Consider the following 72,089-nt stretch of genomic DNA (forward strand, 5'->3'; position numbering starts at 1 on the left):
TTGGGTTCAAGAACCCGACCCAAAATAACGAAATAACCTTTCCAAACGCGCCCTTAGGCCTTCCAAGGAGTTTATACACATTTTCCTACTTGCTAGGTATGCGTACCCGTACGCGTACCTCAAATTCCAGCAGAAATTTTCGGAACTTGGGTATGCGTACCCGTACGCGTACCCTAGTGTCTTCGGTATTCAATAAAAACGCGTTTTGGCCACAACTTCTTCGTCCGAACTCGGAATGACCTCATTCTTTTTGCATTATTTTTATATTTAAATTATCTTAAAGATGGTGGTGAGAAATCCTTAATTTGAATGAGTTAAGATCGATATTTGGCCCTTCTCTTGATTTTGAGCATTTTGCTCCTTTTCGTCGCACTTCTTCCACTTCTCTTGGACTTGGTCACTTGAATGCTTGGAATACTTATCTTCCTAGATATTTTCAGCACTTTGTAGCTACTTTTTGGATGATTCACCTATTGTAGGCAAATAATAGAAAACAACAGTAATAATACAAAAATATGCAAGAATAATAGCTAAAACAAGTATGGAATGGACACTAAAATCATATGAATTATGCACTTATCAGTAAACGATATGTATAATCTGCAAATAGATTTGTCTTCATCAAGACTAAACTTTGGACCGCGAATTCTTTGTGATATATTATTTTGTGTTTCCGATGAGGTTACCATTTTCTGAAAGATTTTTTGTAAAATTGAGGTGAAATTAATGAGGTGTTTGAGATTGAAAGATTAAGACTGGGGATTTTTAAGAGTTTGAGATCGAAAGATGAAGATTGAAGACAAATTATAAGAAATTATGGGTGTAAAAGGTGGAGAAGGTGTGATTTTGAAGTTGAAAATTTTTGTACTTTAGGAGAGGAATTATAACTGTTTGGATGAGAGTAGCCATTAACGACTCAATAAAGCACGACCACCTTAACATAAGACGAGTCTCCTCTTACCTTAGGCCAAGTCTCGGATCAATGTAGGCCGACCAACCTTTTTTTAAGTGCTCGGCTTTTGTTGAGCCGACCGTCTCAAGTTGAGACTCGATGGACAAACCCTCAAATTTGAGGGTTTTACCATCCATTTCACTTGCTTATCCTTCCAACTATAGGTGTATAATGGGAAAATATGTTAGTTTTTCATGCCCACTTGAGGCTCCCTTACAACTAGTAATGGTGCATTTGCGACCTTTCAAACGGACAATCACTTGCAAAATGACCATATATTGTCCATAGACTAAAAATAATTGGTAATGGTTCTCTTGGAACTTTCATTCTTTAAGCTTGGTTGAAGTTGAAGTTGAAACTACTTTTATATTAATAACATACTTAACAGATAATATTTGAAAATCCTCGCCGTTGAGCATCCAATAGAGTGTACTTATTTTTAAAATATAATTTTTATACTAACAATAAGTTGTAGGTTTGTGTATGATTTTATACTGACATAAGTCGTCAATGTCTATACTTTGGTACAATGACGACCAGTGAACAATCGTTAGGGACGTCACTTTAATAACATGACGACCTTGAACAATCGGCAATTTTGAAAAATTTGTACCTTGACGACTTACTACTAGTCTAATATTTTATGAAATTGCAAAAATGACTAAAATTTAAGAGTAACTGAAACTAAAATTAACATAAGTGAAAATGTCGTCTCAAACCACAATCTAAAAGTACACAACATACTCTAAAATGTCTTAGAAACACCCAAAAACAACTAGTAAAGCATACATATCAAAGATATAAAAATGGATCAGTATCAATGTTCCTATTCTTCTTCAACTTCATATGGTTTTTCAACATCATCAGCTCATGACACCTTATCGTCAGCATCCACCTTCTTGTCGGCAACTTCTTCCAGTTTCTCCTCAGCAACTTGTTCTTCTAACTCCTGAGGTGGATATATGTAGTCACCATTTTCATTGTAATATTTGTTTACACTTAAAAGTATGATCCCCTGGGAAAAAATCTCTCGGATTATAATCCTCTTCTTCTTCCTCAAATTAAATATAATTGAGGAGATTATGGTCACTGTTCATCTAGCTTGTAAATTATTTTGGATGACTATCTATCATGATTAAATTTTTTGCTAGAAGGTCCTCTTCAGTTTTATTACAAGGGAGGTTTTGAAGGAGGAGTAGCTTTTTTTTTTCTTTGTTATTTTGTTGGAACCTAAATGATAAAACAATACACAAGTACAAGTTATGAACACAAAAGAGATAGTTGAACTTTTACTAGTCATCATGTTGTAATTTAATCGAATACGCCGACTATAAATGTTACTACATAGTCGTCATGTTTAATTTTTAAATCAATGGCGACCTACACCCTAAAATTTACACAGAAACAATAAAGTTTCTGTGACACTATTAGGTATTTATGTTATAAGTAATACAAAGATGACGACCAGAATAACTATCATCGTTCGTTATGTTGGGGGAATATTACCATGATGACCTAGGGTATCTTTTACTAGTTACCATTAACATTATCAAAAGTCGTCACGATCTTCATCCAACGACCATGACGACCATCACTAAACATTAAAGGTCGTCATAATGCTAATACATAAACCATGATGACCTACACCTGTAAATCACCATTTTGAATAATCTAACCTAATATAATAATTATAGCATACAACAGAGTAATGGGATTGAGTTTAGATTATCACTTACATTCTTCTTCTTGCGGTTGATGGGTTCTTTTCAACATTTTTAGGGATTTCAACCTTGGGTTCACTGATTTCACTAATTCCAAATTTTCTCTTACCTTTTTATGTTGATTTGGAGATTTTGATATAAGTAGTTGCTTCCGGGTTGTTACATGGTTGCTTCAGATCACTCATTTTTAAGGAAGACCAAAAATGACGATTTTGGGATGGATAATGAAAGACGAAGGAGTAGAGAAGATGAAAGAGGTTTTTAGTTTTTAGGTTAAAATGAATTCATGAAACGGGGGCTAAGTTAATTTTACTTAGGTCAAGAACAAAAAGATAATTTTACCACATTTTACCACCCTTAGCCACCCCTTTAAGTCCATTTAAATTTTGGTATGCCCCAATTAGTTTGGATATATCCTAATTCGGCGAGTTTCAGATTGACCTCCGTGTCATATTTTTTATTAATTATTTTTAATACTAATTATTTTAAATAAAATTAAACGGTACAATTTTATCATATAAGATATTGTATGGGTTAAACTATACACTAAAGGTCTTAAATAAACTTCCACGTTATAAAGGATTCAGCTAAAGACTAAACAATAATAATTTAGATCTGTTAATGCTACTCCTCAGGGCTCACAGTCCTTTATTTTCTATTCAATTTTTAACCTTCAAAGTTATTACAGTTTCAGTACATCAAAGACCGAAGCACGAAACCCTAATGAAAATGTCGCCCTACACGTGAAAGAATCATGACCATCAAAACTTAACAACTACTTAACCATTAATTGCTAATAATTACTGTAATATAAATGGATTAACAGAATTTCCTACGAGCACTCAATAAAATGTCTAATGGCATCTCAAGCATATGACAATATCCCCATCTTGAAACCATTCTTGTCATCAAGGATGAAACTTTGTAAAGTGTGCTTGAACGTGTGTTTTATCCTCCCAGGTTGCGTCATCAGGTGAGCAGTTGGACCATTCAACTAAGAGTTGTGGCACTGTGTGACCATGTCTTGTAATTTTTCTAGAGTCTAACACAACCACTGGAAAGAGAATAATCTCACCTGAATCACCCGTAGGTGGTAGTGTAGGCATAGTCTTGTGTGCTGCAAGTTGTTTTTTCAGTTGAGAGACAAGAAAAACATTGTGAATTCTAGACCCTGCTGGAAGATCTAATAATTTGTAAGCCACCTGACCAACTCTTTCCAAGATCATATAAGGTCCATAATACCTTGCTACTAGCTTGAAGTCTCTGCGCAGAGATATTGAAGATTGTCCATATGGATGTAACTTGAGGTAGACACAATCTCCAATAGAGAAAGATATGTCAATTCTTCTCTTGTCAGCAAACCACTTCATTCTCTCATGTGCTTTAGAAAGAGATTCCTTCAGAATATCTAACATGTTGTCTCTTTGTTTGAGATATTCCTCAACTGCAGCAACAGAAGTAGTGGCCTCAGTGAGAAAAGCAAGATGAGATGGAATGTATCCATATAAGGCCCGGAATGGAGTCATCCTCAAGCTGGTGTGGTAATTGGTTTTGTACCACCATTCAGCAAGAGAGAGCCATGGAAACCAGTTTCTTGGTTTATGACCTGTCATACACCTCAAATAATTCTCTAAGCGAGAATTTACTCTTTCAGTATGTTCATCTGATTGAGGATGATAAGAAGTGCTAAGATGGAGATTAATTCCCATTGACTTAAAGAGTTCTTGCCAAAATAAACTAGTGAATACTTTATCTCTATCAGGGAAAATTGAAGCACAGATGGCATGAAGTTTGAAGACATTGTTGATAAATTCCTGAGCAACAGAGAAAGCAGTGAAGAGATGACTCAAAATGACAAAGTGAGCATACTTGGTTAATCTGTCAACAACAACCATGTTGACATCCTTTCTATTGGACTTTGGAAAGCCTTATATAAAATCCATTGTGATGTGTTGCTATGCTTGACTTGGAATACGCAGTGGTTGGAGAAGACCAGCTGGATGTGTATATTCTGTTTTGTTTCTTTGGCAGGTATCATAGTGGCTGACAAATAAGGACACGTATTTTTTCATCCCTTGCCAATAGAAGTTATTCTTGGATCTCATATAACTACCTTGAATCCCATAATAACCTCTTATAGCTGAAGCATGGACATATGCTATGATGTTTGAACTCAATATTCTCAGTTCCAACATATATTCTTCCCTTGTATCTTAGAATTCCTTCATTATAAGTAAAATGGGGTATTGCAGTAGCACTTACTTGTAGATTAGGAATGAGTTTGTCAGACACTTTATCTTAATGATAGCTTTGGATGATATCTTGTGTCCAAGTTGGAGAAGAAAGAGCTATAACCTTGTAACTTGAAGAAGTATCTAATGGCAGTCTAGATAATGCATTTGTAACTGTATTTTTCTTGCCTTGCTTGTTAGTGCTTCTATTTAGTGACCACTGCCAATAATTCTTTTTCATAAGTGGAAAGAGCCAGTGCTTGAGGGGCCCAATGGTTTGCTGAAACAAGCAATGATCCTACCCTCTCTCATGAGGACAACTCCAATTCCAGCAGAGCAAGCATCAGTTTCTACTACAAATGTTTTAGAAAAATCTGGAAGTGCCAAGACTGGTGTAGTACACATAGCCTGTTTCAATGCTTCAAAGGACTCCAATGCTGATGTGGACCAATGGAAGGAATTTTTCTTGAGGAGATCAGTTAATGGTTTGCTGATATAACCATATCTTCTCACAAATCTCCTATAATAACCAGTGATTCCCAAGAATCCTCTCAATTGTTTAAGAGTAATAGGAACTGGCCAATTGGTCATAGCTGCAATCTTCTCAGGATCAGTTGCTACTCCTTTTGCTTTAATTATATGACCCAAATACTTCAAGTAAGATTGTGCAAAACAATACTTGGAATATTTAACAGACATATGATGATTTCTTAAGAGTGACAGGACAATGGATAAGTGTTGAATATGATCTGAGAGTGAAGCACTATAGATCAAGACGTCATCAAAGAAGACCAAGACAAACTTCCTTAGATATTCTTCAAATACTGAATTCACTAGTGCTTGAAAAGTAGCAAGTACATTTATCAAGCCAAAAGGGATAACTTGGAACTCATGGTGACCATGGTGAGTTCTAAAGGCAGTTTTTAGGTATATTTGTAGCATATAACCTTATTTGGTAATATCCAGACCTCAAATCTATCTTTTTAAACTATCTAGCACCGTGGAGCTCATCAAGAAGTTCATCTATCACAAGAATGGGGAATTTATCCTTAATTGTGAGTTCATTTAACTTCCTATAATCCACACTGAAACGTCAAACGGTGTCTTTCTTTTTGACAAGGAGTATAGGTGATGCAAATGAACTGTGGATTTGTTAGATGATCTCAGAATTCAATATTTTTTTGATAAGAGACTCAACAACGGATTTCTGAATAAATTGGCATTTATATGGCCTCAAGTTAACAGGTTGAGTATGAGGTTTTAATGGAATCTTGTGGTCCAATACTCTCTGTGGTGGTAACCAGGTAGGTTCCTTAAAAACATCTTCAAATTCATGGAGTAATGTTTGAATAGGTGGAGGGATTGGAGTTTGGGTGGGTGCAACTGAAATGGAGAATAATTGTCCCAACAACCCATGGGTGGTTTTCTTGAGAAACTTCTTAACTGACTTACTGCTCATCATCTTGAGGGAAGGTTTAAAAGTAACACCTTGCAGAGTAATGTATGCACCTTGGTTATGGAATGAGATGCACAATATGGACAAACTGAATAAGACATCTCTTAAGGTGAGCAACCAATCATCTCCTAGAACCATGTCGCAACCTCCTAGAGGAAGTAATAATAAGTCAGTTTGGAACTCATGTCCTTGCATATGTCACTGTAGTTATCTGCAAACCCCAGTGCTGGTAGTACGGTCCCCATTGGCCACTGTGACAAGCATGTTAGGTGTGGAAATAACTGTACAAGCCAATTTCTTAGCCAACTCTATATCCAAAAAACTATGGGTACTTTATGTGTCCACTAGTATAGAGATAGCTTGTTTTTTGAGAACCCCTGATAGACGAATTGTATCACCACTTATATGACCCGTTAAGGAATGGAGAGAGATCTCCATATATGTTTCTACTATTAGATTATCTGGTGATAGAACTTCATTGTTTCCATTAACGCTTGGGTTTTCCTATTCCTCCTCAACTACCAGCATAAAAAGTTGCTGATATTTACAACGATGACCAGGGAAAAATGTCTCATCACAGTTGTAACGTAGATTCTTAACGCTCCTTTGATTTTGTTGTTCCACTGTAAGGCATCTGATAGGAGGTATGTAGACTGATTTGGTTTGTGGTGTGGGGTGGGTAGTAGTTGGGCTTGGTTTGTTGGCTGATGTTGGAGTTGATGATGGAGGTGGGAATGAAGGTTTAGAAGGGTGTGGAGAATTTTGTGAAATAAAAAGAAGTGGTGGGTTGTTTAGTAAAATGTGGTTTAGAGGGTTGAGTTTGTGATAATAAGGCATTTTCTTGTAATCTGGCTAAGAAGTATGCTTGAGATAGAGTGGTAGGCTTATGCATCTGAATAGAACTATGGATCTCTGGTTTTAACCCACCAATAAAGCTTAAGATAAAATAGTTTTCAGTGAGAGTTGGGTTGTTATTAATCATTAAGGATTTTAAGAGTTCAAACTGTTCGTAATACTCCTCCACAGTGGTGAGTTTAGAAAGTTTGTTGAAGCATCCAACGTAGTTATCATCATCTAAATCTTCAAAACGACTACAAATACTATCATAGAGCAAAGACCAAGAAATAGAGAGTTTACCAGCAGAAAAATCAAAGAACCAAACATCAACTTTACATTCCAGAGACATAGAAGGAACTCAACTTTGTTCCTTTCATCGACACCATGGATCTAGAAGTATCTCTCACATTTGCGTATCTAGTTGCGAGGGTTCTCACCACTAAATTTTAGAAAATCAATTTTTGGTGGTTTGAGGTGATTAGAACGAAGACATGGTGGTTTAATGGAGTCTGAGTTTAAGAGGACTCGGGTGGAGGTGAAGGAGGAACAAGAGGGGTTTGGTAAGATGAAGGTGGTTGGCTGAGAATCGATCTAGATAAGAGACCCATCATTAATTTAAGATTTTTATTTGTAGTAGCATTTGCTGCTGTGAGATCTTTAATGCCATCACAGATAGCTAACAACCTCTCTCCATGTGCATCTGCTGCAGCTAGTAGTACGATCTCGAGAATCCTTGAGTTGATTTTCTGATAAGGCTTTAATCAAAGCAGATATCTCTTTGGTTTGAGCATCAACCTCTTTGATTGATGGACCTCCGGTTATAGTGATGTACTCCTGGATGATACCAAATATAGTGGATTTAGCTAAAGATAAAGACTAGACAATGATAACTTAGATATGTTACTGCTACTCCTCAGAGCCCGCAATCCTTTCTTTTCTATTCAATTCATTAACCTTCAAAGTTCTTACAGTTTTAGTACATATTGTGACTGAAACACGAAACCCTAATGATAAGTCACTATCGCCCTACACGTGGGAGAATCAGGACCATTAAAACTTAAGGACTACTTAAGCATTAATTGGTAATAATTATTGTAATTTAACTGGATTAACAACATTTCCTATGAGCACTCAGTATAATGTATAATGGCACCTCAGGTATGTGCAGCGGGAGATGTTCTAAGTTTTATTCGTTTTACTAAAAAGTTTCAAAAAGCTAGATTAACTCAGCAAGTACCACAAATATGTGCAGCGGTAAATCCCATTGCATAGGTCGCATATATGTTTGGTCATCGACATTTCCGTCTACGGCACCGCAGTACCACACTACCGTTGAAGAATAAATCCTGGTATTGGGTTTTGGATTTGGTTTAGCAGGCATAAATCATCGTAGCCTTGATCAAGTAGTTGGCATATTTCCTTTATTGGCCGTGGATGTGCCCCACACAGGCCAGACACTGCTTTGACTACTTGTTCCTACCACCATAAATATCGATCGATCCTGTACAGACGGTACAATTATTTTTTTCAAGGTCGTACATACTGTACAGTGAGTCAGTGACTAGACATGCTTACGGAATAATTCCCAAATGAATAAGGGTACGCCCTCTTCCACTAGCGGCCCAAAAGAACATGTTATACTAACAGTTCGCACATTGCATTTCAGACCTTTCGGAAAGTGAGAATCGGAAGAAAACAAAAGAAATGGGCTTGTTTCCGGCTCTTTTTTGCCACTATCTGGTGTCTTTCCGGCTCAGACAGCAAAAAAGTTCTAATTCTATGCTAACGGAAATGATGCCAAATTTTAGGCTTAGTAATTTAGTGATAACCACAGGAGTGTTGAATATGTTGACAAGACTTGGTTCATGGTTAAAAGAAACAATGGTGTAGACTGTAGACCTAATATGATCCACCAAATCACATGGTAGAGTCTTCAGACTTACTGTAGTTGTGGGTTAACACAACCACACTTGTACTACCTACCGAATCAAAGTAAATCCTATACAAAAACAAAATCCAGAGTAACTTCTAACCTACCACAAAAATCTTGCTCTACACTGATTTCCTTTCTTGACTAGAAACCATAAGTGAGAAAGAGCTGGTCAGTACATATTTTGTCATACTCTTAAGCAGAACCCCCCTAATTTAAATTCTTAAGAATCATGTCTTTATCTTAAGACTTTGGATGTTTTAATGAAGATGAAATGGCACTCAGATGAGAGTGATGCACCACCAACCCATCTCTTTCTTTTCTCTCTGTCTTTAATGATATATCAAGGGGTTGGAGAGTGTTCATAGTTTGTTGCCTCTTGAGAGGGAAACATTTCCTAACCAATGGGGACCCAATTTAAGATGCATATTTGCTTAGGTTATTGATTGTTCTATAACTAAACTATAATACCAGTGATGATGTGAAGCCTTATTTATAATAATAATAATAATAATAATATTATTGGATGGATATTATTACATGAAACTAGTTGGAAGCCTAACAAGCTAAGCTCCAACGACATACTATTACATTAATTGAACAGGTTGTTGTGTTAATCTACCAGCGAGCCTCATGTTTACCTAGTCAAGGGAGCCGAAACGGCGGAGGGGCTGAGATTGTGTCACAAGGGGGGCAAACTAACACTACCTTCCATGTTAATTCCTGCAATATTACGCCATTGGGGACTCGAACCTATGACCTCCTGGAGCGCATTAAACTTTGGGGAACGGGGATGACCAGTTGAGCTAGGGGCCCACATTAAACTAACACTACCTTCCGTATTATTATTATTATTACGGTCCGCGAGTTATAACCCCAGAGGTGTCACCATCCTTCCACAAAAAACCCATCAAAACAAAAGTAACACAAAAACTCCATCAAAACAAAATTAACACAAAAACCCCAAATTTAAATGTTGATTTCATCAAATTTTATGATGAAACAAAAATAAAATTTTATGAAACCAACATTTAAATTTGGAGTTTTTGTATTAATTTTTAAAATTTTGGGGGTTTTGTATCAATTTTGTTTACGATGGAGTTTTAATGGATCCCAACATTTGAGTGGGGTTTTTGTACCACAAGTTTGGTCACCTTGGGTTTTTATGACTAGGTTTGTTATTATTATTATTAGTTTTATTATTATTTTTCCATTAATGGGAGAACGATGATTACATGAAACTAGTTGGAAGCCTAACAAGCTAGGCTCCAACGACATACTACTACATTAATTGAACAGGTTGCTGTGCTAGCCTACTAGCGGGCCTCATGGGTAATCTTTCCAAGGGGAGCCGAAACGGCGGACTGGGGGGCGAGATTGTGGCACAAGGGGGGCAAGCTAACAACACCTTCCATGTTAATTCCTGCAATGTTATGCCATCGAAGACTCGAACCTGGGACCTCCTGGAACGCATCACCTTTGAAGAACGGGGTTGACCAGCTGAGCTAGGGCCCGTTATTATTATTATTATTATTATGGTCCGCGAGTTATAACCCCAAAGGCGTCACATCCATGCACAAAAACTCCACCAAAACAAAATGTTCACAAAAACCCCATTTAACATAAACTGTCTACATTACCCTTCTATTATTTAAATCACCCCAACAAAAACAAAAATCAACCCAACCTTTAAATTTTATTATATTATCACCACGAACAACAACCCACCACCAACAACAACACCACCGCCCGTCGTCGCCACCGACCACCTTCGCCGGCTCCACCGACCACCACCAGAAAAATGATGAAACCAAAAATTGGTTTCACCAAAATAAGATGAAACCAAATTTTGGTTTCATCATAAAAGAAAGGAGAAAGAAGAAGAAGAAAAAATGAAACACAATAAGATGAAACCTTCCACCACCGTCAACTGCACCGCCCCCAGCGCCACCACAACCACCACTACAATTACCTCCTTAACTAAGACTACTTTCAACAAAAAACAATCCACAATAAGATGAAACTGTCAACTGCACCACCCCCATCGCTGCCACAACCACCAGCACTACAACCACCACTACCATTACCCCCTCAACTACAACCAGTTTCAACAAAAAATAATCCACCTGTATCCCACCATCAAAAATTGGCTTCACAGATATTAATATTCAATAAAATGAAAAAAATACGATGAAACGTAATTAGGTTTCATCAACTTCAGCCATTTCATTACACTTTTAACAATGCAGACATACACCTCTTTAATTGTAACCCATACCAGTCCTTTATGCAACACCTGAAGCTCAACTACAACTCTCATTGCATTAGCACCACCCTTACTCAGTTAATCCATTCTTTATCACTTCCATAACTTCAGTTAAGGCCACCACTACCAACAAAACTTCTTCATCAATACCTGGAGTACCAGACCCTTCTATACACATTCTCCCAATTCATACACACATATAATCAAAACCACCATTGTACATACAATCGAAACCACATATTGTCATTTCACCAACATAACTTCAATGATGAAACCAAACATGACGTCTTCCAAGTCAGACCGAATAAACTAGACAAAAATCAGGTGAAACCAAAATTTGGTTTCATCATAAACTTAATTTTCATCATTAAAATCTTTGGTTTCATGACAGAAAATAGGCAAGTTTATGATGAAACCAAATTTGGTTTCATCATTAGTTTACTGTTTTCACCAACCAAAACTGTCAGAATTGATGAAACCAATTTTGGTTTCATCATAAATCTGTCATTTCCCAATACAATATTGATTTCGACTTTGAAGATGTATCATCATTTGCTGGTGATGAAAACATCATAAGGTGGTGGTGGTGATTGTAGAGGATTGAACGAGGAGGCGGAGGTGATGTTGGGAGCGGATCTGCAGGTACTGGTGTTGATTGTAGATGAGGTGTTGTTGGTGGCCGATTTGAAGGTATTGGTGGTGGTTTTAGATGATAAAAGGAGGAGGTAGAAGTAGTGTTGGTGGCGGATCTGATGTACTGGTGGGAAAAACAAAAATAAGAGGAGGCGGTGTTGTTGATGGAAAATCTGTAGACGGAGAAGAAGAAGGTGATGATGGTGTTAATGGAGGAGAATGAGGTGATGATGGTGTTAATGGAGGAGACGGAGGTTCTGTTGGTGGCGGATCTGGACACATCGGTTGGTTTGATGGTGGCGGAGCTACTGTTGGTGATAGATCTGAATAAAAATAGAAGAAAAAGAGACGAAGGTTTCGTGGAGGAGACGAAGGTGTTGTTGCTGGTGGTGACGGAGGTGTTGTTGGTGGTGGTGACGGAGGTGTTGCCATGGTGTTCATGGAGAGATATTTGTTGCTGCTGGTGTTAATGGTGGTGGGGAGATGAAGACCGCATAAATAGAAAAAAGAAAGGAGAGAAGAAGAAGAAGACAAGGTAAAAATGGTATGTTTGACTTTTTTTTAAAGTAATAAAAACTAAATTTGCACATTATTATTTGACCTGGAGTTTTTGTGTCACTTTTTAATTAAATGGTTTTCATTTATTAAAAATAATATGGCTGAATTTTTTGTACCACATGTTTGGTCACCTTGGTTTTATATGACTAGTTTTGTTATTATTATTATTATTATTATAACCCAATAAAACTTTTCACTTAGATGTCCAACTTTTAAACACTAAAACAAACTGTACTTAGAAAAAGGTTTCATGTATGAGTGATCAATCAAGTAGAAGTAATGAACAGTAAAACATATATTCATGATAATATAGAGATGATCCAAATGAGATGACTGGACATAAAACTAATACTGTTTTGGAGGGAAATTTTAATGAAGAAAGAGAAGAACAATAAGAAGTAGTATAACTTCAACTGCCAAAGTTCAGGGGTTCCTTGGAGTAGCATTAAAGCCTTTCTCTCCCTCCCTCTCTCTAGCTGTATCAGATCTTCATTACTACATTACCTTCTTCACCTTCCAAAGATTAAAGATTTGTACTAGGTATATATCATAACAAAATTCTTGAATCTTGAATGATAACTTAATCATTTTGAGTTGAAGAAAAATGAGTTCTAAAGTTTTTCACTTGATGGGTTTTATCAACTTTGTACTTGTTGTGTGTCTGAATGCCCACCTTTTAGTTGCAGTAGATTCTTCAGAGAATGTTGTGCAGAGTTATGATAATGCTGGTCAGATAAAGATGTACAGAGATGAGTACACTGGAGATGGAAAAGAGAACAACATTGTTAAGATATCTGGTCAGGATGAAATCGAAGAAAGAAGAGATCTTGTTTTAGAGAAGGTCAGGAATTTACTAGGGCTAAACAGCTTCAAAACCAAATTTCCAAGACATGGTCATGTTGACCATGGGATGTTATCACCTTCTCCAGCACCCACCATTGCACCTCCAGCTCCAGTTCCACTTCCAGCTCATGTCCATGTGGGTCATCATCGTTTACACCCTCACTTACCGTCGTCACCTCCAACCATTTTACATCCAGTGCACCCTGAAGTTCCAAGAAGACATGGAGACGAGGTTAAAGTTAAGAAAATTGTGATAGCTGTTGCTGTGTCCAGTGGAGCAGTTACTGTGATTTCTGTTCTCGGATTCCTCTTGTTCTGTTGGAAGTTTGGGAAAGGACGACGAAGATCTGCAAAGACAATGTCGGTTAATGCAACCAACAGAAGCTTTAAAGGAAGATCAAAGTGTGTAAATTCTCCAATCACCTCAAACAAGGTTAGTTTGGACTTGGGACCAGAGCATTTTTGTCTACATTCAGTAGAACCAGCTTCAAAGGTAGATCTTTCCCCTGTTAAACAAAATTATGAAACTGTGAGCATAACATGGAAGAGAAAACAAACTAATACTTCCTTGGATGAGGTGAGTGAATCTGGCAAGGATTCAAGGAAATCTTTTTCAGATAATGACAGCTATTCATCTGATAATGTTAGCTGCTCCTCAGTTGATGAAATTATTTCTGTTCATGAAATCAGAGAAGTAGTAACGCCAGCAATAGATAATGGAAATTGTTTATTAGAAAATGAAACCATTAAGATTGAAGCTTTATCATCTGATGATGAATCTTTCCACTCGCTGTGCGGTTCAGATTCATCAAATGTGCGGATTTCCAATGCTTCTGAGGGTGATCTGAGCGACCCATCTGAAGTTGTCTCATCGCCGAATTACCCAAAACGGTCATCTCCACCAGAACATAGTTCCAAGCTACATTATGCCTCGAAGAAAAAATCATCAACTTCACCAGTGAAACCAGTTTCAACTCCACCTTCACATACTCGTAATCTGCGACAAGCAACACCATCATCACAGGGTACCACTATTACTTCACAACTTGTCACTCCATCCCCACCTCAACCGCCTCCTCCACCTTCACTTCTGTATTTCTCATCCTCTCACTCTTCATCTAGTTCAAAGCAAATTGCTTCAACAGCAGCATCAAAACTACCTTCCTCTTCAAAATCAGATTCTTCTTCAGGGTCTAACCAAAACCTATCATACAACTCTTCTTCATCAGCTCAACATAAATCCCAGGCGGTTTTAACAAGTATACTAGGTACAGGTAGTGCAAGAAGTACACCTCCTCCACCATGCCCTCCTCCGCCATTCACTAAAGGAAAGAATAATTCACTTCAGCCTCCACCACCCCCACCAGGTCCACTTCCTCAATCCTCAGCGGTTGGCAAAGATGGGATTCCTCTACCAAAACTGAAACCACTGCATTGGGACAAGGTCAGAGCCACTCCTGACCGTTCTACAGTCTGGGACAACTTGAAATCGAACTCCTTCCAGTAAGCCGGCTATATTATCATTTTGTCCAATGTTTTAACCCCAATGTCTTTGTTTGACACTAAACTAACCCTCTTCTGAGATTCCTGCAACAGATTTGATGAGAAGATGATCGAGTCGCTATTCGGATACAAACTACAAAATGCATCTAAGAGTGATGAAAATAAGAGCAAAAGCCCCTCTCCAACAAAGCACATTCTTGAACCGAAAAGGCTGCAGAACATAACCATACTCTTGAAAGCTCTAAATGCAACTGCAGAGGAAGTTTGTAATTCACTGAATCAAGGTAGAGCTCTAAAGATATTAAGTTTCCACATATAATCCAAGCTGGCCAAAATTGATGTACTTATTATATATTATCTGTTGGGATGGGAGCAGGCAATGGCCTGTGTATGCAGCAATTAGAGGCCCTAGTGAAGATGGTCCCGACTAAAGAAGAAGAAATAATGCTTCTGAGCTACCAAGGGAACATAGATGACCTAGGGTATGCAGAGAAGTTCATTAAAGCAGTGCTTGATGTACCTTTCGCGTTCTTAAGAATAGAAGCTATGCTTTACAGGGACACTTTCGAAGATGAGGTGGTTCATCTGCGGAAGTCGTTTGCAATGTTAGAGGTAACAAACTAACAATTAAAATCATTTTAAACCAGAAACAGTTATTTGAGATGCCTATCCTTTTTTAATTCTTGTTACTGCAGGAGGCATGCGAGGAACTCAGGTCGAGCAGACTCTTCTTGAAACTACTAGAAGCTGTGCTAAAAACAGGAAACAGGATGAATGTAGGTACAATAAGAGGAGGTGCAAGGGCATTCAAACTTGACGCACTTCTAAAATTAGCAGATGTAAAAGGAACAGATGGGAAGACTACCTTACTTCACTTTGTTGTTCAAGAAATGATCCGATCGGAAGGAATCAAAGAGTCAGACATTGTTATAGCAAAAAACAATCAGAAAATTAAGAAAATGGTTGAAGAAAGGGGAGAAAATTGCAGAAGAATGGGTCTTGATCATGTTTCAAGCCTGAGTGCAGAGCTCTGCAATGTGAAGAAGACGGCAACAATAGACTTAGATGTTCTTGCAAGCTCTGTTTCAACCCTGTCAGATGGAATGGTTAACCTACAACATTTAATACACGAGGCTTTATCTATGGATGCTCGGGATGGGAACTTTGCCAAGTTAATGAAGTCTTTCTTGAGTCATGCAGAAACCAGTATCAAAGAGCTAAAGAAAGATGAAGATCGAGTTTTCTTACATGTCAGAGAAATTACAGAGTATTTTCATGGAGATGTAAGCAAAGATGAAGCAAACCCACTTCGTATTTTTGTGATAGTGAGAGACTTTCTAGGTATGTTAGATCAAGTCTGTAAAGAGATCAAATCTTCAAAATTACCTAAGATTGCAAACACCGCCGTCACTCCATTCCGATGACATACTTTCTTGATTCATGATTTCATATTCAACTCACTTCATGTAAGATACAATGAGAGTTCTGTAACAATTTAAAATTGCATAAAGTGGTTGAAGGGTTTTGTTTCAAAGCAACCACAGGATTCAGTATTTTTTCATCGCTCAAAACAGGCAAGCAAATCTACTAAATATGAATGTAGCACTGTTCTCAAAATCAAGATTATACAAAAGAGATCGAAAGACGCACAGCAACAGGGGAAAAAAGAACGCCCACTTTCGACTCTTATCTTCGGAAACACCATCTATCATTATTCGTCAACATTAGTTCTACTTTTAAACTTGATATTACAGGGACATTTAAATTCTTCCGTATAAGCATGTATATTATGATAGAACTGTTTCACAAAACAATTTCGACAAGCAACCAAGCAATGAATTCGGAAACAGTTTCATAAAGCAACAAAACTGAAGAGTGGAAAAACACATTCATAAAGCAACAAACAGAAGAGTGGAAAAACACAGTTTCACATAAGTGAATACAAACAACACAAGAAATATTTCATTACCATCATTTGTTTCCAATATCATTTGAGCAATAACAATTGAGAAACAGTAACTACTGGTATGCAATTACCTTACATTAGCGCTGTTATTGAAGTTTCTACAAGCATAAACACCTACAGCCACAGAAAGAAAAACTGAAATCGCACCTTGTCTTGAGAACCCAAATTCTGTCCATGTTAAAGGCTTCATAACTTGACTCAACACCTTCTCAAACTCCACTTTTGTTTCCACCAAACTCCCCGAGTTATCAATCACTATATCTGCTTTCTCCCTTTTTGAATCAAGTTCCATTTGAGCATTAATTCTATTCCTAGCCTGTCCTTCAGAAATCCCATCTCTTGCAACAAGTCGTTGAAGCTGAGTTTCAGAATCAACCCAAACAACAATAATGGGTTTCGTCCATTTATCTAATTTAGCCTCGAACAACAATGGGATGTCAAGAACAATAACGCTGTAACCCTTAATCCATAGTTTAAGCACTTCCAATAAGATTCCCTTAGAAATGTAAGGTGCTAATAACCTACAAATTAATAACATATATTAGCATAAGGTTAAAATTACAATAGAAAGACGCACGGACTTAAGTATATACACTTATACTCTACACATCTACATCGTTAAAATACATCCAACAGAGCACCATGAGCAAAAAAAAAATAAAAATAAAAAAAGGATTCCTTATTTTTAACAGCATGTGACAACTTCCCTCCTACTTGAATATCAAACATTCAATTCTAAAGAGCCACAAACAAGAAAGCAACAGTTTTTAAGAAACCCGCCAGAAATTTCTCAAGGAACCACAACAAACTACATTGAAACAATTCAATAAAACCTATATGGATTCATATCAGCCATCAGCAAATTCTAGACACATCATAGCATGTAATATAATTCGACGATCTGGAAGAAACAAAAATACCATCTTAGCAAACATTATAACCTCATTCCATTAGGACATACTGTATTCGACAATTTCTCTGGTGAAATAAACATACAGTTCTTACCACTTAGTGCAATAATTATTTCTGTACTAATTTACCAACATAATGCATTTCACATCTCTAAAATGAACAATGTTCTCTGCAATGGTGATTCTGTAGCCTAGACGTGTCCGCAGAAATGAAATCTATTACCCATTTACACCATTGCTAGTAGGTGCCAACTAAACATAAGCAATAGTCAAAACTCAATTACTATTAGGTGATAAAATTTCATACTAGGTCAATGTGCTGAGTATACGATTAGTAATCAAAAGTATTACCGGTTAAGAAGTTGTCGTTTGGATGGATCGGAGAATACAATTTGACCAAGTAGTGGTCTACTGACTTCACCGGTATTATCAAGTAAAATTTCATGTCCAAATGCAGCAACAACTTTTTTCCAACCGCCAGTACCTTTCTTCAATACATCCTATCAAACACAATAATCAGACCAAGTTTGAAGATCAATATTGGGGAACCCAAAACATCAGTCAAATTAGTCAATATTGAGAAACCCTAAATATATGTAAAGCAGAGAGAGAGAGAGAGAGAGAGAGAGAGAGAGAGAGAGAGAGAGAGAGTGTGTACACGAGCAACGAGATCAGCATCAACAACGGGGACTCCATGAGACTTGAATAGATTGGAAATTGTACTTTTACCTGAAGATATCCCACCTGTTAATCCTACTATCCTCATCTTCACTGTGGTTCTGGATTAGAGAAATGAAATCAGTATTCAGAGCTCGGGTTTTTAAGTAAACTTGTTAGAACAAACAGATGATATTTGGAATCCGTAATTGGTCGGGGGCTAATATCTATGTTTACTGATGCACCAAGTTTCTTTACTACACGTCTGCAGTAGCTCACTGCTCCATAGCATTCAAAGCCACCAAGGACATATTGATATAACTACAATAACTTTGATGTATAAGTACATAATAGTCTACACATGGACATGTGAAAAGAAGTGTGGCCTCAGGAACACTAGAGACTCTATCTAGTCCTAAGAGCAACTGCAGTGGACGAGTATAACCAAATTTAAAGTAAAAAACCCAGACACAGTGGAACGGAGTATCGACTAAATCCAGACCATCGATTAAACCCCAGAGTATATTTGGTCCGGGACCAAGACCAAACCCAAATATAATCGAGCGTTGATATAATCTCCATTTCTCAACGGGCGCTTGTATAGTTCGTCCCACGACTAGGCGGCCATATAAACTACGCCCCAACGAAACGCTGATAAACTGTACGCCCGATGGAGCGTTTGCTGAGTTGTTCGCCTGGAATCAGGCGTTGATATACCAACCGCCCCATTCAAACGGAGGTAAATTTTACACTCAACAACATGCGTTGATATAGTATACTCCCCGCAACAGACGGAGATAAAGTGTACACCTGACGTCAAGCGGAGATATGTAAACGCCCAAATCAGGCGTTGGTTAAAGCTTCCGCTCGTTAATCAAAACATTTTAGCATGACCATTGCATCAAAAATGGCATGCAAATATTATGAAAGCCAACTAACAACCCTCACACACAAAATGTACCTTACACATAAATCACCAACAACTACTACCACACACAACAAAAAAAGTAAGTTGCCTGGAAGTTGTCACTGAAAATCTCAAACCCATATAATTTTCCTCATAATTCGATCAAGTCAAGTCCAAGTCCTTTTGCATTGACTTTAGCCATAACAGTAAATCAATGAGCTCTAAGTCAATTAACCCAAGTCCAACCATCATTTAGGCGTTGATTATACATCCTCCCGGCTTCGGGCGGATTCTTTACGTGCGTCCCATGGGGCGTTGATTTTACATCCGCCTGCCTTCTTGCGGTGACTTTATGCACGCCCCATGGTGCGTTGATATATACCAACGCCCGTTCGTCGAGCGTAAACTTTAATTACGCCCCACATTGGGCGTAAACTTTACCAACGCCCCACACCGAGCGTTATCTTTATCAACGCCTGAATGGGGCGCACTTTATACCACCGCTCCATAACGAAACGTTGATTATAACCCCGCCCGATTAAATATAGTCGTCGCCCACTACGTCACACCACGGACTAAACTAAAGTTTAGTCGCCGATTTTACTCTTTAGTCTTTGATTTTAGTCGCACCACTGTGGATGCTCTAAGGGAGAACAAGTAGTTTGAAAAGAGGCTCTAATAAGTTCATTATATTCACCAATTGAAAATTGAAATTCAGAAACCTACATTGTTCATCTGAATTTTATACTCCACAAAACCAATCAGTTTCTCACCCAACAGGGAACTAGTCCATGGTGTCATAACTTGCATTTTTGTAAAACCTTCAAGAACTGGTGAAAAAGCTACTAACACTTAACTTGTAAAAACCTTATGCAAAAGCCCCTTCGAAACCCAAATACCTAATATACTTTTGACAATACCAGAATTCCAATATATCCATGAAACCCAAGATGTTTATTTTGGATTTCATGCTGGACAATATAGTTGCTACCATGAATTCTTCTCGCAGACTTGCAATATCAATAAATTCTCAAAATTAACATCTTAATTTATGTAAATCGGATTTTGTTCTTAAGAAAACCCGAAAACAAAAATAACACATGGAAACAGATCATAGAAGCTCTTACAGATTTAATGACCAGAATAAATCAAAATCTGTATAGAATGTTGCGACCCAACACCATTCACACTAGTTTACTTATTTAGGCTTCCCTATTTCTAGCATAGTTTGGTTTCCCTTTTTTATCAGAACTCTTTTTCCTTGTTTTGCAAGTCTGTGCAGCTATAAATACTGCCTTAAGTCCTGTATTCGGGTAACTAATCAGTAAACCAAAGTTATGTTCTTTACAATTACTCTTCAAGCTGGTGGTTAACCCCCAATCAAAGGGTTTATTTAGGGTTCTTAGCTTATTTTTGTGAGATACAGGCAAGGATCCTAACATCTGGATCAGAGCAAGGTTACGAATTACTCTCAAATTCTGAATTTTTTTTTTTTATTATTTTTTGGAAGTACAATGGGTGGTCATGATTATACAGAAAATCTCAAGGGGGTTAATGATGGATTGACAGACTTGACCAAGAATGTCAATGCGCTTATTCAGGCTATGAACGCCAACAAGTCTGAAGAAACAGAGAGAAGAAAACAGAAAGTTATTGAGCAGCGTCAGCAACGTGAAGAAGAAAGAACACAACGTCAGCTAGAGTTAACGGAGAATAATACAGCTTTGACATCCAGTATTACTACAGCGTTAACAAATTTGTCCACAACCATTGCCGCTTCTGTTGCCACGGCCGTTGTTGATCAACTTCGCCCCTTGCTTCCTCCAGTTGCAGGCAATCATGGTGGTCCTCGTAATAATCCACCTCCACCACCACCTCCGCGACAAAATAACACCAACCTCAAGTTTCCTCAATTCGATGGAGATGATCATGACGGTTGGCTTTTCAATGCAGATCAATATTTCGCAGTTCACACAGCAGATGATGCTCTTAAAATTACTATTGCCTCTGCAAATTTGAAAGGTGATGCTAATGTTTGGTTTAGATGGAAGCAGTCTAAAGCTGCCATTGTTACTTGGGCTGAGTTTGGTGCTCATCTTCGAGATCGTTTTTCACCAGAGAAATTTGTGGATCCTAGACTAGCTATTAGCAACATCGAACAAAAAGGCACAGTGCGTGAGCATATTCCTGTGTTTGAGCGTTTAATGAATTTAGTGGACTTCACGGAAGAACACTTGATTCAATGCTTCATCCGCTCTCTTAAACCTCAAATAGGTTCGGCGCTTAGATTATTAGATATCAGATCTTTGGATGATGCTTTTAAAAAAGCCATCCATCAAGAGGAAGCCCTTGCAGCAAATAAGCCTGTTCCCAGACAGCCTTATCGTCCTCCTCCCTTCCGGCCTGCTGCAACTGTTCAACCCACTCCTTATAACAAGTCTTCTTCTCCTTTTGTGTATCGCCATTTATCACCAGCTGAACAACGTGAACGAAGAGAAAAGGGTCTCTGTTTTAATTGTGATGAGGTTTACAAGAAAGATCATGTTTGTCTGAATCCCAGACTGACCATTTTGGATGTTGAGGAATATATTCGTGAAGGTTCTACCACTACAGAGGATACTGCTCCTGTTTCCTTTGAAGTTTCTGAAGTATATGAATTTGATCCTACCATCTCCTTAAGCTCGCTATTTGGTTCTTCCTTTCCACGTACTATGCGCGTTACAGATCGTATTAATTCTCAACCCATTACTATTTTGATTGATTCAGGATCTACTCATAACTTTTTGCATCCATCTGTGGCTAAACAATGTGGATTTGAAGTTTGTTCTCGAGATTCTCCTCTAAGTGTTACTGTGGGTGATGGTGGCAAGTTGAATACTCGGGGTTCTTGTCCTTCTGTCCCTATTCAACTCCCTAGTTTCAGGTTTAGTGCTGATTTCCACTTGCTTGACATTAGTGGTTGTGATGCAGTTTTAGGGGTACAATGGTTACGTACTTTAGGACCTATTGAATGGGATTTTGCAAGATTATCAATGCAATTTACAGTTAATGGTAAAACTGTGTCCTTACTTGGTAACAATCATTCGTCTGTAATGATTTTGGAGCAAAAATCAATGCAGCGTTTATTACAACATGCAAATCATGGGGTTTTTATTGAACTAGCTGCATTAACTACTTCATTGAAGGCAAGTACAACAATTATTAGCTCAGTTTACTGATATTTTCAAGCAACCAACGACTCTTCCACCAGAACGTCTTCATGATCATAGAATTCCATTGGTTCCTGGTTCTCCACCTGTCAATGTGAGGCCGTATCGATACCCTTACTTCCAGAAATCAGAAATTGAAAAGATTGTTGCTGAATTACAATTCTCTGGTTTTATACGTCCAAGTTCGAGCCCCTATTCTTCCCCAGTGCTGATGGTACGTAAGAAAGACGAGTCTTGGCGTATGTGTGTTGATTACCGTGCTTTGAATAAGCTGACAATCAAGGATAGATTTCCAATCCTTGTTGTTGATGAGCTGTTAGACGAACTGCATGGTGCGACTGTGTTTACTAAACTGGATTTGCGCTCGGGTTATCATCAAATTCGATTGCATAAAGCTGATATTCCTAAGAAAGCTTTTCGAACTCACGATGGTCACTATGAGTTCTTGGTTATGCCATTCGGTCTTTCCAATGCTCCATCCACTTTTCAGAGTTTAATGAATGATTCTTTCAGGGAATATTTACGAAAGTTCGTGCTGGTCTTCTTTGATGACATTCTGATTTATAGCAGGAATATGTCTGATCATTTGATTCACTTGTCTCAGGTGTTTGAAGTACTTCGTTCTAATCAGTTATTTTTGAAGGAATCCAAGTGCACCTTTGCTCAGTCCTCCGTGGGTTATTTGGGACATGTTATTTCAGCTGAGGGAGTTTCAGTTGAACAAGAGAAGATTGAATGTATTATGTCATGGCCTACACCAACTACCATCAGAGAGTTACACGGTTTTTTGGGCTTGGCAGGTTATTATCGAAAGTTTGTTAAGGATTTTGGTAAGATCAGTGCGCCATTAACTCAACTACTTAAGAAAGATGCTTTTCAATGGTCGGAAAAAGCTATTGCTGCCTTCAAACTTTTGCAAACTGCTCTTACTACAACACCAGTTTTGATCCTTCCTGATTTTTCTAAAGAATTTGTAATAGAATGCGATGCTTCTGGATTTGGATTGGGTGCTGTTTTGTTACAATCTGGTAGGCCTATTGCTTTTCACAGCAAGCCTTTAGCTGAGAAGAACAAGAATTTAGCAGTTTATGATAAGGAGATGCTAGCTATTATTTCTGCAATTCAAAAATGGCGCCATTATTTGCTTGGGAGGCATTTCAAAATATATACATATCATAAGAGTCTGAAATATTTTTTGGACCAGAAAATATCTTCCTTAGAGCAACAGAAATGGCTATCTAAACTTTTGGGTTACGATTATGAGAGAATCTTTAGACCAGGAAAAGACAATGCTGCAGCTGATGCTCTGTCTCGCCAATCCAGCTTCCACTACAGTCTTACTGCACCAGTTTTCAGTGGTGTAACAGAAATAATGCACGAATGTCATAATGACACTGAATATGGAGAGCTTATTCAACGGTTAGTTGCAGATCCAACTTATAAGCGTAATTATTCTTACGTAACTGGTATATTACGTTACAAAGGCAGAATTGTGGTAGTTTCCACTTCTTCGTGGTGTTCAAAAATTTTGTAGGAGTTTCATTCAACTCCAATTGGTGGCCATTCCGGGTTTTTGCGTACATATAAGAGAGTACAACATAATTTTTACTGGAAAGGACTTAAGCAATCTGTGAAGAATTTTATCCTTCATTGTGAAGTGTGTCAGAGAAACAAATCTGAGGCTGTTTCTCCTCCAGGTTTTCTTAATCCATTACCAATACCAACTGACGTATGGATCGATATTTCTATGGACTTTATTGATGGGTTTCCCTCGTCCAATAGAAAAAATTCTATATTGGTAGTCGTAGATCGTTTAACGAAATATGCTCACTTTATACCACTTACACATCCATATTCTGCACATTTTGTAGCCGATATCTTTGTGAGGGAGATTGTGCGTTTACATGGCATGCCAAGATCGATTGTAAGTGATCGAGATCCCATTTTTTTGAGTAAGTTTTGGGAGGCTTATTTCTCTCTTCAGAATACACAGTTATGTCGCAGTTCAGCTTATCATCCTCAGTCGGATGGACAAACAGAGGCGACAAATAGAACTTTAGAGTGTTATTTGAGGTGTTTTGCGGGAATGAAGCCAACTGATTGGAGAAAATGGTTACCTTGGGCTGAGTGGTGGTATAATACAAGCTTTCATTCAGCCATTCGAATGTCTCCTTATCAGGCATTGTACAGTCGTCCCCCACCTGCAGTTACAGCTTATTTACCAGGTTCAACTTCAGTGCACGATGTTGAATTAAATCTTAAGGCTCGTGATCATACACTCAAGCTTTTGAAGTCTCATTTGCATGATGCACAGTCCAGAATGAAAAAATATGCTGATTCGCACCGTACTGAGCATTCATTTTCAGTAGATGATTGGGTTTATTTAAGATTACAGCCTTATCGTCAAACAACAGTGTTTCAGCAATCTTTTTCAAAGCTGTCTCCTAAGTTCTATGGACCATTCCGCATTTTGGAGAAAATTGGGTCAGTTGCGTACAAACTAGAGCTTCCTGCCTCTAGCCGCATTCATCCAGTTGTTCACGTATCTCAGCTTAAACTAAAGGTGGGATCAACTACATCTGTGGAACAAGTGTTACCAGACATTATTGATTATGAAAAGTGGGAACCTGACTCGATTTTGGATCGTCGCATGTATAAGAAAGGCAGTGGTGCAGGCACCAAATGGTTAATCAAGTGGAAGAATCATGCGCAAGAGGACACAACTTGGGAAGATGCTGATGATTTCATCGCTAAGTTTCCAGAATTTGAGGCTTGAGGACAAGCCTGGTTTCGAGCAGGGTGGGATGTTGCGACCCAACACCATTCACACTAGTTTACTTATTTAGGCTTCCCTATTTCTAGCATAGTTTGGTTTCCCTTTTTTATCAGAACTCTTTTTCCTTGTTTTGCAAGTCTGTGCAGCTATAAATACTGCCTTAAGTCCTGTATTCGGGTAACTAATCAGTAAACCAAAGTTCTGTTCTTTAAAATTACTCTTCAAGCTGGTGGTTAACCCCCAATCAAAGGGTTTATTTAGGGTTCTTAGCTTATTTTTGTGAGATACAGGCAAGGATCCTAACATAGAATTCCTTAAAATTCCTCACCTTTTGATGTAGAAGAACGGGTAGATGTATAGGAGAGCAATCAGTGGAGGTGATTTGATCGAAACCCTCAACAGCAGCAGGGTAAAAGTTGGAAGAATGGTAGATATATGGGAGATACAGTGGAGTTTTTAGTACCATAACCCTAGTAAATTTACAAATAAACCCTCGGCTTCTGTCACACTAGGTGTCTCTCTCCACTTCAATTTGCTGCGCCTTGTCTTCTCCAAACCGCTTTCTGCGAGATTGCTAACAGGGGTACCACATTAAGTGGGGTGTACCAAAACCAAGATAAGACAAAACATATTTTCATACAAGACAAAACAGGTTTTGCTTTGGCTTGGTACACCCCCACTTAACCTAGCACCCCCATTAACAGCCTTGGCTTTCTGCCTCAATCACTGGTGTTTTGTCTTGTTGCTTCTATCAGCTCCGCTTTGCAGATCTGTTATCACAGCGGTGTGCGACAGGCCTGTAGTAGGGGTGCCTGATGCCTGTTTTAATGCAGAAATTGAAGCAGTTGAAGCTTTATTGAAAGTGTGGAATGAAGAGGTTTGGGGGCATTGTACTAGTATGCCAGGACCTTGAGGAATGATTGATCTAGCACTGGAAGCCAAGCATGTGTGGGAGAGATAAGTGGAGACGTTAATACTTTTTTCTTCTTCGACCGTACTGCCAAATGTCGGGGAAAGTGATCAACCGCTTTGGGTATCGAAAGTGACCAAATACCCGTTTGTGGTTCTGCGTTTTCTTCTTGGAACGGTTGTTGTCCTGGGACAAATTACATCACCAGAATGGAATGTTTGGTTTGAATGCCTTGTCAGTTAAAAAGCTACAAAATTGCTGCCTTCACATTTTGAGAACAAAACTTAAAGATGATGTCTAACGGTCTACAAGAGTACATACAATACTGTGCCATCATTGACTTACAGAGCCACAATTACTAAAATTGAAGTGGAGTAATAAAGAGAGTCAGCTTGTTAGGTTTTGCTGCAATTACCTGAAATGTGTTCGAATAACATTCTACTTTGACTTGGCATGGCCCCGGCATTCCCTGAAGCTCTGCATTTAGTTAATGGCCATATACAAAATTTACCAAGTTACTGCTGCAATCTTCTTCTTACAAATGCTATACGTAACCATTGAATTGAATATCGATAAAGAAGTAAAATACTAAAGGAGCATCAAAGCTTGAAAATTGTAGAGACTAAACCAAATATCTTTAACAATTTTAATTGTCTTCGAACAACAAAAGTGGAAGAATAACATTCTCAAAATTGATGGCGGCTTCACTTTGTCACGGAGCTTTGATGCATCTCCAGAAGAACTTTAAGAGATACCAAGGACCAATTTCCCTCCTTAGTCTGTGCAAAAATACTTTGATTTACCGAATCCACACATACACTTATGTTACCAAAACTATATATCTGAAAACCAGAATATGTTCTGCCGTATTTAGGCTTAAATGACGCTGATTCTGCTCCGCGTAGGACTCGATGATTTCGTTTAAACTCATTTCTGGCAACATATTATAATAACCAGCCGAAGTTACTCTCCTTCGCTTGTTGGCCTCAGCCTCTTCTTGTAATTGGGCATAGAATGCTGCTGCTTTTTTCTGAGCCTCAAACTGCCTTTGCCTCATCTCTCTGAAACTCTTAGGTGGAAACAGCTCCATATCTTCAGCAGCTTGGTGCATCATCTCCAGGCACACATTCAGTTCATAGCGTATTCGATGATGGGCTTGCAGTTCAGTCGTGAGACTACCTTTCCATCCCAAGTACCACTGCACAACTTCATCCAGATTCGGGTTGGAGCGTAACCACCAATAGAGTACATCTTGCAACCTAAGGAAAAAACTCGTCTCCAACATTGAAACCATATGATGGCTCGGAACTACGGCTGCCCAAGACATGATCCAAAGGAACCGAACGAGCTGCCTGCTGTTTTGGTTCCCAGGCTTCACTTCTAACGCTTGTAACACGTTCGTTAGTTTAGGCACTATAAATTGAACAACAAAATCTTCCCATACCTCTTCATTCAACATTGCCTTCCAAGAAGACATCTGATACAACCAATCTGCTGCGTTCTTAAGAGGATCCCATTCCTGGAACGCTTTAGTAAGTAAAGGCAAGGTATACGAAAACGCAACAGACGTCAAGTTGAAATACTCAAACTCAGACCTGAATCTCTTCTGCAAATCACTGAACGCATTGTAAAGTGAGTCCAACTTTAGTGTTCCCCTTCGTTTTTCCTTCCGTATTCTTTTCAAAACTCTGACAATTTTCTTTATGCGATCATGTTGTTTCTGCTCGAGACCTCCTTTCTTTAACTCAAACTTCAACCTGGCGATCGTCTTCTTCCCAATCTTCTTTTTGGGTTTTAGTTTCTCAAAGCCAGTCGATTCTCTTCTCAACTTGACAGGAGATTAAAGTCCAGCCATGGGGTTTGTAGACAGAAACCAAAAGCAAATAACCTGATCGCCCATCTACCTGCGTATATATAAGATTGACATACATCCAAATTTGAAGTCTTTCCTAATTTTGGTTCCTGGTTCATATATAGAAACCCGGTTTCCAAATTGTGTTTCAAATCCTTTTTTCAGTCGGTTTCTAAATCTTTGGAGCAATTTCATTCGGAATTTAAGAAATTTTCTGCTCCTCCTCCACTTATAAATTTACGCATTTGAAGATTACACTATTACAGTTAGATAGTGTTGGCTCATGTGGCCATCTCGGATCTCCCACTTTGCAGAATTACAATCAGATGATGTGTGTGGACCCTGGACTAGTAAAAAATATCTTATTTCCGGGTTGGTCTCAGGCTCTCAGCTGAGAATGCCGTGCTTACTAATTTTCTTGAAACCTGTTTTGAGGCATACATTTGTCTAAGTTCGAACCTTAAGTTATCAGCCGAATCCTGAGTATGCCTCAAAATATGTTTCATTTTCTTGATGATTTAGAAGTGAGACGAGCTGTATTTAGTATGGACGCAAAATGAAAAATTGGGCCCAACAATTGATTGTATCAGCGATTCAGCATAGCTGAATGGGCAATTGCTTCAAAAAAATGGCAATAATGAAATCTTACTGAGGACTGAGAAGTGCAAAAAGGGGTACTATCCACCCAGCCTCAGGGATATGATTCTCAGAATACAGAAAGAACAAGCATGTGAGTACATTATTTTGCGGACAAAATCGGGTATTTCCCATCTTTACTGCATCATCCTCGAACATATGTTGAAACACCAATTGATCTATCATTCATGGAGTCTATGTAGAAACAAGATTTTCTCCAACTGTAAAATTGGCAGAAATATCTTTATGTTTGATAGGGAAAAAAGCCAACAGTGAATCAATCGAACCCAAAGGAGGATTACTATCGAATGAATGGAACTCGAAGCTATTAATTACATGAGGTTATTTTCTAACTTTGAAATTGTAAACCTCTGATCATTTCCGTATATATAACAAACAGTGTCTGCAAATGCCAAATGGCACAAATTTTCCTTTAGTAACTCGATTGAGAAAATATATTAAGGTATTTTCTTCGATCGGCATATTAAGGTTTTCAGAGAAGCTTGACCTGTTAAGTGAGTTTCCCCAAGACATGTTTTGCAGAGAACCAGATTTTGGGCCAATTAATCCTCACCTGACTCTGAATTTAGATCAAAGAGTATGTTACCAAAAAACTCAGATACCAAATGACACTTTCATTCAAAATTAGAACAAGGGGAAAAGCTACATACCATGTATCGCTTCCATGTTGTCTTCCTTGACCCCAAGTGGTGAGCCGCGGGCAGAGTGAAGCATCTCTCCGGGCATTGGTATCCTTTGAGTTTTAGGAGTCATGCCAATTGAATATCTTTGTGAACTTGCCTGTATGATAATTTATTGATCATATTATTATAATAAGCACTTCTCACCGTGGGGTTCTCATGAAAACAAAATCAAGAGTATTTTAGGTATCAGCTCTTTCTTGGTTTTTCAGTAAACATAAAAATGTATGACTAGTAATTACAGTGTTATTCTAAGGTAAAACTAGTATTTGATAATGTGATATAATTCTCAATCTTTTCATATATAAATACAATATACGTACCCCAGGTGTCAACCAAGCATTTGGGTATTTGATGGTTCTCCCATAAGCTAGAATAAGAGAAGTTCCAAGCAAAAACCTCATGAGATACAATAAAAAAAAAAAGTAACACAAACATGAAAAAAGGAAAAAGATAAAAGAAGGAACAGTATGCAACATGGTCAGTGAACGTACAAAGTCTGGTATTTGAAGGTTTGTATTCCCTGTCACCATAAACAAAAGCAAGTCATGAAAAAAGGTCATGTAGAAATCAGCAGCTGATAAACAAAATGATACATTTATACCTCTTACCTTTTTTACTCGAGAAATCAAAACCACTAATAGATGGCCTTGCGGAACCACAATGTGGGTGTGCCATGAACATCTGCTGTAGAAAAGATGCATGCATATTTCTTTCATCTTCTTCTTTCCACCCGACTTCAAATTGTCCATCGTTCGTCTTTACCGCCAAGTTCGGCATATTTTCTTTGAAAAATTGCAGAACTGGGGTTTGTAGCTGCTCGTCACTACAATTAGAACGAAGCAAACGCAATCCAATCAGCAGATGTTGTTCCTCCGCATCACCAATTGAGTTGAAGCAATTCGCCTTTCCACTGCATAAAAACCAGATTAGCTAATTTCCCATTCTCACCTCAACAATCAACTTGTCATAATACCTCAGATTTTACTTCAAGTCAATGCAACTATGAGGAATTTGAACCACAAATAAGAATCTTGTCGTTAAAATCTTCTCTAACTCATTGTAAATCTATACAAATCTGTTATAAATCTTACATATTCATATAGTTTTCTTTTGTTGCCAATGTACCATGAAGATAGATGCATTTTAGTAAGAAGGTCAAGTTGAAATGTGTTCTGCATCCTGAATATGGTGTTTGCTAGCAGAACTCTTAGCGGTAAAAAAATAATTTGTAGTGTAAGATCCTCATACTTGAGAGCTCTAATGACGACATGGGTATGCAACATAAACGGCCCATTCATTGTTGAATGTAGAAACATGTTAGAATTTAAGAGTGAAAATAGCATTTAATGAATTCATAGGCTCTTAGAGGCATTGCAGCAGACACTCATATACATATAAACACAACAACACATTCATCAAATTCTCGTCAGATAGCTCAATCCATGAGTTGATCTATACGGCACCAAATGAAATCTAGAACAATCCATAATTTTTCGAAAGTAAAAAAATTAAAACTAAGCAATTGAACAAAACCCTAAATTGAAAAAAAAAACTCCAAATTTACTAAACTAAAATTTAGATAAAAGTGGAAACTAACCTTCAAGATCTACAAATGTGTTACTTTTTTCTTCTATTTCTGGTTTCTCGGTCTTGTTGTTGACATTATTTTCAACGTTTACAGGCAATGATTGTTCAACAGCAACCCTTCTAGCTTTTCGTTTCGCCATTTACAAGATTGACCTAAAACTCCATTTAGGTACCTTTTTCTACTGTAAATTGATATGTTGTTTCTGTGAAATGAACGGATGGATTACTTATGTTTTGACCTTAGAGAGACGAGCGAAAGATTGAAACCTTAGAATCGGTGCCCGGAGACAAAGGGTGGGAGGAATTTCAAATTTCAAATTGCATATGAGAATGTTAACGGTTCTAATCAACTCGCCGCAGCTCCTGTGGCCCCAGATTTAAGTTTTAATAGACACGTCGGATATCAGAAGGCCAAAACGGTTTTGAAGGATGTTGTACAAATTGGGGAACTCAGAGTTGTTAAAATTGGGAACGTACCCCTTTATTTTCCTCACGTTTTTAGGGGCCACTCGAAAGGATTTAGGGGCCAACAATAGAACAAAAAAGGTCACCCAAAGGAAAAATGTCGCCAGCCCTTATCTCGCGTAATTCGTAATGGCGAAATTACCCTTATATATTCGGAGGATATGATAACATTGTTATCCTCCGATTGCAATCGGAAGCCAAAATATTTTCCAGACTTCCGATTGTAGTCGGTGCAGTATTAGAATGATTTGTGTTCATTAATCGGGAGTGTACACAGCCAGCCATAACCACTTGGTTCGTGTTTTGGATGCAGCGTTAATCGGGGGTTAAATATATTACAAAACCTACCGATTATAAGTTGCCCCAAATTCAAATTTTGAAAGCTACCATAATCGGTAGATATGCTAAATACAATACCTATCGATTATTGGTTTCTCCACATTCAACTTTCGTCAAATTAGCCGTTGGAGTTTTTGGGAAAAACAAAAAGAGCCGCTGGACCCTAAACCTATATGAAGAAACTCATATCTATCACCCCAATTGCACCAAACTCTTTCCTCTCTTCAGTTTTAATTTTCATAACAAAAAACATGGATATTGCTTTTGCCGAAGAAGAAGATTGTGCTATTTATAGAGCGTGGGTTGTGGTAACTGCTCATGATCGTGTTCACAAGCTCCACAAATCGGAATCCGAAGAGCAGATATGGAACCGTATCTTAATGGTATTTGAGGCCTTAGATGGCAATCGAATTCGAAGATCATCCAATGACATTAAGATGAGAAAGAATGCGCTCGATAAGGAGATTGACAAACTTGAAGATGAGGAACGGTTTGTTAGGAACGCTTTTCCTTGGTGGACGTATGAAAAACGAGTAAGTATCTCTGTAACTCCAACTCACATTAACAAAAGTTAGTACTAACTTGTTACTCATTCGTAATTTCAGAGAAATCTTGCGGATCGCCGGTATGTGGACCTCTACGGGAAACGATTTGAACATGAAGGATGCTACAAAATCAAGAGGGACAAGTTATGATCTGTTTTAATACTTTTATGGTCAATTAGGAGTATGGATTTAGGTGCTTTTGACGAAATTGTAAGGTTAAGGCCGTTTGAACTTTATGTAATGGATGTAATCGGAGTATTATTAATATAAAAACTAGCCGATTATACGAAATCGGTAGATTATTTTGTTAAACAACCTACCGATTGTAATATTCGGTTATGTTATGAGTCAACTTTCTTTCCGATTATGGTGTTGTTTGGTTCCAGGAAACAGTTTTTTTTGTACTTGTAATATTCGGAGGATAATTTTTTTGTAAAGTTCTGAATGTACTATGGCCCAAAAATCAGAATTTGGAAAAACTTATACTTTTCAAATTTTGTCTTTGAAATAATCGGAAGTTAAATTAGTTACCAAAACTTCCGAATATGGGCTGTCTAACCTTCAATATTGGCCCTTGGAACCACATGGAGCCATGGCGTGGTTTGTTTTGAACTTGTAATATTCGGAGGATAATTTTTTTGTAAAGTTCCGAATGTACGATGGCCCAAAAATCAGAATTTAGAAAAACTTATACTTTTAAAATTTTGTCTTTAAAATAATCGGAAGTTAAATTAGTTACCAAAACTTCCGAATATGGGCTGTCTAACCTTCAATATTGGCCCTTGAAACCACCTGGAGCCATGGCGTGGTTTGTTTTGAACTTGTAATATTCGAAGGATATTTTTTTTGTAAAGTTCCGAATGTACGATGGCCCAAAAATCAGAATTTGGAAAAACTTATACTTTTCAAATTTTGTCTTTGAAATAATCGGAAGTTAAATTAGTTACCAAAACTTCCGAATATACCACACAAATCATTGTCATTTGAACTTGTCTAACTTAGTTACCCAAACAAATTTCCGAATGTACAACAAAAATCATTGTCATTTATCTGCTCTTCTTTACTTTACGACCGTGACTACCTCCCAGTCCTGCACGACCACGGGTTTGAGCACCTTCAGTTGGAGCAGCTTCAGTTGGAGCAGCTTCAGCGCTCGATGAAGCTCGAGTTCTTTTACCCGTCTTTGATACTGCCACCTTGGGCTGATGCCTCTTCGTGACTTTCTCCCCAAACTGGGAAGCATAATCTTCGTTATCCATATTATCAACTAGATCTCTAGCCTCTTTGATCTTCTCAGCTGGCATGGGATATCCGCTCTTCAAGCATGCAGTTAACATTTTGGAAACACGCTTGAACCTATTCACCTGTTTTTTATACGTAATGACATAACATCAAACGGTAATTACCTAAGATTTATAGGAATAATATAAAATGAAAAAAAATATAAGAACACGCACCAGTCTATCATAACCAGCTGGTTTGTCTTTGATGATACAATTATAACTTGAACCCGCCGCAGTAGTGTTGGATTTGATTTCACGGATAACCAAAGGATGTGTTACCTTGTTATACCAACTCATATAGTCTGGAGAATTTTCATCACCTCGGGTGGTTCGTCTACCAGTGTCGATAATGAAGTCATTCCTCTTATCCCAGTTATCAAGAACAGTAGGTGGGCCTGTGTGAACAATCGTGAGATTATCACCACTAGAAGAGCACAACTCCAACTCCAATTTGTAGTAATCCCCCATTTTCTCCACAGGTTGCTGTTGTATATACCCGTGTTGTCGCATCACCCTAGAGGGGTTATACATCACATATCCCGTGGGGTTCCACAACGGTCCAAAATAAAGGGACAAGTCCGACCGAACATTTATATGCTCACTGGATCGATCTTCCTTGTATGGATCAAAGCATACGTCCGAGGTCTTCAATTGGTCCAAAATCTCCCTCATGCGAATCAACTGCTGCTCTTTTGTCCTAGAACGGTTGTCTTCAAATATATACTTTGTTCCTCTAGGAGTACCTTTGCACCACCCCGGGTTCTCTCCGGCCAACTTCAGGATAGGGAAATGGTCATAGATCCATGCCTATATACATAAGAAACCAAGTTTTAGTAAATAGATTGTGTATATTCGGTAGTAATTTCCAAACTTTATTTTCGATTATATATAATCGGAAATAAAACTGAATACCTATCCGCCGAATACCAAACATTCGGAAATAGAGATGGATCATTTCCTACCGAATATGCGTCATTTGGAGTTCAGTAACCTATAGTTTTTCTGGCCTGTATATTCGGTAGTAATTCCAAATATTTCCGATTATATATAATCGGAAACTAAAACTGAATACCTATCCACCGAATACCAACATTCGGAAATAGAGGTGGATCATTTCCTAACGAATATGCGTCATTTGGAGTTCAGTAACCTATAGTTTTTCTGGCCTGTATATTCGGTTCTAATATCAAAAGAATATTTCCGATTGTATATAATCGGAAAACAAAGTAAGTACCTAACCACCGAATACCAAACATTCGGAAATAGAGATGGATAATTTCCTACCGAATATGCGTCATTTGGAGTTCAGTAACCTATAGCTTTTCTGGCCTGTATATTCGGTTCTAATATCAAAAGAATATTTCCGATTGTATATAATCGGAAAACAAAGTAAGTACCTAACCACCGAATAACCAACATTCGGGAAAAGAGATGGATAATTTCCTACCGAATATGCGTCATTTGGAGTTATGGATATGCATCATATGTATTGTCTACTGAATAACTATAGAGTGAGTTATAGAGTTAAAAAAAAACCTGCAATAGAGCCACATTCCCGGCAACTTGGCAGGTTCCTAGCCTCGAAGCCTTTCTCAACTCTTCCATCAAGAATGCTAGGCATGCCGTGCCCCAAGAATAGTCACCGACTTCATGGAGAGGATCCAAAAGTTGTATAAGGTTGGCGTCGATCCGGTTGCCAGAAGTATTGGGGAATATGACACATCCCAATACACAAAGGAGATATGCGGTGGCAGCGTGGTTCACTTGCTCATCAGTTAACGTTCCATTCTTTTCCTTCTCCAAGGTGCCTCGAAACATATTCATCAAAGCTGTAATGTTGATCTGTCTTGTTCTGTAACTTGCATGCCTCCTAAACTCTGCTGTTGTTGTCTCTTCATCCCAACCTAAGCACTTTTTAGTTAGAGCATAAAGTTGTGCCCAACTTAACTGCTTTGTGTAGTTAAACTTCACAGCTGTGCCTTGGTCGGGAAGGTTAAGAATCTGCACAACATCATCCGGAGTAATCGTCATCTCCCCAAACGGCATATGGAAAGTATCGGTCTCAGGATACATTTTCTCCACGAACGCCGATATGTCCACACGATCATGTTCCAACAATGAATTCTCGGCGGCATTAGCTAACCCCGAGTTGGAAACAATTGACTTGAACCTTTCACATTCACCGGATAAAGGCCACGCAAGCATTTTTGTTGGTGCGGCGGTAGGTTTAAGTAGACGGACCGCATCTTGATGATCCTATTAAAGTACATAAAAAAATACTTAATACAAATATTACGATATAACACATAGACAATACATTAATAAAAAATAGTAATTTTATTACCTCGGTTTCGTATATTTCTCTGGACCGTGAGTCTTTGTATCCAAATATCAATTTTCCTCCATCCGCCGGTAGCCCAAGGATTGTGCCTGCTAAAATACCCTTCTTCTTCAAGTGCTGAGGGACAAGATGTGATGCTTTCTTAGAAATATCCTTCTTTACACCATCTTTTCCTTTTTTGGCTTTTTGGGTACCACTTGGTTATCCTTCTTCTTCTACTCTTGGCACTGGATCAACTGGTTCAATTTCATGGTGGGGTGTAACTTGTGGAGCAGTTGGTTCTGCACTTTGTTGAGCGGCTTGTTCAACACTTGGTTGCACCCCTTGTTCACTGCCTTGTTGTTCTACACTTTGTTCAGCACTTGGTTGCACTCCTTGTTGACTGCTTTGTTCTTGTAAGATTTGTTGAGCACTTGAATTATCTTTGGCGCTCCTTTCCCTCCTAGCACTAGCTGTCACTTTCTTCCTCCTTTCTCGACTTTTTCTAAACAACAAAGAAAGGAACAATATTTACAAACTATACAATCGGAAGACAAAGTATGGAAATATAACCCTAATGAACACATTCGGAAGTAAAAAGACACATACTGTTCCCGAATACAAAACAATCGAAATATAACTAAACATGTTTACAACCGAGTATGCATCAATTGGAGTTCAGAAGCTGTAAATTTTTCATCCTACACAATCGGAAGACAAAGTGCACATCTATAACCCGAATGTACAAATTCGGAAGTAAGAAGACACATATTTTTTCCGAATGAAAAACAATCGGAATATAACTAAACATGTTTACAACCGAATATTCATCAACTGGAGTTCAGAAACTCTAAAATTTTATCCTACACAATCGGAGGTATAAAACATTATATTGTCTTCCGAATAAATATTGTCCCCAAAATGGGATTTTTCCTATATCAGAAATTTTGAGATTTTTTCAATATATACATTCGGTAGTGAGTGTTCTTCCGAATACTCTGTGTCTACTTAAATATATTCGGTAGCCAGAAAATTCATTAAATTACCGATTATTAGCAGTTTGTATCCAGGAAGATATGGCCACCAATATTCGGCAGATAATCATCAAATCTTTCTCCCGAATACTGTCGATGTTCTTGAGAAATGAAGAACACGACTACATTCGGAAGTAAATGAGCATGAATATCATCCGAATCTGGATAAATAACCGAAAACCCTAGAAATTTTTTTTCTCGATTCGACGAATTAAAGCGAAATAAACACCAAAAATGATAGATTCTTACCTAATTGGGGCCATTTGAAGTTGACGAAGTGTTTGACTATCGGAATCGCCACCACCGACTACATTGCCGGGTACTTGTTCTTCGCGTTCTTCGCGTTCTTCTTCATTTGCAGCAAGAATTTCTTTATTTCTTGCTAAAATCCCAATCTTTGGATCGATACCCCGAGCAACATTTTTGGTTCTAGGTCCGTGGGTTTCATTTCCCTTATCCATTGTTTTATAAATGAATCGACGATGTTTTGATTTTACGATTCGCGGCGATGTTTAGGTTGAACGAGGAAAGTTTTTTTTCTTCCACAATCGGAAGATATGAAACTGGAAGAAGAAGAGTTGAAATGAGTAGAATTTTTTTTGATTTAGTTTTTATACGGTTTTACCAGAAGGGCATTTATGTAACTTCAATATCATATAGAGTACCCCTTAACTAGAGTCTTTGGATGGGTATAAATTGATGGCCCCTTAATCCTTTTGAGTGGCCCCTAAAAACGCGAGGTTTATTTTCATTTACATGAATGTTGATGCTGAGTCCAAATTTATGGTTTGAGCCCCTCTAAAATTGGGGTGCACATTGCGATTCTTTTTATTGGAGAATTTTTTGAAATGAAAATCGATGTTGCTTTTACTTTTAAATAAAAGTCAAAAAGTATTTTCGAAAACACAGGTTTCCGTAGAAAAATATATATTATTTTTCTCTTTTTTCGGTCTATAATTGTTTTTCCTATTTTATACCTCCAGTTAGACAGAATATGATTTAAACCTTGTAAGGAATAAAAATGATGATGATCAAAGTTGTTGTTCTTCATTGATATTTTTGGGTACTATGTGTTCAAGTATTGCTTGATAAAACCTTCAAATTCATCTTGTATTGTTTGTTCTCGGTCACCTTCAATCCCTGATCTTAATCCCAATTACATGCACTATGATAGAATTGGCACTATCAGCAGAGACAAGGCACTACACATTCCTAACTAATTGGGATCAGTAGGTTTTTTCTTTTTTCGTTATATCGATCAAAATACATATGTGATGGACTTAATTACAATATGTACTGAAAATACCATTCAAATCATTCCTTCACATGCGGGCAGAAAATTGCTTCACGGTAATATTATGATTAAGCTTACAGATTGGTTAAATGAACATATAAACAAGCTTATAAAAAAATAAAAAAAATAGAAACAAGCCATTATTATATATGAATTGTAAACACAAGTTTGAATACAACATCAGTGACAAATTTCTTTACAAAATAATACTCAAACAGAAAGAAAAAATACCGAGAAAAACAACACATTATAGTACTATTCTCTTCATCTGATACAAATTAGTTGAAGATGTTGATCAAAAAAAATTAGTTGAAGAGGTTAAACGGATTATTAGGATGTTGAAGACATTCTAAGAACAAGAGTGGAAAGAGAGTGCAGAGAGATTTACCTGCTTTTTTGGAGTAAAAACATGGTGTTATTAATTGTTATGAAAAATATCTAAAATATTAAGTGGTTTCCAGCCGGTAAAATTCTCCTATAGGGACCCTCGGAATGTGCACCCCGGTTTTAGAGAGATGCACAAATTTGAACTCATTGATTCTTTGGAAATAAGAATCTTGCAACTTATATATCTGCATTTGAGATGTTGACAGGAATAAAATTAAACTTGACAAAAGTTCAGTAATCAATATAAGTGCAGATGATCTTATTAAGGACTTGAGTATGAAACTTGGTCATAGGGTATAATGTATATTAAGTATCAGGGTTAACTTGTTGGGGTTGCTTCTAAAAACATTGTAGTAGCAGCATTGAGAATAAGTAGCAGTTTAAGATGCAAATGGTTCAAAAAAAAAAAGATGCAAATGGTCCAAAAAAAATTTCATATCAGTTTCCCCACAGCGGAAACTTGGTTTCCGCGCGCTAAGCTATGGCGTACTAACACTACATATGTGTAGTTCCACTCATCCATGGCTTAGCTAACTACAATAATCTAGAAAATTTTGCAACTATAGTAGTTGCTCATTGCTAGATTGTAAAAAAAAATAAAAAATTGACTATTATGCTCATCATAATGCTTGATCTTAAGAGTTACCGATAAATAATTAAAATAAAATTTGTTTGTCTAGATTTTCAACTTATTTCCGTTTCATCATTCATTTTCTTAATGTTGTGGAATTGAAGCTCACTAGACTTATGAGAAATTTCTTACGGAATGCAACTAAAGACAAAAGGAAGATGTGTTAGGTTTTTAAGAATGCTTCCATAGATGAAAGGTTATGAATAGCAGATTTCAGCATAACATTAAAAGAAACATGTCATTTGTGGAACAATTAAAGTGGAATCTAATGTGCAACAGTTTGGGTCATGTACCAGATTTTGCAGTTACAGAGAATGAGATTATTTTTCAAGGTAAGTTTAGTGTTAGTAAGAGTTACGAGATGTAGTTACATAATCAAAATCATTTTCAACTTTAGAAGTTCTTACATCCAAACAAATCCCTGCTAAGGTTAGTTTCAAGTTATGAGACAACTTTCCTAACTCTCTTATATTGACCATGTTAATACGCAAAATAATAAATATATGTGTCAGATCATTGCTTGGGTGAACCCACTAAGCGTTGGTATGTCATTTGGTTGTCATATTTTAGTTCAAAAACTTGAAGCTGCTTGATCAAATTACTAAATTCAACTTTGTCATGTTTGACTATGAACAATAGAAATGTTGAGACTCGCTTGTGTTACTTTGAAGAACCTGAAAGCGTATCGGCATCAACGAACACATTGTCCTTGCATTATAGGTACGATTTGTAAATGGGGCTACGAAGTATAGTTTATCTATTGGGCTTCATAGATTCGGCATACCACTACTTAATGATTCGTTATTATTTAGTATTTTGAACTTTCGGGTTGATTTCACACCCAGAAAACTATGTGTAAATATATGAGTTTAAGGAAGTAGACTTGTGAAACTTGTTTTCTCAGTTGAAAGGGAATCAAAGGATTTTTATAGGATATCCATTAAACAAGGACCTTTACTATGAACGCTCCCAAAGATCTTTAATAGGACCGATACCTTACCAAGGGTTTCTGCTACAACTGGTCCGAAAGATATCTTCTAAGACTGATTCCATGGGTCTCTTACAGAATTGACCCTTAGTTCAATCAAGTTTGTATTTTCGGTTTGTCTATTAATTTAGGGTTTGGATAGATACAAAAATGCATCTTGTTTAAAAAGAAAAGTTCACAAGATATCGACATAATATATTTGAACAAGTGTTAAAATCTTATTACTTAAGGTCCGAGTATTTTCCTTAATACTCAAAGCGAGATCCCATAACCGAAACATTCAAAATACTTTGTAGATATTAAAATTTATATCTCTTCATATCCCAGAATATAAGTATATCTCTTTTAGCTATTTTAGTAAAGTATATGTTGTATACTAGCTAGTACTAGTTGTCATCCAAGAGAAATTTCGGCACATATGTTGGATTACAGTTGAAAAAGAATAAAACCGAAAATATACATTGTTGCATATATATAGGATTTTCGGATTTGGTAATTCCTTGTTACCAAACATGCCTTGGTCATAATAAATAGAAGAGCTTGTATTATTACAAATTCATCTCTTTCACACACTACTTAAATGTTAGTGTTGGAAGCCCACTGGTGTATTCCTGTAATACTTATCTGAGAGGATCCTAATTATGCGAAATCTCTTATGTGCGCTTCATTTAAAGACTTATGTGGGATCCAAGAAGCTCTAGTAGTACCATTGCTGGGAAAATAAGAATCGTTTTATTATTTAGTTTTCGATTATTGATTTGATTGACTGAAGGTAAAGTTGAACCTTGATAGATCTAGTTTGTTTATTCCGTGATCATTCTCGTCTGGTATAAGTTCACTTGAACTAGTTCAAGGATAGGCGAATTCATATCTGATCTATTGATTCAAGAATTGGAGATATGACTTTTGATCATCCATCGTTAACAGATTCATTTTCTGTATGATCGATCATTTAGTGGAATGAAGTTGTTTGTGCAGCTACTTTGAAGACTAGAATATTTCTTTTTGGTATTCTAATCTTTGTGATAACTTCTTGCACACTTGATTGATTGGGATCCGACAAGCTTGTTTATCTCGTATAGATTTTTTAAGCTTGTTGTACATATCGACAATTTATTCTTGTGTTTATCTTTGAGTTATGCTTTGATAGTTTGTACACTAAATTGTTTTTTTCGGTAATCTTGATCTTAGTTAATCTAACCGAACAAGGGAGTTTATATTGATTAAACGTAAGAACCTTTGTGCTTAACTTATCTCTGATTAACTTGTTTGATCTTGGAGATTGATAGAGAGGTTACTGAAACATATTAGTCCTTTCGGATTACGATCCAAAAGAGATGGGTAGTTGAAGACTTCACAACACGTGAAACGACTTGAGATAGTGAAATCTATCTTGGGATTCATGTACGTAAACAAGAATAGTTGTAGGCGCAGGGATACTGAAAGAACTGAGTAACTTGGAGTTAGTTTACTTGGTCTCAAATATACAAAGTTGTAGTAGTCTTTATATAGCGGATTAATTTTAAGAGTATTTAAAACTGGACTAGGTCTTGAGGTTTTTCTGCCTTGCAGTTTTCCCCGTTAACAAAATTTTGTATGTTGTGTGATTTACTTTACTTCGGCGTTATATTTCTTTGTCTTTATAATTAAATCAAATACACTTGTACGTTAATCAACACTTGGTTTGATCCCATAGATTTGTTCGGATTCGAACTTATGTCATATACCAAGGATACATCTTGTTCGGATTCCAAAGCAGTTTGTGAACTTATTTGTCATATCGTAAGTTCTGAAACCTTTTGTGCTGATAAGTTCGCGAACTTTCCAAAACAAATTGTGTACTCAATTACAAAAATTCTACAGAGACCTCTTAAAATCAACTGGTTTGCGTATGAGAGATATAAAAAGTATCCAACGAAGTCTCAAAATCAATCAGTCCCCAAATGACAAAATCAGTTCATGTACGCGAGTTAATTATATAAACAATCATCAAATATTATTATTTAAATTTTCAAGTTAGCAAACTGAGCAAATTGGTTCGTGATAAAAAAAAACTAACTTCACAAATCCTTATGGACTAATATGCAATTTTGATATGTCGAACGTTAAATTGCTCTCAACTTATTATGTGATAATTTCTATATTGCCTGAATTTCAGATTCGAATTTTACCAAGTAAGAGCTTGTACTCGAGATTTCTTCTTTGGATTGTTCATCATAATACTAAAGTCGTACGATATGTCTCACTAGATAGAATGACAGTTTATATGAGTAAATGGGATGATCAGTCTTCACATACCTTTGTTGATAAAGTTTTCATTAACGTATCCATTGCACTCCAGTCTTCAATCTTCAAGGTCGATTGGTGAATTCTAATACTCAACCACCATTCTCTATTCCAAGTTCGAGAGTGACCTAATCAAGATGAGGTTTTGATCAACTAAGTTTGACATACCAAAACTTGTGAGTTTGAACGGCATGTGCTTTAACACATTTCATGTTTATTCATTCATAACAAGCCAATTTTAGATGACATGAATGGACTAAGAATAACAAGCAAAACCAGTTAACAAGTCTGCAACCAATACAGGTGTTATTAGGATATATAGATCTAACTATTTCTCAAGAGTTTTTCATAAACATAGTAACACAAATTACTAAGGTATAATAAGATACACATATTCAACCATTTTTCAAGAGTTTATTAAAAATAATGTAATACAATTAACAAAGATAATTAAAATCGGTTATCTTTGGGAGGGATTAGTCTTCTGTTTCTTTATTCTGCTGGTATCCTTGGTGATGTTCTTGCTATTGGAGTTGTTGATTTTTGTGAAGTTACTACTATTATGATTCAGGTTATTTTAAAAAGAAATGATCCATTTGTCAGCTTAATTGATGTTGAAGATGATCATGATGATACTATCATCAAGATGAACACACATATACCCCTAAGCGTGGATACTTTTTTGGTTTGGGAGTTTTTAGCTGTCAAAAAAACATTATTGTTGAAAATTTTGTTTTAACACTTATCTGACATGACGTCTTTGCGTACAGAAATTGAATCATCAATTCTCTTATTAGTAAGCCCAATCCTTATATGCTGGTAATCATATGATCAAATAGGCCATACCTAGTGTAAGCACATAAAGATATGTATAATTCGAATCAAAGTTAAAAAGTATTTAATTAATTGGGGTCTTCTTTGACCTTTACTCCATGATTATTTGATGACGATAGATCTCAACCTAGTTAACTCTGGAATCTGAACTCGACAAAATAGATTACGTAATCTCAAGATATATTTTGGCATTTAAATTTGAAAATTTTCCAGTTTTTGCATACCAATAATTGTAGGGTTTAGCCGAGTCATTATCTAACACTAATATATATTCCATAGGCTGAGGTAACAACCAGTTTGGAAGATGGCAGATTGACACCACAAGATTTACTTTATAGAGGTTGATGTTGTTTACAGGGGAAAAATGTTGGTTGTATAAAATGTTCTTAGTCAGACATGCAAGGAAAAAAATTAATAATTTATTCCACATGTACATTGATACCTTTAATTCATTCCATTTGTACCCACATGAGAAATAATTTAATCACTTCAATTCATTTAGTACTGCTGCTTTCCAAGTTTTTCAATTTTCTCCTTTTACAAACTAAATTCTTTTTTAAATATGAAAATATTTTCCTTTTAAAAACTAAATTCTTTTTTAAATATGAAAATATTTTCCTTTTAAAAACTAAATTCTTTTTTAAATATGAATATGAATTGGGGATATTGTTATAATTTAATTTCAGGAAAATGTAAGAAATATGTCATGTACTCAACTTTATATTGGGTCTGCAAATTGGGCTACTAGGCCTAGTAATTTCTTTTAAGTCTTTGTCTTATTTTTTAGGGATAATTATGTATGAAACTTGAGTAAGATAGTTATGGTTATTTCTTCGAGTTTAGTGTCTCCTCATTGATGTAATTTTGGCTGTAGGATTAAGACAGTCAGGAATGGGTGTTTAAAGACCAATGATTGTAAGAAAGAGGTAATGAATGAAAACCCTATTTTCCTTTGGAAGATAACCAGGCTCTTTTTCAGAGAGAGGTAGCTTGATACCAAGTAATTCATTCCTCAGTTGTACTATCTCAGTACAATTGGTATCAGACTCCATTCTGGGACCTGAATCATGACGTTGGGAGGGAAACATACTATTGAAGATGTCCACTCAATTGCTCAAGACAATTCCGCTGCAATCCTAGAAATTCGTGAACAATTGAAGGTTCTCACTGAAGAATCAACTGCTCGTGTTGTTGCTGAGGCTAGAACAAATGCTAATTTTGAACGAATGCAACTACGGATCTTGTTCACCTTCTGGTTCTAAACAAGATTCAATAAGGGAGCTAAAGGAAATCATGAGCTGATCAAATCTACTCCTCCTAATAAGTTTTCTCGAACACTCAAGGTTTATTTTCCACGATTTGATGGAACTAATCCAAGGGGTTGGGATCAAAAATGTGAAAGATATTTTGCTTTTCATAATTTTGCCGATTCAGACCGAGTTGATATGGCTACAATCCATTTTGATTCTAAAGTGGATCCATGGTTCTTAAATTATCAACAGGGTAAGCATACTATGCCTTGGGACACATTTGTTCATGATCTGTGTGTTAGATTTGAGGATGTAGCAAATGATAATTATGTTGGTAGTTATAACAAGATATCTCAGACTACTAAAGTTGAAGATTATTATGATAGATTTGAACACTTTAAAGCTTATATGGTAACTAATAATCCAACATTGCCTGAGTCTTTCTATACTATGAGTTTTATTAGTGGTTTGAAGGATGAAATCCACACTATAGTTCAAATGTTTAAGCCAGAGGATACTTCTCGTGCTTTCTACTTAGCCAGGATGCAATAAGCTTCACTTGTTAACTCTACTAAGCCAGTTAAAAACCCTTCTCGGCCATTCTTTCCATCACCCATTTCTATTCCTCAGAATTCTTCCACAGCTCTGTTAGAGCATTGCTCGGTTGAACCCACCAAGCATTGGTATGTCAAGTTTGGTTGTCATATTTTAGTGAGTCAAAACTCATTTAAAGAGTCGCTTGATTATTTACTAGAGTCAACTTCGTATAGGTTAGCTAGAAAGTTATTAGGATATGAGACTTACAAGTATTACTCGAAGACTTGAAGAATGCGAAGAAGTAAAGATCTACATCGACGACATCATCCTTCCTCTCAAGGTTAGTAATATTTTGACTTGAACTGTTTCATTACTCAAGTATCTTTCAAGCCGTGCTATATTGAAAACATAACTACGAAACTGTGAATGATTATACTCTAGTTAGATGTAGTATTAAGGAATTATAATACGAAGTATAACGCCTATCTTTTGAACTTTGTATATAAGACATCGACATAATCGTATGAATGCGATTGTGCTTATGTATGGGTATGGGTGAAGATTTCGATCTAGGAAACAATGTTTTACATTCGTTTAAAGGAAGTGCAATTCATAAACTTGTTTTGTGAATCGAAAGGGGAATCTCTAGGCTTATTGGTATTGTTATCCATTGCAAATCTTTGGATTACCAATATGTGTGTTTAGTATAACAGCTCATAACTTGTTTATGTATCTTGGTAAAACTATTCACAATGCCTGACTTATGTATCAGTATGACTTTTATTAGTAAAACTAATCTTAAGTAATCACCTGAGATGGTGTGATCGATATTTGTAATTGGTGTGACCAATCCTAGTCATTGGGTAACTGATCATAGCACTTGGCGGGACTAATCACAAGATGTGTAATCGATCCTTATAGTAGGTTAACAAGTTTTAGTAATTGGTGTAACCGATCCTATAACTTGTGCAACCGATCAAAAGTAATACCATGAGATAGTGGTAACCGATCCTGGTACTCAGTTAGCCATTTTATGGAAACTAGTGTAACCGATCCTATTAGCCACTTGGAGGTACAACTAGACCTTGTGTTTGGTAGAGACGTTAAACCCATGAATGGTGATTGAGTGTTTTTGATCAATCACATAGTTCTTGGAAATTAGATGAACCAATTCTGAACTCGTTTGGAAGTGTGGCAAATCGGTTCCAAGATTGTAAATATGAAAAAGGATTTACAAAGTAAAGATGTCGACATACTTTGAACATGTCCGGTAATTCTTATCTATTATTGTTCAAAGATATTCCTTAATAATTAAAGGAGAATCCCATATCGAAATAAATTGAGAATCTTTTAATTAAGGTTTTTCATTGTATATGCTTTTAATTTCCAGCAATTAAATGCATATCTTTAGAAAATAAAAATTAGTAATGTGCATTTACTAACTGGAGATTTTCTACTGAGATTTCGGTCAATATTTGGACAGAGCATTTCCAGGAATTATGAAAACCTATTTTGGCTTTATTGCATATCTTTGAGAATATTCGTTTTTGGAAATTACTTGGAGTCCAGACTTCCTTGGTCTATAAATATTGAAGTTTGCATTTCTAGCAAACTAATCCTCAGAGCTAGCAAAACTATCTAGTTATGTTGTTACCAGTGGAGTCGTCTATTCGGAGAAGAAAGTACCCTAATTAGAAGAAATCTCTTACGACCGCTCGTTTTAAAGACTTCTTTGGGACTGAGAAGCTCTACGAGTACCGTTGGTGGGAAACTAGATAATTGTAGTTTATTATTAGTTTTCGATTGATTTGATTAACTAACGGTTGTTGAACTTTGGTTGCACCTAGTTTGTTTATGATTGAGAATCTTCTCATCTGATATAAGATTCACTCAAACTAGATCGAAGTATCGACGGGGATCTTTAGACTGTTTGTAGATCTAAAGACGTCTTGTGATAATCCATCATTAACAGACTCTGTTCTGTGTGTGATTGATCACGAGATATTCAAGTTTTTTGTGTGCAGGTGTTTATTGAAGATCTAAGAAGATTTGAAGACAAAGAACATTTCTTATTTGAGTTCATAATCTTTGGTGTGCACAAAACTTGATCGGTTGGGGATCCAACTATAATCGGTTTATCTTTTGATAGATTGGATAGTTGCGTAGATCGGCATCAATACCTTTCTTTGTGATTCATAGTATAGATTGCATAGTCTAAACAATTACTTTAGTAGTTGTTGAATAGATTGATCTAGAACCCGACAAAGGAGTTTATTGGTTAAACGGAAGAGCCTTTTGTCAAACTTATATCACATTGTTTGAAAAGAGTTGTTACCGAACAGATTTGTTGTTCCTTTACTGTTTGGAATACGAACCAAAGGAATTGTTCCAAGTGCGTGACTTATTGTAAGTTGGAGGCGCAGGGATACTGAGGGATCTAGGTGAACTATAGGTTTAGTTGTTTGGTCTCTACTATACGAAGTTGGTATAGATTTTGTATAGCGGCTTAATTCTGAGAGTATTCAATTCTGGACAAGGTCCCGGGGTTTTTCTGCATTTGCGGTTTCCTCGTTAACAAAATAATTCTGTGTCTTTTACTTTTTCTATTTCCACAATTATAATTGATTTATTATAATTAGAAGTAAAATACACAAACGTTAATTCCTAATTACTTGATAGCAATCCTATAGTGTTTGGTTAAGACCGAACCTATTATCAAGTAATCATACTTCGTCGTTGTATTGTCTCGATTTTGTATCCATAGTCAATCACACAAGATATCTTGTTGTCATATTGTCTCGATCTCGTATCCATAGACAATCACTTTCGGAGAAAGGACTTATAGTTGGAAGTGTGAACCGATTCGTTATATTGTATTGACTCAGTTCATAGACTATCATTTTCGTAAAAAGGACTTATAGGTGGAAAAGTTTTAGATTGAGGTATATTTGGGTAACCTCGTCTTTTCAATCTCGTACAAGAAATGCTTTCTATAGGGCTCATTGGTAGGTATAGAAAGAGTACCTACAATGATAACTGCAAGTGCACAATGTCCTAATGTAACACTGGGAAAGCACAGGTCGATCCTCAGGGACAAAGTGGGTGTAGATTTAAAGCTATGGTCTTACTACTACTGATTTCAGAATAAAGAGTAACCAAAACAGGGTTTTGTTTTGTCGATACGACTGAGAGGTTGATAGTGACTGAAATAATAAAACAGAATGCAAAGCAATGATAAAGTGGATACTAGGATTTTCAAATCCACCACTAACTCACATTATGTATTCAACTAATTATACTACTCTTGTCCTTGTAACAGATAAGGGATAAGTGTCAAGTCTACCACTTACCTAAGGTGTTTCACCAATGGGTAGTTCAATCACAACTAAGGTATCTTTCCAAAGCACTAACTGTCTTCTCAGGGCACAATTAGTCTAAGGATCAATAACAATATGTTTAAGCATGGGTTGCAGCATAATCAACATAGTGGTATTCTAACTACAATGGATACATGGCATACACTGTGAAAGCAAAATGTTGACGTACTAAGATTCAATTCTATCTTAAAACAATTTAAACATTCGAGAGTAACATAAACAATATGAATAACATAGCAGAGAGTCAGGGTTTCATCTAAACCCTAGTTATGAAATTAGAACATGATGATAATACTGAAAACAAACACTACTACTTGCTGCACCGGCTAATCCGGCCAATCAAATTATCTATTATACCTCAAAACATAACTTCTTTTTTTCCATCAGTGGTGTTGTTTGACGATGGTGCTATTTGTTATTGGTGGTGTCGTTGTTTACATGTCGCTGTGGTAATCCATCCCAGTTCAGGATCATTACATCGCGTTCAGGCTCGTTACATGGCATTCACCTTAATGGTTCACCGCTTCCCCTCTAAGGTCTAGCAAAACTTTTTAAGCTTCTACCACCAGCACCACTTCATCATCACCATCTTAAAAAATTCAGTTAAATGAGGAAGGATATTTTACGGAAGGATATTTTGGGAAAAGATTACACCGTTATTCTAAAAGTGTTAAATCGCGCAGCAAACAATCATTTTGTAAATAAATTCAGAAAATATAATAAATTTGTAAACATAAATTAAAAAGTATGACCATTTTGCAATTGACCCTTAATTTTATATAAAAATATTTCAACAAGTTATCGAAAATATCCCCAATAAGTTTTTTTGTAATCAAAATAAAAGCTTCTCAAATGGAATGCGTGTGAGGATAAATGTGTAATCCACATAGGATACACATCCATTTTTCACTAAAATGCTTCTCCAACCCTATCTTCTTGAAACAATGTGTAGATGACGTGGCCTTGTTTTGGGCAGACATTATATATGTGACTATCTTCCAATCCTAGTCATTTCTATGTTAGTGAAATAAATTGAAAATAAAAATAGAAAAATTAATCATAAGGAAGAAAATATCACGTGGAAGAATGTGATTCATCACAAATTTTGGGGTAATCATAATGCTTTTTTTAATCATAATCCAACAAGCAAACCTATAAGAGAGTCTTTGGACTGGTATTTGAAAAGTAGTTCTGATATTGAGTTAAATTCAGTGAACATGTAATAATAATGAGATGTGTTTATTCTGGAAGGACAGACCGATTAATGGTTACTCTTTGAAACCATTATTTCCAGCTCTTTATAACATAAGCAGGAAGCAGAATAATACTATACAAAAAGCTCAAAAAATACAACAATGCCAATGGCTGGAACTTTGTATCTTTCAAGTGTTTGAAAGTGATGAAGTTGAAGAAATATCTATCTTCTCAATTTACTTCCAATTATTAACACAGACGGTGGAACTGGTCGAAGAATATGGTGGCAGTGTTAGAGCATTGCTCGGTTGAACCCACCAAGCATTGGTATATTAAGTTGGTTGTCATATTTTAGTGAACCAAAACTCATTTAAAGAGTCACTTTATTACTAGAGTCAACTTCGTATAGGCTAGCTAGAAAGTTATTAGGATATGAGATTACAAGTATTACTCGAAGACTTGAAGAATGCGAAGAAGTAAAGCGCTACATCGACGACATCATCCTTCCTCTTGAGGTTAGTAATATTTTGACTTGAAATGTTTCATCCTAACGTATCTTTCAATTCGTGCTATATTGAAAACATAACTGCGAAGCGTGTGAATGATTACACTTAGTTAGACGTTAGTTTAAGGAATTATAATACAAAGTATAACGCCTATCTTTTGAACTTCGTATATAAGACATCAACATAATTGTATGAATTCTATTGTGATTATATATGGGTATGGGTGAAGATTTCATCCTAGGAAACAATGTTTTACATTCGTTTAAAGGAAGTACAATTCATAAACTTGTTTTATGAATCGAAAGAGAAATCGCTAGGCTTATTGGTATTGTTATTCATTGCAAATCTTTGGATTACCAGTATGTGTGTTAGTATAATCGCTCATAACTTGTTTATGTATGTTGGTAAAACTATTCACAATGCCTGACTTATGTATCGGTATGACTTTTATTAGTGAAACCAATATTAAGTAATCACCTGAGATGGTATGATCGATATTTGTAATTGGTGTGACCAATCCTAGTCATTGGGTAACCGATCCTAGTATTTGGTGGGACTAATCACAAGATGTATAATCGATCCTTGTAGTAGGTTAACAAGTTTTAGTAATTGGTGTAACCGATCCTACAACTTGTGCAACCAATCACAAGTAATACCATGAGATAATGGTAACCGATCCCGGTACTTAGTTAGACATTTTATGGAAACTAGTGTAACCGATCCTAGTATCCACTTGGAGGGTGTTTGGTAGAGACGTTAAACCCATGAATGGTGATTGAGTGTTTTTGATCAATCACATAGTTCTTGGAAATCAGATGAACCAATTCTGAACTCGTTTGGAAGTGTGGCAAATCGGTTCCAAGATTGTAAATATGAAAAAGGATTTACAAAGTAAAGATGTCGACATACTTTGAACATGTCCGGTAATTCTTATCTATTATTGTTCAAAGATATTCCTTAATAATTAAAGGAGAATCCCATATCGAAATAAATTGAGAATCTTTTAATTAAGGTTTTTCATTGTATATGCTTTTAATTTCCAGCAATTAAATGCATATCTTTAGAAAATAAAAATTAGTAATGTGCATTTACTAATTGGAGATTTTCTACTGAGATTTCGGTCAATATTTGGACAGAGCATTTCCAGGAATTATGAAAACCTATTTTGGCTTTATTGCATATCTTTGAGAATATTCGTTTTTGGAAATTACTTGGAGTCCAGACTTCCTTGGTCTATAAATATTGAAGTTTGCATTTCTAGCAAACTAATCCTCAGAGCTAGCAAAACTATCTAGGTATGTTGTTACCAGTGGAGTCGTCTATTCGGAGAAGAAAGTACCCTAATTAGAAGAAATCTCTTACGACCGCTCGTTTTAAAGACTTCTTTGGGACTGAGAAGCTCTACGAGTACCGTTGGTGGGAAACTAGATAATTGTAGTTTATTATTAGTTTTCGATTGATTTGATTAACTAACGGTTGTTGAACTTTGGTTGCACCTAGTTTGTTTATGATTGAGAATCTTCTCATCTGATATAAGATTCACTCAAACTAGATCGAAGTATCGACGGGGATCTTTAGACTGTTTGTAGATCTAAAGACGTCTTGTGATAATCCATCGTTAACAGACTCTGTTCTGTGTGTGATTGATCACGAGATATTCAAGTTTTTTGTGTGCAGGTGTTTATTGAAGATCTAAGAAGATTTGAAGACAAAGAACATTTCTTATTTGAGTTCATAATCTTTGGTGTGCACAAAACTTGATCGGTTGGGGATCCAACTATAATCGGTTTATCTTTTGATAGATTGGATAGTTGCGTAGATCGGCATCAATACCTTTCTTTGTGATTCATAGTATAGATTGCATAGTCTAAACAATTACTTTAGTAGTTGTTGAATAGATTGATCTAGAACCCGACAAAGGAGTTTATTGGTTAAACGGAAGAGCCTTTTGTCAAACTTATATCACATTGTTTGAAAAGAGTTGTTACCGAACAGATTTGTTGTTCCTTTACTGTTTGGAATACGAACCAAAGGAATTGTTCCAAGTGCGTGACTTATTGTAAGTTGGAGGCGCAGGGATACTGAGGGATCTAGGTGAACTATAGGTTTAGTTGTTTGGTCTCTACTATACGAAGTTGGTATAGATTTTGTATAGCGGCTTAATTCTGAGAGTATTCAATTCTGGACAAGGTCCCGGGGTTTTTCTGCATTTGCGGTTTCCTCGTTAACAAAATAATTCTGTGTCTTTTACTTTTTCTATTTCCACAATTATAATTGATTTATTATAATTAGAAGTAAAATACACAAACGTTAATTCCTAATTACTTGATAGCAATCCTATAGTGTTTGGTTAAGACCGAACCTATTATCAAGTAATCATACTTCGTCGTTGTATTGTCTCGATTTTGTATCCATAGTCAATCACACAAGATATCTTGTTGTCATATTGTCTCGATCTCGTATCCATAGACAATCACTTTCGGAGAAAGGACTTATAGTTGGAAGTGTGAACCGATTCGTTATATTGTATTGACTCAGTTCATAGACTATCATTTTCGTAAAAAAGGACTTATAGGTGGAAAAGTTTTAGATTGAGGTATATTTGGGTAACCTCGTCTTTTCAATCTCGTACAAGAAATGCTTTCTATAGGGCTCATTGGTAGGTATAGAAAGAGTACCTACAATGATAACTGCAAGTGCACAATGTCCTAATGTAACACTGGGAAAGCACAGGTCGATCCTCAGGGACAAAGTGGGTGTAGATTTAAAGCTATGGTCTTACTACTACTGATTTCAGAATAAAGAGTAACCAAAACAGGGTTTTGTTTTGTCGATACGACTGAGAGGTTGATAGTGACTGAAATAATAAAACAGAATGCAAAGCAATGATAAAGTGGATACTAGGATTTTCAAATCCACCACTAACTCACATTATGTATTCAACTAATTATACTACTCTTGTCCTTGTAACAGATAAGGGATAAGTGTCAAGTCTACCACTTACCTAAGGTGTTTCACCAATGGGTAGTTCAATCACAACTAAGGTATCTTTCCAAAGCACTAACTGTCTTCTCAGGGCACAATTAGTCTAAGGATCAATAACAATATGTTTAAGCATGGGTTGCAGCATAATCAACATAGTGGTATTCTAACTACAATGGATACATGGCATACACTGTGAAAGCAAAATGTTGACGTACTAAGATTCAATTCTATCTTAAAACAATTTAAACATTCGAGAGTAACATAAACAATATGAATAACATAGCAGAGAGTCAGGGTTTCATCTAAACCCTAGTTATGAAATTAGAACATGATGATAATACTGAAAACAAACACTACTACTTGCTGCACCGGCTAATCCGGGCATGAATTTTACATCACAATTCTCATCCCTATTTATACACAAAAATCCCCAATTGGGTTTCAATTCAATAATAAATCTCTACCCACTCACCATATGCCTGAATTTCTTGTCCCCTCTGCTATTCCTTTTCTGCAACTTGATTTGATTTTTGCTTTTAGTCATTGAAGATAACCCTAACTCTATATCTCTCAATCATAGCTTATAGGGTTACTGTTTTTTATAGGGAAGACGATAAGATGGAGAGAGATAGAAATTAGGATCTTGAGTGTGATTGATGGCTGTTGAGAGGGTGGCTGAGCTCATAGGTTGTCGAGGATGGAGTTGTACTGGGAGTTTTGCAGAGCTTGGAGAGAAGAAACGAAGTGAAGGTGTGTTTGGCTTCTGTTCGATTTGGAGATGAATAGCTGGTGCTCTATTGTTGGGCAGAAGCAGCAAATGTCGATGTACCGCAATGTAGATGCCATTGGATGCTCATCAGCTATATTGAATCTGACGGCTCGAGATGGGTACATGCTTGGATCTTGGATTTTATCTCTTCTAGGCCCATGGATTCTTCAAAACTAATATCTCAATCCTACTTCTAGTTTTGAGTTGTGCAAACGGCATTCTTCACTTGCGGATGAGGTGCAAACAATATTCGTCATTGCTTTCTAGCGGAAGCTTTGTCGTCTATCTCTCATTGTCTCTACTTTTCTGATATTTTGGCTCCTTAATTCATCTAAGCTTTATTTACTACCTAAAATCACAAAATTAATTAGTACAAGAATTTATTCTTGAAAACAATGAAAACACAGAATTTGGGATAATACATGATTTTAAAGCGCAAAAGATGAGTGAATTGCCAATAAAAAGGTGTAGAGATATGCACTATTTGGCACTCATCACTCATCCAAAAGAATCATATCCCTTTTGTTTCACCGATCCTTTTGGTCAAGAAGAAGGATGGTACGTGGAGATTCTGCGTCGATTATCGTAAGCTCAATGACATGACAGTAAAGGATAAGTTTCATATTCACTTAATTGATGAGTTGTTGGATGAGTTGCATGGTGCTACCATATTTACAAAAATTGATTTACTGTCGGGATACCACCAGATATTAATTTACCCACCTGATATCCCCAAGACTGCCTTTCGCACTCATCATGGTCATTATGAGTTCCATTTTATGCTTTTCGGCCTTACAAATGAACCTGCAACATTTCAGGCACTGATGAATGAGGTCTTTCAGCCATTTCTTCGCAAGTTTGTTCTTGTATTTTTTTGACGACATTCTTATATACATCTCATCTTTTGCAGACCATTTGAGACACCTTCAGCTTGTTTTTTCCTTGCTACGCCAGCATTCATTGTACGCCAAATTATCCAAATGCTCTTTTGTCCAGCCTCAACTAGAGTACTTGGGACATTTGATCACTGGTTGTGGGGTAGTTGCAGATCCTGACAAGGTTTCTGCAATCGTAAGTTGGCCTCAACCACAGACATTGAAGCAACTACGCGGGTTTTTAGGGCTAACTAGATAATATCGTAAATTTATCAAAGGATATGGAAATATTTGTAAACCTCTCACAGAGATGTTGAAAAATGACTCCTTTATTTGGACTGAAGATGCAGTAGCATCATTCTCCTCTATCAAGTCAGCTATGACTCAAGCACCAGTTTTGGCTTTACCTGATTTCACCAAGACTTTTACCTTGGAGACTGATACATGTTCACGAGGTGTATGTGCTGTACTTCTGCAAGAAAACAGACCCATTGCCTTCTTCAGTTAGGGTCCAAAGGCATTAGCCTTATCTACATACAAGAAAGAATTCTTGGCCATTGTAATGGCAGTTCGAAAATGAAAATATTATCTCATCCACAACCAATTTTTCATCAGCACAGATCACCAAAGTTTGAAGTACCCGATGGAGCATAAACTATCATCAACACTGCAACAGAAATGGCTGGTCAAGCTAATGGGTTTCGATTACGTCATCCGATATAAGAAAGGAAAAGACAATACGGTTGCTGATGCACTATCCAAGTTACCCCGTGCCTTTTTTTTCTGCATTGTTTGTATCTCAACCCCAGTGGACTGCCGATGTTATCTCTATCTACGATTCAGATGATGTCGCACAACAACTCATTACTCAGCTCCTTATTTCTCTAGCTATGCCTCATTATACTTACCAACATGGGATCTTGAGGTTTAAAGATAGGTTATATATTGGGTCAGGTAATGGAATTCGATCCTCTATCTTACAGTCAGTACACTCTTCTGCCGTGGGTGGACATTCGGGCATTGTAGGTACCTATAACATGGCTAGAGCGCAATTTTTCTGGCCTCATATGAAGCAAGACATAATTCAGTTTGTCTCCACCTGTGACATCTACCAATGCAACAAAGGTGACCAATCTTTCCCTGCGGGTCTTCTACAGCCTCTTCCGATCCCTGATACAGCTTGGAAGGATATCTCCTTAGACTTAATTGAAGGTTTGCCTATGTCTTGTCTCAAAAATGTCATTTTGGTTGTAGTAGATCGATTAACCAAGTATAGCCATTTTATCCCACTCAGCCACCCCTACACTGCTATCACAGTTGCTAAAGAATTTTTATCCAATGTTTTTAAACTGCATGGTTTACCTAATACTATTGTCAGTGATAGAGACAAAATTTTCATCAGTCAATTTTGGCAGGCTTTGTTTAAATCATTAGGTACTATACTGAAACTTAGCTCAGCTTATCATCCTCGGACTGATGGTCAAACTGAAAGGACAAATGCCTGTGTAGAACAGTATTTACGATGCATGACAGGTACACAACCTAAACAATGGGTTCAGTGGTTGGCCTTAGAAAAATATTGGTTTAACACCAACTATCATACGAGCCTTAAGATGTCTCTGCTCCAAGAATTATACAGGTACCAACCTCCTCACTTGGTGTTTCCAATTCCTACTCCTACTTCTGGGGATGCTTTTGAAGATTATTTACAAGAGAGGGATATTATGCTCCAACTGCTCAAGAATGACCTCTCTAAATCTCAGAGCAGAATGAAGTTCTTCGCCGACAAGAAAAGGTCAGACAAGGAATTTGCAGTGGGTGATATGGTGTTTCTGAATCTCCAGTCATATATATAGACTTCATTGCTATTAGGAAGAACTTCAAGCTCTCCTCCAAATATTTTGGGCCATTCGAGGTTATCTAGCGCATTGGTGTTGTTGCGTACAAGTTGAAGCTACCAGTGGGTTCTCGCATCCATCCTGTATTTCATGCTTCACAACTAAAGAAGAAGATTGGTTTTACTGCAACACCAATGCCTCAACTGCCCATAATTGATCACAATGGGCATTACGTGATTGAACCAATGGCAATTCTGCATCACAAACTTACACTGCGTCATGGCTTGTCAGTACCTCAAGTTTTAATTCATTGGTCTAACTCAATCCCTAAGGATGCAACCTGGGAGGACACCACACACATACAGCCTCAATTCCCAAATTCCATCCTTGAGGACAAGGATGCTTAAATGGGGAGGCAATGTCATGTACTCAACTTTATATTGGGCCTGCGAATTGGGCTACTAGGCCTAGTATTTTCTTTTAAGTCTTTGTCTTATTTTTTAGGGCTAATTATGTAAGAAACTTGAGTAAGATAGTTATGGTTATTTCCTCGAGTTTAGTGTCTCCTTATTGATGTAATTCTGGTTGTAGGGTTAAGACAGTCAGGAGTGGGTGTTTAAAGACCAATGATTGTATAAGAAAGAGGTAATGAATGAAAACCCTATTTTATTTTGGAAGATTACCAAGATTTGTTTCATAGATAGGTAGCTTGCTACCAAGTAATTCATTCCTCAGTTGTACTAGTTCAGTACAAAATAGTCCCACTATTAAGAGTTGATTTAAAAAATGGTCATGGTGCTACAAACTCTTTTCAAATAGGCCAATCAAATTATCTATTATACCTCAAAACATAACTTCTTTTTTTCCATCAGTGGTGTTGTTTGACGATGGTGCTATTTGTTATTGGTGGTGTCGTTGTTTACATGTCGCTGTGGTAATCCATCCCAGTTCAGGATCATTACATCGCGTTCAGGCTCGTTACATGGCATTCACCTTAATGGTTCACCGCTTCCCCTCTAAGGTCTAGCAAAACTTTTTAAGCTTCTACCACCAGCACCACTTCATCATCACCATCTTAAAAAATTCAGTTAAATGAGGAAGGATATTTTACGGAAGGATATTTTGGGAAAAGATTACACCGTTATTCTAAAAGTGTTAAATCGCGCAGCAAACAATCATTTTGTAAATAAATTCAGAAAATATAATAAATTTGTAAACATAAATTAAAAAGTATGACCATTTTGCAATTGACCCTTAATTTTATATAAAAATATTTCAACAAGTTATCGAAAATATCCCCAATAAGTTTTTTTGTAATCAAAATAAAAGCTTCTCAAATGGAATGCGTGTGAGGATAAATGTGTAATCCACATAGGATACACATCCATTTTTCACTAAAATGCTTCTCCAACCCTATCTTCTTGAAACAATGTGTAGATGACGTGGCCTTGTTTTGGGCAGACATTATATATGTGACTATCTTCCAATCCTAGTCATTTCTATGTTAGTGAAATAAATTAGAAAATAAAAATAGAAAAATTAATCATAAGGAAGAAAATATCACGTGGAAGAATGTGATTCATCACAAATTTTGGGGTAATCATAATGCTTTTTTTAATCATAATCCAACAAGCAAACCTATAAGGAAGAGTCTTTAGACTGGTATTTTGAAAAGTAGTTCTGATATTGAGTTAAATTCAGTGATACATGTCAATAATGAGATATGTGTTTATTCTGGAAGGACAAACCGATTAATGGTTACTCTTTGAAACCATTATTTCCAGCTCTTTATAACATAAGCAGGAAGCAGAATAATACTATACAAAAGCTCAAAATATCAACAATGCCAATGGCTGGAACTTTGTATCTTTCAAGTGTTTGAAAGTTGATGAAGTTGAAGAAATATCTCATCTTCTCAATTTACTTCCAATTATTAACACAGACGGTGGAACTGGTCGAAGAATATGGTGGGCAGTGTTAGAGCATTGCTCGGTTGAACCCACCAAGCATTGATATGTTAAGTTTGGTTGTCATATTTTAGTGAACCAAAACTCATTTAAAGAGTCACTTTATTATTTACTAGAGTCAACTTCGTATAGGCTAGCTAGAAAGTTATTAGGATATGAGATTTACAAGTATTACTCGAAGACTTGAAGAATGCGAAGAAGTAAAGAGCTACATCGACGACATCATCCTTCCTCTTGAGGTTAGTAATATTTTGACTTGAAATGTTTCATTCCTAACGTATCTTTCAATTCGTGCTATATTGAAAACATAACTGCGAAGCTGTGAATGATTACACTCTAGTTAGACGTAGTATTAAGGAATTATAATACAAAGTATAACGCCTATCTTTTGAACTTCGTATATAAGACATCAACATAATTGTATGAATGCTATTGTGATTATATATGGGTATGGGTGAAGATTTCATCCTAGGAAACAATGTTTTACATTCGTTTAAAGGAAGTACAATTCATAAACTTGTTTTATGAATCGAAAGAGAAATCGCTAGGCTTATTGGTATTGTTATTCATTGCAAATCTTTGGATTACCAGTATGTGTGTTAGTATAATCGCTCATAACTTGTTTATGTATGTTGGTAAAACTATTCACAATGCCTGACTTATGTATCGGTATGACTTTTATTAGTGAAACCAATATTAAGTAATCACCTGAGATGGTATGATCGATATTTGTAATTGGTGTGACCAATCCTAGTCATTGGGTAACCGATCCTAGTATTTGGTGGGACTAATCACAAGATGTGTAATCGATCCTTGTAGTAGGTTAACAAGTTTTAGTAATTGGTGTAACCGATCCTACAACTTGTGCAACCAATCACAAGTAATACCATGAGATAATGGTAACCGATCCCGGTACTTAGTTAGACATTTTATGGAAACTAGTGTAACCGATCCTAGTATCCACTTGGAGGGTGTTTGGTAGAGACGTTAAACCCATGAATGGTGATTGAGTGTTTTTGATCAATCACATAGTTCTTGGAAATCAGATGAACCAATTCTGAACTCGTTTGGAAGTGTGGCAAATCGGTTCCAAGATTGTAAATATGAAAAAGGATTTACAAAGTAAAGATGTCGACATACTTTGAACATGTCCGGTAATTCTTATCTATTATTGTTCAAAGATATTCCTTAATAATTAAAGGAGAATCCCATATCGAAATAAATTGAGAATCTTTTAATTAAGGTTTTTCATTGTATATGCTTTTAATTTCCAGCAATTAAATGCATATCTTTAGAAAATAAAAATTAGTAATGTGCATTTACTAATTGGAGATTTTCTACTGAGATTTCGGTCAATATTTGGACAGAGCATTTCCAGGAATTATGAAAACCGAGTTTGGCTTTATTACATATCTTTGAGAATATTCGGTTTTGGAAATTCCTTGGTGTCCAAACTTCCTTGGTCTATAAATATTGAAGTTTGCATTTCTAGCAAACTAATCCTCAGAGCCAGCAAAACTATCTAGTTGTGTTATTACCAGTGGAGCCGTCTATTCGGAGAGGAAAATACCCTAATTATGTGAAATCTCTTACGACCGCTCGTTTTAAAGACTTCTTTGGGATTGAGAAGCTCTACGAGTACCGTTGGTGGGAAACTAGATAATTGCAGCTTATTATTAGTTTTCGATTGATTTGATTGATTAACGGTTGTTGAACTTTGATTGCACCTAGTTTGTTTATGCTTGAGAATCTTCTCTTCTGATATAAGATTCATTCAAACTAGATCGGAGTATCGACGGGGATCTTTAGACTGTTTGTAGATCTAAAGACGTCTTGTGATCGTTAACAGACTCCGTTCTGTGTGTGATTGGTCACAAGATATTCAAGTTGTTTGTATGCAGGTGTTTATTGAAGATCTAAGAATATTTGAAGACAAAGAAGATTTCTTATTTGAGTTCATAATCTTTGGTGTGCACAAAACTTGATCGGCTGGGGATCCAACTATAATCAGTTTATATTTTGATAGATTGGATTGAATAGTTGCATAGATCGGCATCAATACATTTGTTTGTGATTCATAGTATTGATTGCATAGTCTAAACAATTACTTTGGTAGTTGTTAAAAAGATTGTCTTAGAACCCGACAAAGGAGTTTATTGGTTAAACGGAAGAGCCTTTTGTAAAACTCATATCCCGTTGATTGAAAAGAGTTGTTACCGAACATATTTGTTGTTCCTTTATTGTTTGGAATACGAACCAAAGGAATTGCTCCAAGTGCGTGACTTATTGTAAGTTGGAGACGCAATGATACTGAGGGAACTAGGTGAACTATAGGTTTAGTTGCTTGGTCTCAACTATACGAAGTTGGTTCAGATTTTGTATAGCGGCTTAATTCTGAGAGTATTCAATTCTGGACAAGGTCTCGGTTTCCTCGTTAACAAAATCTTGCCGTGTCTTTTATTTTTTTGTTTCTGCAATTGTAATTGATTTATTATAATTAGAAGTAAAATACACAAACGTTAATTCCTAATTACTTGATAGCAATCCTATAGTGTTTGGTTAAGTCCGAACCTATTATCAAGTAATCATACTTCGTTGTTGTACTGTCTCGATCTTGTATCCATAGTCAATCACGCAAGATATCTTGTTGTCGTATTGTCTCGATCTCGTATCCATAGTCAATCGCACGAAGTGTGAAACGATTCGCCGTATTGTCTCGACTCAGTCCATAGAAAATCACTTTCGGAAAAAGGGCTTATAGGTGAAAAAGTTTTGGATTGAGGTATATTTGGGTACCCTCATCTTTTCAGGCAGGTACTCATGGTTTTCGGTAGAAGAGTGATACAAAGATCTCAAAGATGATGTTTTTTTTTTCATATAAATGTGTATGGAGCCATAAAATGCCCCAGAAGGTAATGTTCTTTATCTGGACACTTTGTTGTAATGCAACTCCGACTTTGGACTCGTATAGGAATGTGATAGTAGTGAATGGATGTTTGTTGTGCAAAAAAACTTTAGAAACAAAACAACACATATTTTTTCATTGTGAAACTATTAGGTCTACTTGGCATTATTTCTTGAATTATTACAACCTATAATGGGTATTTCAAGATTGTGTCAAAAGTACATTATATGAGTGGCATAAGAAGAAAAGTGTTGTGCATTCGGTTAGAAGACGAATATGGGAAATCTACCCCTTTTCTATATGGTGCGATATGTGGGTTGAAAGAAATGTTAGATTTTTTTAATGATAAATACAAATCTCTAGATTCAATAATTAAAAGTATGTAGGTTTGTATTTATAATTGGTGTGTGGAACTGACATTTTTAATGCTTTTTCTTTGAATACAATATCACACAACTAGGATGTTGTAATGCCATAATTTTTGTTTTGTTCTTTAAAGCTCCACTATATTTGAGATTTCTATCTTTTTTTTTACCCCATCTTAGTGGTGGACTGATTTTTTCAGTACGTTTTTCTTTTTTGGGTCAATTTTTTTTTATTAGATGAGACTTCCGAGATTAGAGATCAAAATATAAGGGAAGTTTTTGACTAAGAGAGTCTAGATAACATTGATATGTAAAAAAATTTAACCAAGAAAAAATTTAGACAACACTATAACAAATACGAAACAAACACATCAACCAAATGGAGTGTCTAACTTATATCCACCTGATATCCCTAATAGAGGCGTATTATGGACACGCCACCTGTTTGAAGTTTGTGTGTTGCAATTTGGACCTAACAATAACTTGAATATCATAACCGAACACATCAACCAAAAGACTCATGCGTACGATTCCCTCTTTCTCCTGTGTTACTCTTCTGATGATGAAATTATAACCATTATCTCTTGTCTTCTTATTCTCAACGGTTAGTTTCTCCCGGTTTTTGTTCATTCCCTTCCGGATTTCTCGTCGGTTCTTTCATGAAAGTTATCTCTTAATTCTTAGAGCTTCTCCAATGGATCGTGTGTGAAGAAAAAGGTCTTCATCCACATAGGATCCACTACCAATTCCACTAAATTCTTTCTCCAACCCTAACCTCTTCAACTAATTTGTATATGACATGGCATGTTTTTGGGTAGACATCCTCTTTCTCAACCTCTTGTTTCAGAAGTTCACCTAGAGGATTTGTTGACATCCTAGTAAGTTTTTTTAAAATTAAAAATAGATTTAATTCAATAATTTTTAACCTAAAAATAAATATCGCTTTAACCTTTCTCTTCCCTTTTTAGAACGAAAAAACTTTATTCCTTCTTTTGATCCAGAGCCATCGGCGTACCATCTCGTTACTGTTGTAAATCAATCATACGTTGGAGCAGTACACCACTTTTGTATCCGGTAATACTTCTCTAATATGTATCGGGTAATACTTCTCTAATATCAAAATGACTCTTCTGAATCTCCAAAAGTATATTTATAAAAAGGTCATCGTCCATAGAAACTCCGGCACAGATGTACTCTGAATTACCATGATAAAAATAATACGGTCATATTAAAGACATCGTAATAAATAGTCTTCTACTTATTTTTGAGCTGCAATTATATGGATGTGCACTTGGTGTCAATCGACGCTGTATTGAGGGAAGGAATGTTTTAAGTGAATATTGAGGCTTAAGCTACATAGTAACCTACAGAGAATATAATAGCTATGAAGAATTTGAAAAATAACATAAATCTAGTACCATTGGAATTTGCAGGAGCAGGGAGCAATCTTGGGAGTTGGCATGATGAGATTCAAAGTGAAGATGAAGATAAATTCTACTTATGAAACATGGCCAATAATTGTACGTCCCAGGGCCCTTTGGTTCGTTCATGGATTTTACAGAAACTTTGCAAATAAAATATACGTTTCTTCCATGTTCACCAATTTCAGTCCTACAAAATACAAGTTTAATGGAGTTCTCAGCGGAAGACAATTGTTATTGGCAGTGAGTAGGAAAAAATGTCCGACGGTTGGAGAAGATTATTTTTTCTCCCTTGTAATTAGGAAAATCCGTTTTCAAAAAAGATAAAAAGCATGTCTTCCCATTATGCCATATGGGAAGCTGACCACATTACCATTGGAGAAGCTCTTAGTTACTCATTATGCAAACTCACATTCTTGTTTTCCTATTATGTTGATAGGTCACCATCTCAACAACACCGGAAATCTCAAAACTCACAAGGAAAACATGGATTCCAACAATCACAATCATCACTGTAACTGCAATTGTCTCAATACCACAATCACAGTATAATTCACAATAGCAAGCAGATGATCAACCACAACCACGATCTCGAAGTCAAAGGTATCAGTAACCCCTCCAATAATGGCGGGACAATTGCCAACGGCCCAACAATCTTCTATTGTTACCGCAGCTATACCTACAAATACTCTCAGATTGCCTTGATCTTTCCTCGCCATATCCTTATAATATTTCACCCAATTTATAACAGGAAATTTTTCAAACACATTCAACTCACAGAAAAACTAAATTTTAACACCACACATACTCAATCTAATCTGAAGCAGGTCTTACATATCATAAATTCAGGAACTAATCAAACACCAAGCTACCCAAAACCCAATAACACTTTAGCTGCATCTGATTACCACTGGATAATTCTGATCCAAAGTGGGGGAAGTACTATTTTTCTGAGGTATAAGAATCATTGGTATGATCAATCTATCCCCACTCTTTACCTTGATATGCTAAAGCTTATTTCTTTCATATTTGCTAAGTCTAAAATCAGGTTAATTAGTATGTCTATTCAAATTAGTTCCCCAACATAGACATAATCAAATATTTGAAAACCAACCAAACTTCATAATAATAAACATTCATACTACTAAAAACACCATGTCCGGCTGTAGTTTTAAAACATGCATCAATCCGTAGAACATAAGTTTCAAACTTTCTAAGATCACCAAAAAAAAAAAAAAAAGACAACCCATCTAAGAACTATCAGCCTATAGAAGATAGCATCACCTGCTTAGGCAGGATGTGGCCTGTTTGAACCGACATTTCGCATCCTTCGGTTTTCCCGCAATACATGCCTCCTTGTTGCGCATGCTGGTCGTGCAGAAGTAGGAGTGACTGTTTCTTTCTCTTGCAGGTGGATGTATTGGTACGGAAGCTGCTGGTCCGGGATTCTCATGCGCAGGTGGTTGTATTGCATGTTCCTGATTTGGTGGATTAATATCTCCATATCCTGCATTTTCTATTGCTGCTAATTCAGCTGCAATCCGTCCTACACAATACGTCAAGTTGAGGAAATGCAACTATATGGGGAGGAATGGGGATAGTAGCAACCCTGCGAATCTCAGATCTAACTGGTGCAGGAATAAAATCCTTGGTGCAGACCACCGGTAACAACATATCTATCCCCAACAATTACTACCCCCTCATTCACCACGAATCGACCAATTTGAGGATGGGTTGCGAACACTACCCAACCATTTGCAGTGCTCCAAGCGTGTACATGTTCACCGCCCATAGACACCGGTATCTCTCTATCTTCCACACTATCAGAAGGAATATCATCATCATCACCACTAATACCACTTCCACTACCAGGTTTGGTTACACTATTCTGGAAAGCAACATGCCCACCACTAGTTATAAGTCCAGTTTCAACAACACTGGTACTATTTCCACTCCCACTTCCTACCTTATATAGACACTGTTCAGAAACAGAACTCGGCTTGCTGTCTCAGTACCCTCTTGGCGTTGTTTCTTTGCATGATCATTCAGATTTCGGGGATTAAATTAAACATAGAACTTGACATAGGAAAGGCTTACGTTTTGTTGAATTGGTATGCTAGATTTCTGATGCAGCAAAACTGTTCCACATCCAGGAGAGATCTGATCATACATCTGCTCAAGTTTCACCCTAGCGATTATACCGCAAGTTTTCCCAATGCCAACTGAAATTGCGAGTGTAGTTGATTGCTTCTCGGTCATTGGGAAAAGCAATCCCATAAGGCAAACTGGAGATCGGATAATTGGGATTATACCAATTAAATGTATGTTCCTCAAGTATCTCGGGTGTTTCCTCAATCCCATCTTCACTATAAAAAACTCGAGGCATCGCTTGTGGAAAAATCTAAAGGAAAAATGCTATGCTTTCTGGTTTTTCTATCAGAAGGAGATGGAAAGGAAAATGAAGAGTTGGTTCCATAAAATTACTTTTATATTGGATGGTAGATTAAAAGACCCACTCTTTCAACCGTCAAGAGTTAAGGAGTTTATCATCAACCTTGATATATGGCACCCATATATCGTGCACCCAGTGCACCCAACATTAGGTGTCATTGATACGGAATAAATAATTAATTTCATTGAAAACACCTGGTTTTCGAGATTGTCTTTTCGTTTTCGTCATCGGAGTGATTATCCAATCTGCACGAGATAAAGTAATATTGTTAACTAGAGAAAGCTAATCGCTCCAATCTTCAAATTTGCAAAATCTTTTTATTGATCCTATCATATCACCTAGTGAAGTACATTTAAGAGCTCTATATATCATTTAAATCAGTAACTCCTTTTCTAAAATTTGCTCCTTCTTTCTACCAATCAATCAGTCATCGTAAAGTCTAATCGAATGGGCAATTTTTTTCTCAAAGACATAAGGAATATCTCGCAATTTTGCAAGGTCTTGATTTCTTCATCAAGACTGGTTCATGTTGATCTCGTTTGGTTTTCTGTTTTTAAAATGCAAAGTTATGATTCCTTCATCTGGATGATTGTCTAATATATGATATAATCTCGTTTAGCCCTACATGCGTGATTCGTCTTTCATATAAGCCTAAAACAGAAAACTAAAGGAATCTTTGATTGTATTTCATTGAACACTATTTAAAGGAATTGATTAATCAAGCCTGATCATATATTGATGATTTCAGGCCACAATGAAAAATTGTGCGGATTTTTTATGATCTTCGTTTAAGTTTTCTATTGAGATAAGTAAATAAGAAGAACAAAAAAACAAGTAAAGGAAGGGATGATGAGCTGGCTTCCAAAATGGATGACATCTAATGTTGGGTGTCCTGGGTGCACGATATATATGGGTGCCATATATCATTTTAGGTTTACTATATCCTACAAAGTTTTAACTATAAGGTCAATTAGTCAGATGTTTCCTCTTTCAATCTTTTCATTAGACTGTATGGGGAATTATTATGGCTATTACCCAATTTTGGAAGTTTATATTAAGGGGTTTGCGACATTTGACAAGCCTAAGTTGCATGCGACTTATAACTTAGTTGTTCCTGATGACATCCGATGTAGTCGTGCCAAGTGCACGTGTCTACCAACTTATTCTCAAACCAAAACTACCAGGCCCATTTATACTACTCTGAGAAGCCCATAAATTATGTCCTTTGAGAAGGGAAAATCTCAAACCCCGACACAACAAGCTATATTTATGTTGGTCCGTCGGAGATCAAGGATTTAATTCGAAGGCCGTTTTTAGGCATATCTAAATCTTTTTAGGCATACAAAACAATAGTCTCATCTTGGGTGACCTTATAAGGGGTATCCTATGGGTAGTCCAATTACTTATATACCCTTAATACAAAAATCTAAAATCAGTTTTCTAAAAAATCAAAATTAGTTTCCCTTAACATCTCTTCTTCTTCCTTCTCTATCCGAACTCTTCCACTCCCGCGAAAAAAAAAATCATCACCGTGATTAATTGTCAATTCGTAAAAATTTAATCGTCGATTAAATCTCAACTACATAATGACTCGTACAAAGAAAAGCAGGGACTAGGCAAACCAAATCGTCTTCTAATCCATCAATTGAAGAAGAAGAACCAATTAAAAATGAAGGTGTAGAAACTGAAAATCAACCACTTGAACCAGAAATTGAACGAACTGCATCTCCAACTCCGGAAATGAGGATAAGAAAGTAAGTTTTACAAACCCAATTTCCTATTTGCTATTTTTCATCGATTAAATGACGGTTACGGTGTTGGGTTCGGCTCAAAATTGAGTTGCGTTTTTAGCCGAACTGTTCTTCACAAAAGCTTCATGTAAGTGTATACGAACAGTTCGGCATGAAATTTCAAGCCGAACCTAGTCACAGGTAGAGATGTATAGGGGTTCGGCGTATTCGATAATCATATATGTGCCGAACCTAGCACATTTAAGAGGTTCGGCTATTACGATATTCACATTATGTGCCGAACCAATACAAAATTCATACTCCAACAATTATCAGGAATATAAATGATCAGGTTCGGCTTATATAATACTTATGTAAATAGCCGAACCATGTACTACCAAAAGGTTCGGCGCTTACGATTTTCTCAATATAAGCCGAACCTCACATAATTTTTCTTCCAGATCATACAGGATTAGGTTCGGGTCATTATGACATTTTTAAACAAGCCTAACTAGGGCTACAAAGTGGGTTCGGCTCACAATAATAACACTTTCGTCTTGCCGAATTGTTCATTAGTTGTCAATATCCAGGTGGGTTCGGCTGATATATTAAGCCGAACATATTCCAGACTCGCCGAACCTTAGTGAAAAACACAAACTTTTTATGATTTTAAGCTACAAAAGTGAGATTAAACATAAGATAGAAGTGTACCCTCCTCATCCATTGAATCAAATACAAGCTTTTGTCTCATTTTCCCCTTCTCCTTCTCCAAAAAAATCTAATTTTTTTTCCTTACTTAAAATTTTTTATCTACACAAATTTATAACTAAATAATCTTAAAACTAATCACCAACCAGAATTATTTTAACTAATCATTAGTATTAACACTAATCCTAAAAATGCAGATTTTCCATTAACAAAAATATTTGGTTAAGGGGTTTCTAATTTTGCTATTTACAATCTTTTTTTTTTATCTTTATTCAGTATGCCCTGAAAGTTTGACGTATGCCTAAAAACAACCTTCTTTAATTCTCTCTAATCACAATAGGCTAACGTACGTAAATTAATTACTTTACTACAAAATAACTATAGTGTCCAACAAATCTTATCTTTTTAGGTGCACTTTCAAGGTTATGCTAGTAGTTACCAGCCATGCCAATGCCACACACCATCAACATCAGTCGTGTACTTCCAAGATTCAAACTATGGTCAAAAGACATGACTGGTTCATCTCAAATTCTTCCAATGAAAACAACCTTTTCACATGGATGGTTATCCACATTACTAAATGCAGATAGTAGCATAAAATCGCACATTACATGCACGGGTGAAATTACTAAAATAAACCAAAGTGAAGATGCATGAACAAACATGAACACAAAAATATACGTGGTTCGACATGATTACCTACGTCCACGTGGTGAAAGGAGTGATTAATATTACTTCAAGTTTGGTTACAAGTGATGAACTCTCATAATAATGACTTCTTTTCTCTTCAAGTGTGAACTTTCTCTCCTTTACCACCTGCCTCTCACTCTCTAGATGCCCTTATATTTATAGGCCAAGGCAGGGATACGACGAAGTTACAGTGTAAATCATGGTGCATCTATCTCGCTGTTCCTCCTCGGGACTACCTTGATGTTCCTCTGATCTATCGACTGGGCCATACAGTAGGGGATCCCGACAGTTTTTCATCTGAGGCCGATCCTTTAATGTTATTTAGTCCGAGGTTTCCTTCTCCCTTCTCGCCGCTTCGTCTTGACTTTCTTTCTTAGTTTGACCGAGTGTCTTCTGGTCTTCTGTCATCTTTGTCAGGTGATGGGAGACTTGTCACATCCTACAGCTAAATGGTTGTCACGCTCGGACCTCGTGATTTCTCTTTTTTTTGTGCCCACTTGAGTTATTCAGTGCTTCTCTTCCTTCGTTTCTTGGTGCAACTTAGCATGGGATCTCGCCACCTAGACCTGTGGATTATCTACACCTACATTTATGCCCCTTATTTCACTCGTGTGCTTGACACGAGGGGAAGAAAATTGCTCGACTTCCCACGTTTCTAGTCATGCCGCGAATTCCGCCATGCAGTTCCCCACTACTACTGCCTTTATGACTTGTAGCTTCTGCTGCCGGTTACGATGCCTTTGAGTATAAATTGTGCGATTTCTGCTTCTAACCGTCATTTGTGTTTTCCTACAAAATCGAAAGTTTCTCGCTCCGTGCGATTCTACTCCTTCCTTGCTACCATTAATTCCGGTGATCCTTCTCCACTTTCGCTTTCTTATTTAGTTTTCAAGTTGATGGCGTCTGCCTTGGTTGGTTTTCTTCCTTCATTGCTCTTTCTTCTGTTTGTCTTTGGGTTTCGAGCTGTCCCTTTTGTTCTGTAAGGGCAACTTCTTCTCCACCCATGACTTAAAAGAGGTGCGTGAGTGATACTTTTTCTGATAGTGATGTTGTTTCCCTTGATTCTTTGTTTTTTCTTTAAAGTCCTTCCCATCATGATTATCGTGCTATGAAATCCCTTTTCCCTGACAGCTCTCATTCGTTTCTATGTAGGGATGATAAGAGAATTTCTAAGGAACTGTCTGATGATGAGTTCATTAATCAGTGGAAGGAAGAATTCGGCCTTCAGAATTATGAGGTGACTCTTATCTCGGGCCAAACGGTTGTGTTGAGGAAAGCCGATGTCGACAAGTTCGAACAGTCGTACGAGGCAGTTATTATTACTAGGGGCAGCTCGAGCTTGGTCTTCGTCTCCCGTTGTATGATCCTAAAAGTCCCTTCTACTATGAGGTGTTGTCACAACTTCGTCCTCCCTGAGGTTTGGCTCAGTGGAATGGAAACACTTATCGCCTGATGAACGAGTGGAAAAGGCGAGGCGATGGTCACTGCACTGAGGCAGAGTGGTCGACCTATAAACCATCTGATGGCCCAACATACACTTATGCCAGTTTTGTTGCTAATTATCGGAGCGGGACTACTACCAATGGTGATCTTGCTGGATTCGCCGCTAGCCCTCATCTTCAAAAGGTTCTCCCCGATGGTGTTGCTAGGCTAATGTTGGATGCCAATCCTATTGGTAAAGGTTCTAACAAGCGTGCTCGTCATACGAATGACCCTTACTGGGATCGAGTTTCACTCCTCGTCCGTGGTCAAATTTTGCATGGTAGATTTTTTCCTCCAGAGCTTCCCCTCGAGCCTTACCCTTTCTGGGTTATTAATGAAGATAAGGTATGTTGCTTTTTCTTAGTTTTCTTCGGCCCTTGCTGTACTGGCTCGGGTTATAGATTATCTTTTGGTTGTCGTAGGTTAAGTCTCAGAGCGATCCTGTTAAGGAAGCTCTAATTTCTAAGAAGAGAAGTGCTAGCACAAGGGTCGAGGAGGATCAGGGGAAGGTAACAAACATACAACCTTAGTCCTAAGTACATGTACTTGCCCCTGTTTTTTTCCTTCACATGGTCTGACGTAGGGCCTTGTGAAGAAAATTCCTAGGTGCGAGGATGAGAGTGCTGGGGGGTCCGAGGTTCAAGAGGGTGGGGATTTTGATGATTGGCGTCCCATATCTCATTTTTTGAAGAGGTCGCTAAAAAATTGCTCTGGCGACTCGTCTGCAGCTGTAGGTGGTGAGGTTCAGGTTGAGGAGCAGATCCCAAGGCACAATCCTCCTCGGGGTATATCGGTAATGAAGGGTGAAACGCCGAAAGACTCGGATATTGTGATCGAGATTCCCGATCAGGATGATGAGGACGACATCTTCGGCGATGATGATGAGGATGAAGCTAAGAAAGATGATGATGTTGCTGTTGTGGTTCCTGGCTTGCAGCCTAGCGATCTTGGGCCGACTGAGACTCCTGTGCTGGATAAGGTGTTTACTGCTGAGACGGATGCGTTGGATAGTTTGCCCCAGAATATCTCTGGGTCGTCATCAAGCGTCCAAACTTCGTTTACTATATCGGGCCCTATGTGCAGTTCTCTCGGTGCCCTAACTTCTGTGAACTTTGGTTCCTACACCGATGGGCAGATGATCGCCGTTGTGCCCCAGTACAGCGACATCTCGTATGCTTTTGACACCATGGTGAGTATCTTACTTGCGCCCGTCTCACTTTTGTTGGACCTTGCTGACACACTTTGTCTTGGACGGTGAATCCTTAGGATATGAATCGGGCAAGGTTTGAGGCTGCTCTTCGGCGAAGGGAGGTTCAACAATTTGAGGCTGTGAAACTTCAGTTGCAGCAGGAGAAGGAGCGATCACGCAATATATAGCTCGAGCTTTTTGCCGCCCGAGGTATGTTGTCGAGATATCTGCAGTTTTTGATTGAGTTTCTTCGTGTCAATATCCTAAGTCTAGTGTTATCCTTTTAGCCGAGATAGCTAGTATAAATCTAGACGCTGCTTCGGAATATCGTCTTATGAAGAGAAAATGGATATTGAAAAGGATCATGTGAAAAATCTGCAGCAACGAATATCTAACAA

The 72,089-nt window shown here is 37.0% G+C and overlaps 3 protein-coding genes and 1 long non-coding RNA gene across 4 annotated transcripts; 2 read left to right on the plus strand and 2 right to left on the minus strand.

Moving 5' to 3' along the window:
• Positions 1 to 12,848: 12,848 nt before the first annotated feature.
• LOC113352589 (formin-like protein 11) lies at positions 12,849 to 16,468 on the plus strand. The gene is made up of 4 exons (XM_026596397.1): positions 12,849 to 14,930; positions 15,024 to 15,214; positions 15,307 to 15,542; positions 15,626 to 16,468. The coding sequence occupies exons 1-4, from the start codon at positions 13,189 to 13,191 to the stop codon at positions 16,352 to 16,354; spliced, it is 2,898 nt and encodes a 965-aa protein (XP_026452182.1). The 5' UTR covers positions 12,849 to 13,188; the 3' UTR covers positions 16,355 to 16,468.
• A 331-nt stretch (positions 16,469 to 16,799) lies between these two features.
• LOC113350239 (dephospho-CoA kinase-like) lies at positions 16,800 to 25,775 on the minus strand. The gene is made up of 4 exons (XM_026594354.1): positions 25,685 to 25,775; positions 18,466 to 18,586; positions 18,159 to 18,307; positions 16,800 to 17,417 (listed from the first exon to the last, which is right to left on the minus strand). The coding sequence occupies exons 2-4, from the start codon at positions 18,571 to 18,573 to the stop codon at positions 16,964 to 16,966; spliced, it is 711 nt and encodes a 236-aa protein (XP_026450139.1). The 5' UTR covers positions 18,574 to 18,586; positions 25,685 to 25,775; the 3' UTR covers positions 16,800 to 16,963.
• LOC113352590 lies at positions 20,886 to 25,356 on the plus strand. Its single transcript, XM_026596398.1, has 3 exons — positions 20,886 to 22,556; positions 22,600 to 24,075; positions 24,565 to 25,356. The coding sequence occupies exons 1-3, from the start codon at positions 20,886 to 20,888 to the stop codon at positions 25,354 to 25,356; spliced, it is 3,939 nt and encodes a 1,312-aa protein (XP_026452183.1).
• Positions 25,776 to 29,070: 3,295 nt separating the features above from the next.
• LOC113354389 lies at positions 29,071 to 31,292 on the minus strand. The gene is made up of 6 exons (XR_003361853.1): positions 31,056 to 31,292; positions 30,067 to 30,368; positions 29,950 to 29,978; positions 29,779 to 29,825; positions 29,426 to 29,555; positions 29,071 to 29,334 (listed from the first exon to the last, which is right to left on the minus strand). It is a non-coding gene; the product is annotated as an uncharacterized LOC113354389 (long non-coding RNA).
• Positions 31,293 to 72,089: the final 40,797 nt, after the last annotated feature.

Source organism: Papaver somniferum, chromosome 2 (genome assembly GCF_003573695.1).
Source record: "Papaver somniferum cultivar HN1 chromosome 2, ASM357369v1, whole genome shotgun sequence".
Classification (NCBI taxonomy): domain Eukaryota; kingdom Viridiplantae; phylum Streptophyta; class Magnoliopsida; order Ranunculales; family Papaveraceae; genus Papaver; species Papaver somniferum.

Excerpts from the sequence above, each read along its gene's own strand:
- LOC113352590 (XM_026596398.1), top strand. The coding sequence starts at position 20,886 with ATGGGTGGTCATGATTATACAGAAAATCTCAAGGGGGTTAATGATGGA. Across the intron at positions 22,557-22,599 it reads CATTAACTACTTCATTGAAG|CAACCAACGACTCTTCCACC; the intron begins GCAAGTACAACA and ends GATATTTTCAAG. Across the intron at positions 24,076-24,564 it reads GTTACAAAGGCAGAATTGTG|AATACACAGTTATGTCGCAG; the intron begins GTAGTTTCCACT and ends TTCTCTCTTCAG.
- LOC113350239 (XM_026594354.1), bottom strand. The coding sequence starts at position 18,573 with ATGAGGATAGTAGGATTAACAGGTGGGATATCTTCAGGTAAAAGTACA. Across the intron at positions 18,308-18,465 it reads ATGCTGATCTCGTTGCTCGT|GATGTATTGAAGAAAGGTAC; the intron begins GTACACACTCTC and ends TGTGTTTGATAG. Across the intron at positions 17,418-18,158 it reads AAACGACAACTTCTTAACCG|GTTATTAGCACCTTACATTT; the intron begins GTAATACTTTTG and ends ATTAATTTGTAG.
- LOC113352589 (XM_026596397.1), top strand. The coding sequence starts at position 13,189 with ATGAGTTCTAAAGTTTTTCACTTGATGGGTTTTATCAACTTTGTACTT. Across the intron at positions 14,931-15,023 it reads TTGAAATCGAACTCCTTCCA|ATTTGATGAGAAGATGATCG; the intron begins GTAAGCCGGCTA and ends TTCCTGCAACAG. Across the intron at positions 15,543-15,625 it reads AGTCGTTTGCAATGTTAGAG|GAGGCATGCGAGGAACTCAG; the intron begins GTAACAAACTAA and ends TTGTTACTGCAG.